The sequence below is a fragment of the Macrotis lagotis genome, chromosome 1, assembly GCF_037893015.1.
Source record: "Macrotis lagotis isolate mMagLag1 chromosome 1, bilby.v1.9.chrom.fasta, whole genome shotgun sequence".
NCBI classification, from domain to species: domain Eukaryota; kingdom Metazoa; phylum Chordata; class Mammalia; order Peramelemorphia; family Peramelidae; genus Macrotis; species Macrotis lagotis.
In genome coordinates this window covers 713,682,847-713,754,935 of record NC_133658.1, presented here as the reverse complement: position 1 = coordinate 713,754,935, position 72,089 = coordinate 713,682,847, and the positions used below count along the sequence as shown (strand labels likewise).

The 72,089-nt window shown below is 34.4% G+C and overlaps 1 pseudogene; it reads right to left on the bottom strand.

The window, feature by feature from the left end:
- Nucleotides 1-53,638: 53,638 nt before the first annotated feature.
- On the bottom strand, nt 53,639-54,420 carry LOC141523590 (mediator of RNA polymerase II transcription subunit 30 pseudogene; annotated as a pseudogene).
- Between the last annotated feature and the right edge of the window lie 17,669 nt (nt 54,421-72,089).

The following is a 72,089-nucleotide window of genomic DNA, read 5'->3' as shown; positions in this document are numbered from 1 at the left end:
CTGAGGGGAATTGTAGTAAAATTTTGTTGAGGAGAAATAAGAGAAAAGGAAAGAGAAAAATGTAAATGGAGAAAGCTAGCATGGAGGGAAATACAGAATTAGTAATCTTAACTGTAAATGTGGGATGAACTATGCCATAAAATGGAAGTGGATAGCAGAATGGATTAAACTGGCCTGATTTAGGGAGAGGATTGAAGAGAAGAACTGAAGAACAAAGAACAATTGTCATTCCTGTGTCCACAAAGATGGTTCAGTGTGAGGCCAGAAGAACTGCTGATGAAAAAGAAGTTTCTTATTTCAAAGGAGGACACAATTGGTGCTTCAGGTTCATTAATGGAATGCATTAAGCATGTATCCATACACCAGACTTGTCCAGGGAGTGCTTGTGTTCAACCACAGACCAGAGCATAGGCAGGAGAGCAGTCAGAGACTCTCCTAAGACAGGAATTCATCATCAAACACAGATGAAGGCAAGCTAAAGGATGGGAGTTTTGATGAGGAGTTATATGAGCTTGATGATGAATAAAACTTGAGCTTGATATCTTTATGTAATATATTTTTTCATATTTCAGACCCCAATATTAAGGTGAATTAAGGTTACTTGTTGAATGCCTTGTAAGTGTCTCTTGGACTGTTTTTGTAAAAGTACTAAAACTAAACTATCAAGGGAATGATCTGAGTAAGGCCCAGTTCAAAATATGACTATCATTCTCTATGATATCTACCTCTCTCAACTTTAAGAATTTCAAAATCATTCCGTACATTTCTTCTAGATAATTAATGATGACATAGGGCAAAACAGGTCAAGCATCAGTTCCTAGGCCACATTAGAGGATAAATTCATCCAAATTGATACCAAATTTTTAATGACTGTTGTTGTACCTGAGCATTCAAATAGTTTGGAAGTTACCAAATCAAAGAGGCCCTCATCTCTACACCACATTTTCTACAAGAAATAACATGAGACTTAATCAAATTATTTTTCCAATATCTAAATTAAATTCTACCTACCACATTCAGAAGTACAGCAGTACCTATTTTTGATGAAATGGTGCTCTTTCTAATAATTTCCTCTTTTTCTTAGTATTCACTAACTCCTTATAGGATTTTGGCAGGAATCTTAGTCAATCTTCAAACCTCCGGTTTTCAGATATTATTTACAAGGACTATTTATCCTCAGCTTAATCTAACCAGACAGAACACAGCTTCAAACTTTTAAAAAAAAGAAAGTCAGAAATTGTTAACTAAGAGAAAATGAGACATAGATCCATCATTTAATCTCCCAATAGCCTAAAATTGTGAAGCAAAATAAAGTTATTCATTTAAAAAATGTAATTATTTTATTTTACCCTGGTAAATTACAATGCTATAAAAGCAGCAATGGTGGAGGAGGAAGAAAGGAGAAGATATCCAGTTCATGTTCCTCTTTCTGGAAAGTGAGGAGTCACTGCTATTTATTGTTGGGAGGTAAAGGATGTTGGAGTGTTGGAGTGAGTTCAGAGTTTAGAGATGTTTAACCCTGGCCAAGTCTATGAAACTACCTTAGTTTCAGTTTCCTATTCTGTAAAATGGGGGTAATATTACTACTTCTTTCCCCTGACTTCTCCTCTTCCTACTCTCCCTTAGCTGAAAAACTTGAGTGGATAGAGCGCTGTCTCTAGAGTCAGGAGGCCCTATGTTCAAATCTGGCCTCAGATACTTAATAATTACCTAGCAGGATGACCCTGGGCAAGTCACTTAACTTCATTGCCTTGGAAAAAAAAGCCTAATGTTTTGCCTCCTCCTTCTGCCACTAACTCCTCCTTCACTTTTGTCCCATCCAGAGATCCAAGGCAAATCCTTCTACTTACACAAAAGATCCTATTTCATGCCATCTCCCCCATCAAATTATTCCTTCTATCTTTCCTACTCTATCACTTATCTTTAGTCTTTCTTGGTCTACTGAATCCTTCCCTACTGCCTACAAATATGCCCATGTCTCCTTCACCCCCCCCCCAAATCATTATTTTTTTCTTCCATCTCTCATCCTCTATCTCTTTTGCCAGCTCCTCGACAAGTCCACCTAGAATAGATGTCTTCATTTTCACTTTTCATACTCTCCTCTTAAGGCCTATATTTTGGCATCTGACTTTATTATTTCACTAAAACTTTTATTTCCCTCTAAGATAACTAGTTCTAATACTTATCATATATTATATATATATATATATATATATATATATATATATATATGTATATGTCTGTGTGTGTGTGTGTGTGTGTGTGTGTGTGTGTATGTGTAGGATAATTAAAAGGGGGAAAGCACTAGAACTTAAAGGAGTTGGGGAAGATGGGGAAGACTTCCTATGGAATATGACACTTTGGTTGGAGCTTTAAAAAAGTCAGGAAAGCTAAAAGCAGAGTTGAAGAAGAAGAATATTCTAGGCATGAGTGACAGCTAGAGGAAATGCTTAGGGCATATCTTGTGCCGGGAACATTCAGGAACCCAGTTTCACAGTACCAAAGGGTAATTAGTGGAGACTAAAGCATAAGAAAACTGGAAAGAGAGAAGAAGGCTAATTTATTAAGAAGTTCAAATGCCAAACAGATCATTTTATATTTGATGCTAGAGGCATAAGGAGCCACTGAAGTTTAGTAAGTAGAGGAGTAACATGGTTTGACCACTGCTTTAGAAAAACCACTTGCACATCTCAAAGGAGTGTGAAGTAGAACTTGGAGAGATTTTTAAGCAGGAAGAACTATCAAAAGATTATTGATTAAGCTAGGCCTGAATGCTGGTCTCCAGGCTCACAGCTCAAGTGTCCTCCTTGACTTTTTATGGTCTTTTACAACCCATATCCAAACTCTTGCCAAGACCTATCAATTTCCTTTTGAACATCCTTCAAATAGGTCCCCTAATCTCCTTTGATACTACCAGCACCCTGATGTAGACACTTGTCACCTAACAGTTGAACTACTGCTAAAAGCTGTTGATAGATCTTCCTACCCCAAGTCTTCTTCAAGGCCATCTCCCATTCAGTCACTGAAATGATTTTTCTGAAGTACAGATCAGACCTTGTTACTGGTTACTTAATGAACTCCAAATTACTCCCTATAATTTCTTGGATCAAATACAAAATGCTCTGTTTGATATTCAAAATCCTTCTTAACTTAGCCCAATTCATTTCCAGTGTTCTGACTTATTCTATTCCAATCTCTGATTCCTCCTCATATTCTGTTTTTTTCTGGTTTTCCTCAGTTTCTAAATATAATAACAACTTTTACAGAAAGCCTGTTCCAGACCTTTTAAATTCTAGCACTCCCCATTGTAAATTAGTTTCAAATTCCTTGTTCATATGTGCTTGTTTATTATTTTACCCTATTATATTTTGAACTTCTTGGAGGCAGGGGTTGTCTTTTGCCTCTTTTTTGTATCTTCAACTTACCAAGTTGGTATTTAATAAATGTTTATTGACTTCCTGAGGATTATTGAAGCATAAAATGAGATAATACATAAAGCACCTTATAAACCTCAAAGGGTTTGCAAATGTTAATTATTGTTGTTATTCTGCTATCAATGGGAGAATAAGGAAGGAGAGGACATAGCTAGAATTGTGCTACCAAAAGCAATGCTTTCCAAAGGAAGGAAGTTGTGTGATACTAATTCTCATTTCCTTGATGTTTAACACTTTTGTTTGTAGTAAATTTGCCTAGAGAGACTTCATAATGACTCCCTTGCATTAAAACTACTGATAACTACTCCACTTCTTATCTTTGGAAGATGCCAGACCTCAGAAGCAAATTTTGTTATTTTGTAAACATTGATCCTACTGATTTACAGTTTCCAATTAAATCTGAGTCTAGGCCTTCTTTCCACTGGAGAGTTCTACCCTCAGGCCCTGTCAATCACCATTAATTACTGTGGCAATCCCCCAGTGGCAGATATTTTAGGGGAAAAGATAGGTAATTCTGAAGGTGACAGAATAAGCAAGTAACAGAAAATAAGGTAGGAGGAATTGAGACAAACTGAGCAGTCAAAACAGGAGATGTCAGGAGAAATCAATGCTCAGAAACTCAATTCAGAAGAACCCACTCTTCAGGTAAACAGAGTTTGCTTCTTGGAGAAAATCTATCAGTGACTTTTTCTTGTTGTTGAAGTACCAAATTGTGCTCCTTGGACCTCTAACAGTGTTGTAATCAAGAAGTTCTACTGGACACTGTCATGCTATTAGGGGGATAAGGCTATTCTCAGAAGTAGACAATGGGTGAAATGGAATGAGTGTATTCTTTAGAGTAAGAAATCCTGAGTTATATTCAATATCTGACACTTTTCTGTGTCCTTGGGCAAGTCACTTAGCCTGTGTGAAACTCAGTTTCCTCATCTTTAAAATCTGAGCATTGAACTTGATCTTTGGGGTTTCTTTCAGCTCTAAAGTTCTGATTCTAAATTAACAGCAACAATTGATGGATGACAAGAAAGAATAAGACCAAAGCATTTTAGCAGGATAGTAATATGAGGTTCTTTGGTGCTTGGCTCCATTCCATTCCCTGGGGTATGATCTTATTATCTGACACTGTAATAATAATGCCTATCAATAATCATAGACCTAAACTATTTTTTTAGGTTTTTTGCAAGGCAATGAAGTTAAGTAACTTGCCCAAGGCCCCACAGCTAGGTAATTATTAAGTGTCTGAGGCCAGATTTGAACTCAGGTACTCCTGACTCCAGGGCCGGTGCTTTATCCACTCTGCACCCGAGCTGCCCCAAAACTATTTTTAAAAGGTTAGAATTAGTCCCTTTCTAGGTAAAGTCTAGGTGATTAATTTTAGAAGTTTTTTCTCTTTAAAATTCTGAAAGTGCAAATTTTAGAATAAAAGATTTTCATATAAGAACTAACTTCAGTTATCCATTAACTGGATGGAAATACTTACTAACATGTGATGCCAAGGAAATAAAACATTATTATGCACAGTTATTTAATTTGAATATTAGACTTTTAGTACATTTAGGATGATAGAATTAAAGCTGGAAGGTATCTTAGTTGAACCTCATTAGTTTAAATAAATTGTATATAGTAACACTTCATTTGCCTGGATCACAAATGAATAAGCCCTTCTATCTTGAAACTAAAACACTTACAAAGGATGAACTAAAGAAATTCTATGAAAAACTAAGAAAAACTAGGGCAGCTAGGTGGCACAGTGGATAAAGCACCGGCCCTGGAGTCAGGAGTACCTGAGTTCAAATCTGGCCTCAGACACTTAATAATTACCTAGCTGTGTGGCTTTGGGCAAGCCACTTAACCCCATTGCCTTGACAAAAAAAAAAAAAAAAAAAACTAAAAGAAATGCAACTAAAAAACTAGAGAAATACCAAATTAACCCCCCCATTAAATACCAAATTAGAAATTCTAAAAATTAAAGGAGAAATTAATAAAAATAAAAAAGAAAACTATTGAAATAATAAATAGAACAAAGAGTTATTTTTGTAGAAAAAAATAAAATTGATAAATTTCTGGTTAATTTGAGTTAAAAAAAAGTAGAAAACCAAATTGCTAGTATCACAAATGAAAAAGGTGAACTCACCACCAATGAGAAGAAAATTAAAGTAATTGGGAATTATTTTGCCCAGCTGTATGCCAACAAATTTGACAACCTAAGTGAAATGGATGAATATTTACAAAAATAAAAGTTGCCCAGGCTAAATGAAGAGGAAATTAAATGCTTCAATAATCCTATCTCAGAAAAAGAAATTCAATAAGCCATCAATGAACACCTTGAGAAAAAAATCTTCAGAGCCAGATGGATTCACAAATGAATTGTATCAAACATTTAAGGAACAATTGTTTCCAATTCTATATGAAATCTTTGGAAAAATATGTGAAGACAAAACTCTGCCTAACTCTTTCTATGACACCAATATTATGCTGATACCTATTTTTTTAATTTAATGTTATCAAAACTATACATTTTACAATTTATTTACATTCTCTGTCACTTGTTTGGCCTTAACATAAATAGAGAAAGAATATTATAGACCTATCTCCCTAATGAATATAGATGCAAAAATCTTAAATAGAATCTTAGCAAAGCAATTATAGCAATTTATCACCAGAATAATAGACAATGACCAAGCAGGTATTTATTCCAGGAATGCAGGGTTGTTTCAATATTAGGAAAACTGTTAGTATAATTAATTATATCAATAACAAAAGTGTCAGAAATCATATGATTATATCAATAGTTGAAGAGGGACAGAGTGAAAGGAGGGAGAGAGAGAACAGAATAGGAGGTGGAGAGGATGAAGATGGAGGGAAATATAGTTAACAATAGCAACTGTGTCGAAAAATTTTGAAGCAATTTTTTCTGATGGACTTATGATAAAGACTGCTAACCATCCCAAAGTCATAGCTACTAGTATCTGAATACAGACTGAAAAACACTTTTTTCCCTCACTTTATTTTTTCTTGAGCTTTCTCTTTTATTTGTGGGGGGGGGGTATGTTTTCTTTCTCAAAAAAAAAACTATTGTACTAATATGAACAAAATTTTAAAAATAATATTAATAATAATAAAAATTAAATGCTGGTTAAAAACATAAATACATAAATTTCACTCAGTCATTTTATATATGAGGACTGAGTCCCTTATCAGAAATATTAGCTGTGAAAATTTTTCCCAATTTTCTGTGTTCTTTCTAATCTTAGTGGCATTGGCTTTATTTGTGAATTTTTTTTGATTTAATGTAATCAAAACTATATATTCTGCAATTTATTAATATTCTCTGTCACTTGTTTAGGCTTAAACTGTTCTCCTTTCCATTGATCCTTGAGATAAACCATTCCTTGTTCTAATTGGCTTATGGTATTCCCATTTATGTCCCATTTATTTCCATCTTATATTAGCATGGATAGTTGAGTCAAAATAGTGAGTTTTTTTATTTTTAAATAATTCTCCATTTAATTTATATTTCTCTAGGTTTAGAGACAATTCAGAAAAATTATGTACCACACAGAAGAACTTGCAGCACTCCCTATGGGTACAGTGCTGATTATGAATGGAGAATTGATTACCATCATCTCCCTAAGGAACTTCTTTAGCTAGATTTAGGTCTGTCTAGTCAGTCAACAAGTACTCATTATGCATTTACTATGTGTCATACACTCAAAATCTGAATGTGAATAGATCCTCTAGGGAAGTGATTGACTAGGCCACTTAATAATTAGAGAATGAATCCCATAGCTGCAGTCCTCAGAGGTCTATAATTTTGCTGAATTGGGAGTTCTCTCCAAGAACCAAGATTACAACCCATTCATAGCTGCCCATCCTATGCCACCCATCTCCCAAGAGTTCCACCACACTATGTATTGGAGGCAAGCTTCTCTATTCTATTCCTTTGCCTCATTTTGTCATAGAAGTGACTCTGGGATCTCAAAAACACTTATCAAAAAGTATTGGTGGACTAGTTCTTTTCCTTTGTCATCAAAGAAGACCAAAATGACATCACTATGTTTGAGATAAATTACATAGTATCCAGTTGTTACCATTCAGCACAATACTAGTTCAGAGTGCTCTACCACAGGTTGGGCACAAAGAGATCCATGTAAACATCTGGGGTGAGTACTCTAAGCTTACATATATCAAGTTTCCTTTGAGCTGCTTCAATTCTGCCCTTCTAATGGAGTGCAGCACCATCACTAATGAGAGCACACCTTGCTGAATGGTCCTGTGCTAGTATCTCCCATACTGCACAATCAATTCCAAAGTTCTTAAGAGAGAACTTCAGGATGTCCCAGTATTGCTTCTTCTGACTTTCTCGTGAGTACTTGTCCCTGTATGTTTTCCATAGAATAGTCTTTTTAGCAATTGTACTTCTGACATTTTAACAACATGTCTAACCCATGATAGCTGCACCCTCTATAGTAATGTTGGAATGTTAGGTAGTTTAGCTCAAGAAAAGACCTCAGTGTTTGTTATCTTCTCCTGACAGCTGATTTTTAGAGTACAAACTTTGAAAAGTGGTCCCCTTCATATTTCAAAGGCTTCCAGCAAGGTCTTGTTAATAGACTATTTTCTGAGAACATCCTGGCCAATTAAGGAAAAATCATATAGCTAATAGGCTGATTATCTGGTGATTTTTTTTCATGAGGGAGGGGGAAGGGACAAAGTAACCCATTCTTCATCTTGTTGATTATAATTAACTATTTGGGCCAATATACATTGCCTTTCAGCCCCTGTTTTGGAATAGCACATACTGAACACATCTAATTTCATCTAATCATGTATGCACAAGAGGAATGTGACAATTTGGAATTTGTCATTTAGAGAAGGCAACTTACTTGTCTAAGATTGGAATATTTACAGATCTAATATGAGGACCCATATATAATTTGTACATTCACCAATGAATTCCCACCATGCTACAGAATGGAGATCAGGGGACATGTTATAGGAAGAGAAATGGTATCTGAATTCAGAGTATTTAGATAAGTGGGGCTAAGAGGTGAGAGAAGTGTAGTAAAAATATCATGAAAAACAAAATGAGTAGCAGTGACTTAACTTTCATTTGAAGAAAAGTGTCATTATTAAAACATTATTAAAATTCTATTATAAAAACAATTCCAGGATATCTCCGTTAACTTTATTATACACATAGTAATAGAAGTCATTTGGCCTTTTACCTGCATTCACTTGTGACACATATTCTTCTCTAGTTCTCATGAAATGAGGTTGTTCCATCTCATTTTTCCAGGTTATGCAGGTATTTCTCCCTTTCAGGGTATTGGGGCATCATGAAGATTTTGGGGTTATTTTGTTTCTGTTTTATTAATATCATTGACCTCAGCCACTCTCAAACCTCTAAGTCAATTAGGAGTATATCTACCCCAAGTATAGGAGTCTTCCCCAGTGGAATAGGTGGATGAGAATAATTTATTCCAATAATCATTATAAAACTTGAAGCAAGTGCTATGGAAAATTGAGAACTTGTTCAGATATTGAAGGTGGCAATCATCCACTGCATCCTAGGTCATCTTCAGTCATTTTGATTTTTGTCCTTTCACTGGGCTTCAGTGAGCCTTTTTAAGATCTCTGGAGTCTTGTATTTGAAGATAAAATTCTTTGTTCACTTCTGAACTTTTAAACAGGAAATTTTAGCAGTTCTCTATTTCATTTAACACTATTTTTTCCCTGACAGAATATGCTAAATTTTTCAGGGTAACAAATTTTTAGTTGTAATCTAAGTTTCTTTGCCCCTGTAGTATCATATTCCAGTTCCTCCAGTCCTTTAATGTGGAAACTTTTATAAATCCTGTGCAATTCTGATTGTGTTTCCTTTGTATTTAAATTGCTTCTTTTTTGCTGCTTGAAGTATTTTCTCTTTTCTTTGAGTATTCTGGAATTTGGCTATGATCGTCCTTGGAGTTTTTATCCTGGTATCTCTTTTTGAAGGTGTTTTGTGTATTCTTTCAAGGGATATTTTATCTTCTTGATTTAGTATATTTGGATAGTTTTCCCTGATAATAATGTGAATATTATTTTTCAGGCTATTTTTTGATGTGAGCTTTTGTGTAGACCGATAATTAATAAATTATCTCTCTTGGATCTAATTTTCCAGGTCATTTGTTTTTCCTACAAGGTAATTTTCTTTTTCTTTCAACCTTTTGACTTTGTTTGATGGAATCTTGGTGTCTTATAGATTGATTTCTACTTATCCAATTCTATTTTTAATGGGTTTTATTTTCTTCAGTTAGTTGTCCTGTTTCCTTTTCCAGTTGGTTAATTTTACCTTTTACAGAATTGTATTCCATTTCCAGTGGGTTGATTTGAGTTTTAGATTATTTGTATTTCTTTTCCAGTTGTTTGATTTTATTTTTTGAAAAATTGCATTTTTTCTAGTTGGTTATGTTTATTTTTAAAGGATTTGATCTCTGGTTAATTTTTCATAATTTTCCTGCATGGTTTTCATTTCTTTTTTCCATTTTTCTTCTTCCTCTATACTTTAGTTTTTAAATTCTTTTTTAAACTCTTCTATGAGATTTTGGATTTGAATTAGATTCATAGACTCCTTTGAGACTTCCCTTGTAATTTATCACTGCTTTCTTCTGAGGAGGAATTTTTATCATCTATATCTATTCAGTAGCTTTCTATGGCTAACACTCTCTTTTAAGGGTGTTTTTTGCTCATTTAGATTGTTTGAGCTCTGCTCCTGGGGTTTAGGGAGTATAAACTCAAGCTTTTTGTGCTGGGACTGGAGTCTGATACCTGGCTTATCACTGGCTAAGATGTTGCCTGTGCAGACCAGGAATTGTTATTGCAGAGGTTTGTTTCATTCCTTATGTCCAGGCTCTGCCTATGCAGTAGTTTGTTCTCATCCTAGTCCTGTCTTTTGCCTCAGTGTTCCAAAGTTCAGACTTTGTCTGGGGTTGGGACCTTCCTACTCAAATACTATCTATCTGTTGAGACTTGTGCTGTTGTCTAACTGCTGAGTCATGGGCTGCCCTGTTACTAAAAGCCATCTACTGGCTTTCTTGCTCTCCCACCAAACTGGACTGTACTTCCCTTTGTCCCCCTCAAAGAGACAGACCTTCACTGAAGATCCTCCATGATGTCTACAATTGAAAAGTTATTTTGATCTTTTTTCTTTAGTGGAATCTTTAACTTTACTGTGTGGAGGCTTCATTTAGGGAAAAGTTCTGAGAACATACTAGCTTCATGCAACCATCTTGACTCCACCCAGAATTTTAAATAATGAGTTCTTAACCCACAAGCTCAAGTCTTTGGGGTTTATCAAACATCAAACAAAGTCATCAAATAGAACCTAATTTAGGTGAATCCCTGTTCTAAAATCATTAGACTCAGACCAGCGGCCACACCCTCCTCTATGTACACACTCATTGTTTAACTTGAGTAGTCTGGGTGGAGATGGATGCTTTTGTTCAGATAGCTGGAAACATCTGAGTCCCATAGTCAAGCCAAATTTTCAGCAGGTAAAGCTAAAAGCTTTCAGTCCACCTCCTTGCCCACAACCTTATTAATTGTTTACCTAGTCAAGGTTGATCTCAGACTTTTATGGGCAACTACTTTTCCTAAAGTATTTAAGAATTTAATGATTTATGTGGTATTGTCTTTGATTACTAGGAGAGACCACTGATCATCAAATTATTGCTTATTTAGGGCAGCAAGCCCTAGGGCAAAGCACCCCTCACTTAATTCCAATTCACTCTTTGTCATAACTTTACCTCCCTGATACCATGGTCTTCTTCAAAAACAAAGGCTAAACAGTATCAACTATCTTATTCCCACACCCTTTATCTAAGTAAACTCCTTTCAGCTGTCCTAATAGAAATACAATTCTCAAGATTTGTAAATATCATCCTAATTTAAGCAATGTATACCTATACCCTCTGTCTAAGGATGCTCCTTTCAACTGTCCTAAGAGAAATGCCATTTTCAAGAGATAAAAATATTGTTGACCCACATGGAGATTTAGAGTTTTATGGAATAAATTTTTTCCATTTACATATTTTGCATCTCAAGTCATATTTAAAGATCAGATTTTCTGTTAAATTCTGATCTTTTTATCAAATAAGTTTAAAAGTTCTCTATTTTGAAAATTATTCTTTTACCTTGAAATAATATGATGGATTTTTCAGGGTAGTAGATTCCTGGTTGTAATCCAAGCTCATTTGCCCTTCAGAATATCATATTCCAAGTTTTTGAATCTATTAATATTGAAGCTGACACGTCTTGCATAACATTGACTTTGACTCCTTGGTATTTAAATTGCTTTTTTGACTGTTTTAGTATTTTCTCCTTTAGCTGACAATTCTGAAATTTGTCTACAATATTCTGTGGAGCTTTTATTTGGGAATCTCTTGCTGGAGGTGATCGATAGAGTCTTTAAATAGTTATTTTATTTTCTTGTTCTAGAATATTAGGACAGTTTTCCTTGATAATTTTCAGAAAAATATTGTCCAGATTCTTTTTTTTAATCCTAGATTTCAAGTAGATCATTATTTCCTAAATTATCTCACCTGGATCTATTTTCAGGTTGGTCATTTTTCCCTAGGTACTTTATCTTTTCTTCTATTTTCACCATCTTTTGGTTTTGTTTGATGGAATCTGGGTGTCTCATTGAGTCTTTAGTTTTTACTTTACCAAATCTAATTATTAGGGCTTTATTTTCTTCAGTTAACTTTTCTGTTTCCTTTTCTAGTTGGTCATTTTCCTTTTCCAGTTGGTCAATTTTACTTTAAAGGTATTGCTTTCTTCTGTCAATTTTTGTGTTACCTTTTCCAGTTTTTCATAGTTCTCCTTTCTTTTCTCAGGTTTTCTCCTTCCTCTCTTCTTTGGTTTTTAAAATTGGCTTTTAAGCTCTTACAAGACATCTTTTTGGAATTTGAAAGCAATTCATAATTCCCTTTGAGGCTTCATGAGTAGACATTTTGCTATGGTTTTCCTCTTCTGAGATGGTATTTTTATCTTTTCTGTCACCATAATAGCTTTTTATGGTTAGTACTTTTTGTTTTTTTGTGCATTTTGAAAATTGAAATCTTCTCCTAGAGCATAGTGGATACAGGATCTGGTCCTGGATTTCTGCTCTAGTATCTCAGGTGCTTGCAGTTTGCTCCTTGCATTAGAGTAGCCTTACCCAGTCCCACTTTTATACCAGCATTCCAGATCTTGAATTTTCCCTTCTGAGCTGCGATTGGGGTCCTCATTGGCAGTGAGGTCTGCTGTGTTCCTGGTTTGCTGAACTAGGACCTGAACTGCATTGTAGCTGGCTTCCTAGGTCCTCCACTAATGCTAGACTGCACTCATATTTCATGCACCTGAGATAGACCTTTCCTGAGATTCCTCCAAAATATCTTTAGCTGAAAAGTTGTTTCACTCTGGTTTTGTTTGTTTATTTATTTTAATGTGGGTTTAGTTACTTTATGATTTGTTTAGAGGTTTCATTTCAAGTTGTTTCTGGTAAAGTTCATGAAGTTTCCTAGCTTCTCATCATCATCCTGGCTCCACTCAGAAAGTCTCCTCATCAGTATACTTTCCAGGGATGAGGTTGCTACACACATTGCCAAAGTTAGCTCAGTTTGGGGGGGGGGGGGGAGTGAACTGCAAAAGAAATCAGGGAAGCAAAGTGGTATTAGACTGAACACAAAACTGAAGTCCTACAGAATAATTGTGTTGTGTGCCTGTGAAACCTGGGTGGCAAACCAGTGCCATGCCAGGAAACTGAATAACTTCCATTTGAATTGTCTTAAGAAGCCTCTTAAGATTATCTAAAAAGATTAATTACTGACTCTGAGGTCCTTTCTTAAGTTGAATTGCCTAGCAGTCAAATTATACTGTAAAAAGCTAATTCTAATGAGTTGGTCATATTTTTCAAATGCCAAATACTTGTTTGCTTAAAAAACTATTTAAGGAGAAATAACACAATGCTTGAACTCACATAGAAATTAAATGAAGCAAAACAAGGATGCTCTCAAGATTTTTATGAAATACTTTGGAATCAATCTTGAAGCATGGGAGACACTATCATAGATTATAGTGTGTTCATATTAAGGAAGGCACTGTGTTCTATTAGCAAAGTAGAATTTTAGTAGCTCAAAAGAAGCATGAAATATGCAGATTTAGAGACATGTTCACTCCAAATGTCTATATGTTGTGTTTTTATATTTGTACTCTGAGCTGTGGTAGAACCTTCTGAGTTCATATTTGTTTGATAAACCACAGCTGGATACACTGTAGCTTGACATCATGATATCATTTTGATCCTTTTAAAGCACAAAGGACAAAAACCAACCATATAGATGAACAGTGGAACATCTTTGATTTCCTAGTGGATAACTTCCTCTTGCACATAATCTGGAAGATTTCAAGCAGCTTCTGTATGAGCAATGAACCCCTGCCTTGTAGATTTATGCTGAGGTTGAATTAGTGTAAGGTACTTTGCAGTTCAAGAAGAGCCTGATGTTATTCAGTACCTCTCCTTCAGTTAGAAATTTACCTAGCAAATGATTGTTTACCGCATGAGGTATATGACCAATAGATTCAGCATTGATTGATGAAAGTCTGTTGAAAACACTTTGCAAGGGTTCTAACCATCTTTCTAGCATTATGTCATTATCATTGATAAATGTGGCTCCATCAGTATTGAGCAGTTGAGATGCACCAGAGATCCTTGGCCCACAAATAGATTTTATGGCATCATAGAAGTGCTTTGTATTGTTGTTGCTTGAATTGAAGCTCATTAGCTTTCTAAACAAGCCAAAAATAGTTCCCCTCTCTAAACTTCATTTGTACCTTACTTTTGATGAAGTTAAAACTGACTACTTAGAGATAAACAATCTCATGGGATTTGGAGTTATTTCTCATTTAGTAGCATCTGCCAACATTTTTGTCAAACTGATCCTAATATTTGCACATATTCTGGCTTGGATGAGTAAATGCAATTCTGTACATCAACTCTGAAAGCTGCCCACTCCTTTTCTGTTCCACTGTTGCTAATTGTGTGCTGATTCAGCTTTCCCTCCAGGTCAGCAATTGAATGTTCCCACTGGGAGAAGCACTCCAATCTGTTGACACTAAGTCTTCTGATGGTTGTCTTGCTTTGGGGTCACCACTTTTGCTTAATGCAAATATTTGCCTTGAAGAGGACAAGTCTATGATCCATCTAGTATTCACTCCCATTCACTGCCTTAGTGACTCTTATCTCTTTACTGTCTCTTCTTCTTTCAATGACCTAATCTATTAAATACCAGCATTCATAATGAAAGAGCATCCACAATATTTTGCTGAAATTTGGTAAGCTGATCCCCAATTGATAAATGATCAAAGGATATGAATAGGCAATTTTCAGATGAAGAAACTAAAACTATCCATAATTATATAAAAATGCTCTAAATAATTAATTATTTAAGAATTGTAAAACAACTCTGGGGTCACCTCACACATGTCAGAGTGACTAAAATAAGAAAAAAGGAAAATGATTACTGTTGGAGAGGACATGGGAAAATTGGGATGCTAATACACTGTCAATGTGACCTGAGTCAACCATTCTGGAGAGCAATTTGATTTAGCAATATCACCACTAGGTCTATATCCCAAAGAGATCCTAAAAAGAATAAAAGATTCACATGTCCAAAAATATTTATTCCAGTTCTTTTTGTAGTGGCAAGAATTGAAATTGAAGGGGCGGCTAGATGGCACAGTGGATAGAGCACTGGCCCTGTGGTCAGGAGTACCTGGGTTCAAATCTGGCCTCAGACACTCAATAATTACCTAGCTATGTGGCCTTGGGCAAGCCACTTAACCCCATTGCCTTGCAAAAATCTCAAAAAAAAAAAGAATTGGAAAATGAGGGAATACCCATCAATTGGGACATAACTGAACAAATTTGTGCCATATGAATGTGAAGGAGAACTACAGTTCTGTACGAAATCATAAGCAGTTGAAGTTCAGGAAAGACTGAAAAGACTTGCATGAACTGATGCTTATTGAAGGGAGCAGAACCAGAAGAACGCTGTACAAATTAATAGCAATAATGTCTGATGATTAGATGAACTTAGTTCCTCTCAGTAGTTCAGGGAACAAACACAATTCTAAAAGACTTGATAGACAATACCAATCAAATCCAGAGAAAAAAAAAAACTAGGGAGTTTGGATGTTGACCAAAGTATTCAATTTTCACTTTTAAAATCTTCTTTTATGTTTGTTTCTTTTTTTCATGTTTTTCCCTTTAGTTCTCATTATTCTTTTATAACCTAACTAATAAGGAAAAGGGTTGAACATTATTGTGTATGTATAACCTAAATCTCTCTATCAGGGGGAGGAGGGGGAAGGAAGGTAGGTAGAAAAATGTGGAACTCAAAAGATTACAAAATAATAAATGTTGAAGACTATCTCTGCATGTAATTGAAAAAATGAAAACATTTAGAAGTTAAAAAGAAAGAAAGAAATTAGGTAAGCAGAAGACAGTATTGGTGATGAGATCATGAAACACACAAGTCTTCAGTACTAAGTGGTCATTACTATTGCTCTTTCTACCTCCATTTCTCCAAGATATGTCCAATAGTCTGTGGTTCCTCTAGTGTTAAAGTCAAACAGAATTTTAAAAGTGCTCTCTTTTAGTACATTGAAAAGAAGCATCTCCAGATTTTTACACAATTTTTCTTTGGCATATCATCAGTGTTTGTCATGATGGGAACATATGCACTAAAGATGTGACATGGAGTTTTTCCTGCAATTGACAATCACATTGTCATGAGTCTGTCTTTCTCTCCTATTGGGAGATGTATAACCTAGAAGACTTGATCAGATCTGATTCTGAAACCTACACCAGTTTCATGGTGCTCATTATCAAAGCAGTAGTACCAGAGAAATGTTCATCACCTCCAACATCAATAAATTGACCTTCATTTGCCAACTTTATTTCACTCAGGGATGACATTTGGATGCAGTATCTGCTGAATTCTCTTGTAATAACAGCTACCTCTTTCTTAGGTCTATAGTACTGCATGTTGTCTATGAGTATGTGCATATTTCATGCACTAATGGTAAGTAGAATTATCTCTATCAAAGTTTTGTACATTTTTTTTGTGTTTCAATTGCAAATGGGATCTTCATGTCCTGCAGTAAGTAAGCCAACATCAGATGAAAGAGACCCTTCTAGTCCCTTCCTTTTACCAGCAGTGCAGTCCTTTAATAAGACTAGTCAAACTCCCCAGGAGGCTAATATTTCTATCCATTTGGAGAAGAAAATTCAGTATACATATTGCAGGATTTTGACAACAGCTCCCAATGTATACATACTTTGTGCTTCAGCACTTGCCCATCACCATAAGATTTCAAGGAAGCTAAAATAACAACATAGCAAAATAATAAACTATTTAAATACAAAAATAGTGGATAATAGGCAATATCTTGGCTTGAACAAAAATTGAATTTTTTGAGATATATAAAATTGTCAGCCTCTCTATCTCTTCTATTTTCATCAAAGTCCAATGTTATGACAAAAATCAAGATGACTGATGATAGCTCCAGATTCAGTCAATGACACTGGCACCTTTGACGTCTGATCAAACTCTAAGTTTTCCAAAATGTTTGTTTCCACACCCTTCTTATTGGAATAAATTATTCTTATTCACCCATTCTACAAGGAAAAAGTTTTCACATGCTTGGGGCAGCCATTCCTTCTAACTCACTGACTAGTTTAAGGCCAGTCAGTTACCCTCAGCCTGGTTTAGCCTGTCTGCTGAAATAAAGTTGCCTGTATATCTTAGAAATCAACTCTTTATCAAATAAATCTAATAGCATTTTCCTCCTTCCAATGACTCCAATTATCCATTTAGAATTTACTGTGGAATAGAGTATAAAATGTTCCTCTAAGACTAATTTTTGCAATACTGCTTTTTTCAGTTTTCTTAGCAATATTTTTCAAAATTGAATAGGGAGTTATTTTCTTTGTGCCTTATGCTTTGGGGTTTACATAACATGAGATCATTGAGTTCCATTGCTTTTTGTTACACTTTATCATTTGTTGCATTGATCTTTATTTTCCACCAGTTCCAAATTATTTTGATGACAACTACTTTATAGTATAGGTTTAGATATGGAAGAATTATTCCAACTTCATTCCTACATTTTTTTTCAATATTCTCCATGGTATTTCAGATTTTTGTTTCCCTAACTTTGTCTTAGTATATTACCTAGCTATATTAGATTTTGATATTTTGATTAGGAGATCACTAAATGTTTAAAATTGTTCAGTATATCAATAATTTGATTATCATAGCATAAAGAGTATAGTAATTTTTAGTACATTGACATAGTTCAGTCATATACACTGAATATTCTTCTTGCTATCTAATTTCTTTATGAAACATTTTGCAATTGAATCTGTACATGTATTTTTGGCAGAATGAATCTTTAAATATTTTAGGTATTTTATAGTTATTTCAATGGAATTTTCCCTTCTATTGTTGCCTCTTAGATTTTATTACTATTTTATAGAAATACTACTGATTTAAATGTCCTATTACTATATTTTCTGATTATCTAAGATTTTCTAAGCAAGACATCATGCTATCAGAAAATAAGATAATTTTATCCCCTTAATTATTAGTCCTGACCCCAAATTTTAGAGGTTTGAAAGTGCATTGGCTTTTTTCTTTATACTTAGTTTAGTGTCTTGAATTTAAAAGATATTTGTAAAATAAAATTAAGCAGTGTGAAGTGGTATAACAAAATAGTATTTCTCTGAGGTTAAAAGATCCTAAGAAGGCATTCGGTATATCACTGTGTTGGAATGTTTATGAAACAAATTGAGAAAGAATTGCATAAGATGAGAAGATTTGTTGTGCACTGATAGAAGTCCTCTGTTAATGTTAATAGATCCATCAAAATGTGATAGTAAAGAATTTTAAAAAAAGTTTGAAAATTTTTTTGCATTCTCATTCTATAAACTAGTCTTTTTATACATGTTAAATATAATAAGGATAGAAATTAATTGCACCAATCAATATAATTAGTAGGATCTCAAATTTATTTTGGAAATTGTTCCAATTAAATATGAAGGAACTTGGAAGAAGAATTAGACCAGGAGTTTAGTACTAAAAGCAAGATTTCAATGATAGGATTCTCAATTTGTTTTGCATCTTGACCATTTTGACAATCAACCAAGTAAAGATGATGAGTCACTTCTCAGAATAATATTAGTTAAATAATTGAAGTGCTAAATTTCATTTAGAGGTAATTGAAAAATAAAGAGACCGTTATTTGTTTTTGGTTTTTTTCTTACATTTTTCTCAGGACTCTTGAAATTTATTCACAATTCCCTTGGTAGGACCTGAGCTAAAAAACATTGATTTAAAGGAATGCAATATGACTTAAAGGAATGTTTAAAATTAGATGTCAGAAAAAAAACAAGAGAAAAGAGGAAAAAAGGAGGGTAGAGCCCATCTCCCAAACTAGTAGAGGAAGCTAGAATTATGAAAGTATGGTAGCACATAAGTTCTCTTACCCAAACTAGGGAATGGCTGGTACTGCAAAAATAGCATGAATTGGGATTCTTAGTTTCTCTGTCTGTAAAATAGAGATAATAGTAGAACTAACTTCCAGGGTTGTTATAAAGACAAAAGATATAGTATAAGGACTTTGCAAACATTAAAGCACAATATAAATGCTAACAATTATTACTATTATGATAAATGCATAATTACTGTGACAGTCCTATGAGATATTATATAATGTATGTAACACCATAAGTGTGCAACATGGACTGGCTAAGTGTGCTGGCACAGTTTGAGGAAGGATTCTATACCCTGCACAGAGGGAAAGGGTCAAAGGGAATGTTTCTCCAGGGTATATTAATATAACAACTCATATATTATACATGTCTTCACTGTGAACAGCCATAATGTCAGTAAGCTTCCACTCTTTCTTCCAGACTCGTTGAGTAGGACTTATGGTTTCCCATCATTCAATCCACCAAGGCAATTCTAACATGCAGAGAAAGGCAAGAAATCATAGTTTGGGAGCTGGAAGGGACCTTGATAGTTTTTTTAGTCCAATCTCTTCATTTTTCAGACAAAATAAGATTGAGAGAGTTCAAGTAAGTTGGCCAAGATTACATAGCTAAGAAGGGTTTGAAACACATTTTTTTAGAAAACACATTTTGAATTCTCTCTTATAATTTTTTCCACATGACCATTATTTCCTAAGAAATGAATAAAATGGTAAATTTTATTAAAATTGGTAGTGTTATTCTTTCTATGTATTACATGCAATACAATCACTTCAACCACTATCTAGGAAATTGAGTTCAAAGTTGATTGTATTTCATTTGAAATTTTCTGGGTGGCTGGGTTTCACAGTGGATAGAGCACCAGCCCTGGAGTGAGGAGTACCTGAGTTCAAATTTGACCTCAGACATTTAATAATTAACTAGCTGTGTGGCCTTGGGCAAGTCACTTAATCCCATTGCCTTGCAGAAACCTTTAAAAAAAGAAAATACAATAATTGAAATATTCTTTCATCTACGAGTCTTCTGAAACTGAACAATTGACAGTGTTCACCATAAGGGCATTTCAATAATTATTTTCACATTTCTCACAAGATAATGAAATGTAAATTCACACAAATATTAGTATTGGTACTAATGTTATTATGATTCCTCTGAAGATTGTAATAATTACATTAAAAAAGCTCCATCAATTGACATTGTCAGCATTTCACAACGATCACCAGTTTGAGGACTTAATAATCATAGTATTTTCTGATGCTACATCTCACATATAGGTTTGAGAGTTCATGACTAGAAACCAAATTCAGACAGGCATCTACAGAAGACAAGGTGAAAGGGCTAACAATGTAAAACTAAATACAGCAATAATTAGAAATGAATTTTAAACAAACAAGAAACAATTACTTGAGACCCATGCTACCATAATCTGTGAATTCCAAACAAAGTCAAAAATAAAACCCGAATAATGAGAATGAGTTGCCTAAGGAAATGAAGAGGAAGCCAAATCAGCATTATTGTGGCATCAGACACAGAAGAAAGAAGAAGAAGTAGTCACAAGTAAGAAATCTGGTTTTGCTTTTGATGAATTGTGATTTGCTATCAAAGACGAGGACTCTATAACCTCTAGGATTTCTTTTGACTGTAAAATTCAATGATGTTGTTCATAATCAAATTGATAACAGAATTTTTTTTCTGTTTAGTGTTAACTATGCAGTATCATAGGAGGAAGAGTTTGGAAAAGGCATTAAGTGGACATTTAGTTCCTCCGTATTCTCTCCTCTGGAGGAATGTGCTTCAACCTTCCTAGTTAGACTGCTATCTTTCCTATTCTTTAGAAGTCTTCAGAAAAGATGACAAAAATTTCTTTTTTCTTGCTATTTCTTAACCTAATGCCTAATGTGAATTATTCCCACTATCATTTAAACTAATTTTTGAGTCCCTTTACCAGACATCATATGTTAAGTCCTTTTTCCAGACTTTTATATTGAGTCCCTTTTCTGGACTCCCTTATCTTTTCTCCAGGTGAATGTTGGAGGGGCAGGAGACAAAGATGACAAGGGAGACAAGTACTTCATCAAGATTTCCAAGTACTCCATTTATTTAGCAAAAATTTACCAGTGCTTAAATATCACCCCAGTCTCTAATCTCCTACTCCTGGGGCACTTAGCAAGATAAGACTTTGGTGCTCAATGACACCAGGTGATGGTAGTTTACAATACTCCTATACACAACAGTCCCTAACAACTAGTTCTCTTCTTTTTCTTCTTTCAATTGGAATGGGAAATGATATTTCTCTACCTTCCCATCAATTCCCACCCCCACACATAAACACCCCCTAATACCCCCATTATGCCCCATAAATATATTATATATATATATATATATATATATATATACACATATATATGTATGTGTGTGTGTGTGTATAAAATACACATACATTTATATTATCTAATGTTTATTGTGTTTGCCATCAACTTCTTTGTTTCTCAACTGTTTTGATAACTTTGCTTTTTTTTTTTATAATTTAAATCAACTTTAATTCACATCCACCTATGTTTTGGAATCTAAACCTAGACAATACTCCTCAACATTCCTTTTGGTCTCTCCAGCATACCAAGCAATTTCCCCAAACCAATTCTGTTAATATTTTCTAGTTATAAATATTAAGCTTAAAAAAACATTAAGGAATGCTTGGGGTGAAGGATGCTTCATTCATTGAAGAAAATTCACTTTCTATATTTCCCAGAAGGCTGGAGTAACATCATCCAGTGCATTTGGTGAGAAAATTTTACAATCTAAGAGGTTAAAAACATTTTTGAGATTCTAATGCAGGTGATGGAAACAAAGGTTAGAAATAAAAACAGCAACAGCAGTTAGCATTTATAGAGCATTTTAAGATTTGTAAAGTACACATTCATATGCTATCTCATTTGATCCTCACAACAACCCTCTGAGGTAGATATGATTATAATCCTTATTTTATAATAAAGGAAATTGAAACAGAAGTTAAATTAATTGCCTGGAGTCACACAACTATCAGTGTCTCTGTGATAGGATTTAAACTGAGGTCTTCCTGACTCTAAGAACAATTTATCTACTACTTATAGAGTCAAAGACACCAGAAAGATAGTTGGGCAGAAGGAAAATAAATTATGTGAACCTAATCATGGAAACCTGATCTCTAATATCTCATCAACCATAATAAGGAGTGAAAGAGTTGCAGCGACAGGCTTCAATGTTCTTGTACTGGGGAATTAGCACTTTCTATTTTCCCTGTAAGGGAGAGTTGAGTATTTAAAGCAGCTTTGGATTCTAAGTGAAGGTTTTCCTGCACAGATGGGAGATAATTTTATTTATATATGGGCACAAGAAACATTTACTATTCAATTCGATAACATTATCTATGTTATTATTGTGTTTAAATTATGTCTTCTACTTTGAAATTTATGTATTATTTGGATACCTTGGCCCTCAGATCAACTAGTCCAAGCTAAAGTTGTAGCTTGATAGATGATGACCCAAACCATGCCCTCAACTAGATGTTCCTAAGAGTCATGATACATAAATATTTTTAAGTGAGAAAATCTCAGTGATACTATATGAGATTCCTCACAGCTTAAGAAGCAGGATAAATCAAATGCCCATAAGCACATCCATAGTAAGTGGTAGAACTAGGACTTGGATCTAGTTTTTCTAATTCCGAATCTAAGCCTCTTTCTGCTAGACCAAACTGGCCCTCTCTACTTCTCTTATTATTTGGTATCATGAAGATGAAGATTTGCTACTTCTTCTGATTCTTGATATTTGCAGGCAGTATAATGAAGAGAATTTGGAGTCAGAAAAACTGGGTTCAATTGTTGACTCTACCACTTATTGCCTGTGTGATTTTGGTCAAGTTCTTTAGGTCTCACTATTCTCATTTGTAAAATGAAAGGTTTGAGTTAGATGATTATCAAGGCCCTTTCCAGCCTTAAGTCTTAGGTACCATACCATATTAATTTGTAGATTTTATTTCCTTTCCAATTTTATTTATAATTTTATTTTTTCCTTTTGTTAATTACTCTCATAAGGTAGCTGATGATTCAGTTGATAGAGCATTTGACCTGTAGTTAAGAAGTCCTTAGTTCAAATATGGCCTTAGTCACCCACTAGTTTTATGACCTTGGGCAAGTCTGTCAACCTCTGTTTTTCTCAGGTTCATTAATTGTAAATAATAACTTAGAATATTAACAGCACATACTGAGAAGAACCCTCAAAAAGTCAGAGTGAAATAATTTTTCCAGCAAAGACAATTTGGAAGGTCTGCGGAAAAGGTCTGTTGCACCAAGGTGAAAAAGGAGCATAGTCCAGCACAGGCTGTGCTGGCCCTGACTGGACCCTGGCCAACCAAGAGTAGCCTCAGTTTGGATTAGTAGCAGCAGTGATAGGTTCCTGATCTCTCAGTCCATAGATGGTAAGGGAGTTACACTAAAGGTCATACAGATATTTAAAAGGTTCCCTTTTAGGAGTTATGAACAAGACTCTTTGCATTGTCTATACTTGGATCTGGGTCACAGTAGTGCCTAAAGTGTGGGGAAGGACATTGGCACAGCAAAGCCTATGATTTCAGGGGAGCATGGACTCTGGTCAAAGTTCCAGGGTTGAACAATCACAAACTAGTGCACAGGGCTTATGGCCAAGATGGCAGAGAGAAGCCAAGTACTGTCCTAAGGTTTCCTGGCTTTCCCTCAGAACTAATATGGACCAAGTCTCAACAGAATTTAGACCCATAAAACCCAGAGAAGAACAAAGAAGATCATCTATCAACAAGGTCTGTCTCAGGGGAATGAGGGTGAGCTGAGGCCAGAGAGCAGAGAGCCAGTGCAGAGGTGGTGGGGGGTGGCCTTGGATTAACCTGAGAACAGCCATGGAAGGTTTGACTGTGTGAGCAGTGGGCGGGAGAGCTCTAGCAAGGTTGGAGGGCAAATTGTAGCAAAGCAGGCAGGAAAGTTCCAGAATGCAGCTAGACATCAATCTGGTCAGTTAAGCTGGTCTGGAAAAACAGGGCCACAAAGCCCATATTTTCAGTGGAATCCTTCTTTTCCAGTCCAGTCTCCTCCTCACCATCCCTCTGGGAGAAAGTGACTCTCCCCAGAACAAACACAGTAACAAGCCCCGCCCCCCACACACACCCAGGCTCAGGTGTGGGTAGCAGATCTCTCATTACCTAGTGAAGAATAAGGAGATTAACTATCTAGCCAAAGGCCCAACACATAGTGTTTGAGGATAATTATATCCTACTATCCCACCACGACCCAGGCCTAGGGAGTGGGTCACACATAAAGGTCACAGACACTCCAGAGAAAGCAACCAGCACCCCCATTGGCTGGCCCCTTGGAGTTATTAAGCCAAGTGAGCAAAACCTCTAGGGATTTCAACACCAAATATCTGTTAACCAGCCCCTCCCCCAACAAAGATTCTAGAAAAATGAAGAAAAGCCAGTGAAAATGGGGGGGGTACAGTTAAAGCTACCTTAAAGACAAAGACCATAACTCAGAGAGGGCTAAAACTTCTGAGGAGAATATGAATTGGTGTCCAGTCCAGAAAGACTTCTTAGAAGGACTTTAAAAATTAATTGGAAAAATGGGGAAAAAAACCAAGAGAAAATTAATACTGTACAACAAGAAAACAAATCCTTGGAAAGTTCATTTGGACAAGTGCAAAAAGAAAATAATTTTCTCAAAACCACAATTGGGCAAATGGAAAACTCCTTAAAAATAGAAATGTTGCAATTGTAAAAAGGAGTTTCAAAGGGTAAATGAAGAAAATTCTTTTTAAAAAAAGGAATGGAATCTGTGGAAACTAATGACTTCATGAGACAACATGAATCTGTTAAAATCAAAAAACTGAAAAATTAGAAGAAAACATAAAATACCTCATTGGCAAAACTACTGACCTAAAGAATAGATCCAGAAGAGACAATTTAAGAATCATTAGGCTTCCTGAACACGTTGAGGATTTAAAAAAAAAGCCTTTATTGATATTTCAGGATTTTTTGAAGGAAAATTTCCTTGATATCATGGAACCAGAAAGCAAAATAGTTGTTGAAAGAATACATCAATCCCATCCTGAAAGGGATGCCAAAATGAAAACATCAAGGAATGTTGTGGTCAAATTCAAGAACTGTCACATAAAAGAGAAAATCCTGCAAGCAGCCAGAATGACACAATTTAGATACCAAGGAGCCACATAAGGGATTACAGAGGAACTGGTTGCATCAACAGTAATGGATCAAAGGGACTAAAATGTGATATTCCAAAGTGCAAAGGAGCTTCGAATGCAGCCAAGAATTCACAGTCTGGCACAAATGAGCCTTCTCTTCCAGGGGAAAAGATGGACATTTAATGAAATAGACTTCCAACTTTTCCTGATGAAAAGACCAGAGCAAAATAAAAAACTTGGACATCAAATAGGAGATTCAAGAGACATATTAAAAAGTAAAAAGGACAAAAAGAAAAAAGAACTACAATCCAATAAGATGAAACTGGCTATATTTTCACCTGGAAGAAAAAAAGTCTTATAACTTTTTTTTATTTTGAATTTTTTACAATTTTCCCCCTAATTTTGCTTCCCTCCCCCAACCCCCCACAGAAAGCAGTCTGTTAGTCTTTACAATTTTTCCATTGTATACATCAATCCAAGTTGAATGTGATGAGAGAGAAATCATATCCTTAAGGAAGAACAATAAAGTATTTTGCCCAACTGTTGTACCAATGGAATGAGCAAGTCCATCAAGGTTGGCCATCACCTCCATGTTGCTGCCAGGGTTCACAATGTACCTCTGGTTCTGCTCATCTGACTCAGCATCAGTCCATGCAAATCCTTCTGGGCTTCCCTGAATTTCCACCCCTCATGGCTTCTAACAGAACAGTGTTCCATCACATACATATACCACAGTTTGCTAAGCCATTCCCCAATTGAAGGACATTCACTTAATTTCCAATTCTTTGCCACCACGAACAGAGCTGCCATGAACATTTTTGTACAAGTGATTTTTTAATACATTACTAAAATACTCTTGCTTAAGAGCAAACATAATATCCCCTCTCCCCCCAAAATACAGACCTTCATGAGAAATAAAGTAAAGGAAAGAGAAAAAAATATGTTTCAGTCTGTGTTCTGATACCATCAGCTCTGTCTTGGGTGGATAAGTCCATCATAAAAGTTTTTTTCCATTTTTTTTACTGTTGCTGTTGCTGATTGTAATTCCCTCCATCCATTCCTTCCCACTACCATATATTAAATTTTCTTTCCTCCTTTCATTCTGTGACCCTCTTCTAAAATGTGCAGACTGATCACCTGTCCTGGGGCAAAGAGGACCTGAGCCTATATACAATAGCAGAGACCCATTAACCACCCAGTCCTGTGGCTCTGAACAGGCCACCCAATCCCATCCCCTTGCAAGAAGTAAAAAAGCAAACATGTTATATCTGACTATTCTCTCCTATGATCTACCCTCTCCTATATCATCTACATCCCCCCTTTCACCTTTTCCTCATTCTCTCCTTTTTATTCTAGATGTCTATACCCTATTGAATGCATATACTGTTTCCTCTCTGAGCCATTACTGATGAAAGTGAAGGTTCTCTCATTCCCCCTTGCCTTCCTCCCTTCCATATCATTGCAAAAGCTCATTGGAAAAAAAATATATGTATTATATATATATATATATATATATATATATATATATATATGTCTTAGCCTATTGTACCTCTCTTACTCCAATGCATTTCCCTTTTAGTCATATATATATATATATATATATATATATATATATATATATATATATACATGTCTTAGTCTATTGTACCTCTCCTTTCTCTTACTCCAATGCATTTCCCTTTTAGTCATTGACTCCATTTTTACAATATATTATATCTTCAAATTCAGTTCTCTCTTGTGCCTCATCTATAAAAACTCCTTCTACCTGCTCTATAGATGAAAACTTTCATATGAGTATTGTCAGTATCATTTTTCTATGCTGGAATACATGTAGTTCATCATCAATACGTCCCTCATATTTTACCCTTCTCCTTCATATTTGAAGATCAAACTTTCTTTTCAGCTCTTGCCATTTCAACAGGAACATTTGAAATTCCTCTGATTCATTGAAAGTCCATCTTTTCCCCTGGAAGAGGATGTTCAGTTTTCCTGGATAGTTGATTCTCAGTTGCATTCCAAGCTCCTTTGCCTTTTGTAATATTATATTCCAAGCCCTATGAGTCCTTAATGCAGTTTCTGGTAAGTCCTGTGTGATCCCACCTACATCTCCATGATATTTGAATAGTGTCCTTTTGGATGCTTGTAATATTTTCTCTTTGAATTGGGAGTTCTGAAACTTGGCAATAATATGCCTGGGGGTTGTTGTTCTTGGAGGGGATCTCTTTCCAGGAGAGATTGGTGGATTCTGTCAATTTCTATTTTGTCCTCTACTTCTAGGATATCATGGCAATTTTCCTGTAGGATTTCTTTTTAAATGAGGTCAAGGCTCTTTTCCTGATCATGACTTTCAGGTATCCCAATATTTTTTAAATTATCTGTTTTCCAGATCAGTTGTTTCTCAATGAGATATTTCATATTTTCTTCTAATTTTTCATTCTTTTGGTGTCTTGTGTTTTGACTTCTCGTAAAGTCATCAGCTTCCTTTAGCTCCATTCTACATCTGAAGGATGTGTTTTTCTTCAGAGAAGTTTCTTATCTCCTTTTCTATCTGACCAGTTCTGCTTTTTAAAGCATTCTTCTCCTCAATAACTTTTTGAACTGTTTTATCCATTTGACCTATGATGGTTTTTAACATGTTATTTTCTTCAGCATTTTTTTGGATCTCCTTGACTAAGTTGCTGACTTCTTTTTTGTGTTTTTCCTGCATCTCTCTCATTTCTTTTCCCAATTTCTCTATCTCCCTTACCTGATTTTCAAAATCTTTTTTGCACTCTGTCATAGCCTGAATCCAACTTCCGTTTTTCTTGGAATCTTTAGATGCGGAGTTTGTACTTCCTCATCTTCAGATTGAGCATTTTGATCCTTCTTGGGATCATAAACAAAGAATTTCTCAGTGGTGCTCTTCTTTTTTCTGTTTACTCATTTCTCCAGCCTGTGCCTGGTTCTGGGGTGCTTCCTGAGTTTTTGAGTATTAATGGGAATTCACTTTGGGGGCCTTTTTGGGACACCCCACTTGGACCTTTATTCCTCCAAGGTTATGCTCTCTTGCCTGTGCTTTGATATGTAGATGACCACAGGCATTGCCCTCTTCCCTGGGGCTGTGAGAAGAGTCCCCGCTATTTTAGAATGTAAGGCCAAACTGCAACCTGTATCTGAATGTGGGCAAGCAGCAGAGTCCTGCCCCAGGAGAGCAGAGAGATTTCTGCAGTCTCCCCTGACCTCCTTACTGTCTGTGGGCAGTGCTCTGGAAGTGCAGGCTGGTTTTCTCAGATTCTCGCTGCAGGTTCTCGCCTCAGGGCTGCTCTGAGGCTGTTGCTCCTCACTCCACACTCATTCTGGTGCAGCAGAGTTCTCTCACGGCCCCTTCAAGCTATTCCCAGTGATCCACAGGCTGGACTGGGCTGGGCTGGGCTGTGCTGGGCTGTGCTGAGCTATGCCTAAGGCTTTTTTCCAACTTCCAGTTCTGGTGAAACACACCTTTCCTGTGGAACTCATAAATTATCTTGGACTAGGAAAATGTATCACTCAGTCTTTCTGTGGCTTCTGTCTCTCTAAACTTTGGCTACAGTTATCATTTGATGGCTTTTGGTGTTTATTGGGGAACGAGGTTCTGGGAAATGCTGTCTTCAACCTGCTGTCTTGGTTCCACTGTATAGAGACAATATACTTAGTCAGAAGTAATGGGCATTAATGACTTATCTGTGACTCTGAGAGAATAATTTAAAACTAATATGTCTTTATAAGGGGGGGCAATAAAGAGACAGGAGGATAGAGGAGATTGAATGGAATAAATCATATTACATGAAGAGGTACAAAGTACCTATTGCAATAGAAGGGAAGAAGGGAAAAGATGAGATCCACCTGAATCTTAATTTCAATAGATTTGGCTCAAAGAAGAATTGATATACACACACTCAATAAAGTCAATAAAGTTAAGTTTAAAGTATTAAAAGGAAAGGGGGAAGGGAGCAAAAAAAGAGGAACTAATAGAAGGAAGGGAAGGAAGAAGGGGCAAAGGGAAAGAGGAAAGATATGGGGGAGATGGATATAAAGGGACAAACACACTGAAGGAGGTGGTATTCAGAAATAAAATACTGGGGAATATAGATAAAGTGAAAAAGGGAAAAAAGTACAAAGAAAGGAAAGATAACATGGAAGGTAATAAAGAGTTAGCAATTTTAATTTTGAATGTGGATAGGATGAACTATTCCATAAAACATGATCAAATATCAGTGAGTTAAAAACTAGAATCATACAATATGCTTCTAACAAGAAACTCATTTGAAGGAGAAAGATACATATAGAGTAAAGCTAAAAGACTGGAGCAGAAAATATTTTGCTTCAGCTGAAGTGAAAAAGGCAGGGGTAGCAATGCTTATCTCAGACAAAGAAGCTGCAAAAAGGGATCTCATTAAAAGAGATAAGGAAGGAAACTATATCCTCTTAAAAGATACCATAGTAAAAGATTACCACGTAATTTCAATTATAAATATGTATTGACCAAGAGGTATAACCTCCAAATCCTTAAAAGAGAAGCTGAATGAGTTAAAAGAAGACATAAACAACAAAACTCTACTGGTGGGAGATATCAACCTCCCTCTCTCAGATTTAGAGAACTCTAACCATAAAATAAACAAGAAGGAAGTTAAGAAGGTAAATAGAATATTAGAAAACCTAGACATGATAGACCTTTGGAGAAAATAGAATGGGGATAAAAAGGAATAAAATTTTTGTGCTGCAGTACATGGAACTCACAAAAATTGACCATGTACTTGGGCATAAAAGCCTTATAATCAAAAGAAGAAAAGCAGAAATAGAGAATAATTCTTTCTCAGATCATAATGCAATAAAAATCACATGCAATAATGGGCCAGGGTAAGACAGATCCAACATTAATTGGAAACCAAATAACTTCATTTTAAAAAATGAGTGGATCAAACAAAAAATTATAGATAGAATTAATTATTTCATCCTAGATAATGATAATAATGAGACAACATACCAAAACTTATGGAATACAGCCAAGGCAGTTATTAAGGGATATATTATATCTTTAAATGCTTACATGAATAAAATAAAGAGAAAATCAAAGTATTAAACAAGAAACTAAAAAAAATTAGAGAAAGAGCAAATTTAAAAAAAAACCAATTAAATACCAAACTAGAAATCCCAAAATGAAGGAGAAATTAATGAAAATTGAAATCCAGAAAACTATTGAACTAATAAATAATACCAAGGGTTGGTTTTATGAAAAAAACCTAAAATTAACAAAACTTTGATTAAATTGATTAAAAAAAGAAGAAAACCAAGTTGTTAGTATCATAAATGAAAAAGGTGAACCCACCACCAATGAGGAGTAAATTTAAGTAATTATTCAGAATTATTTTGCCCAATTATATGCCAATGAATTTGATAATGTAAGTGAAATGGATGAATATTTACACAAATATAAGTTTCCATGTTAAATGAAAAGGAAGTTAAATACTTAAATAACCCTACCTCAGAAAAAGAAATTCAACAAGCCATCATTGAACTCTCTAACAATAAATCACCAGGGCCAGATGGATTTACAAGTGAATTCTATCAAACATTTAAGGAACAATTCCAATTTTATATAAACTCTTTGGAAAAACAGGTTAAGATGGAACTCTGCCTAACTCCTTCTGTGATACCAATATGGTACTGATATCCAAACCAGGGAGAGTCAAACAGAGAAGGAAAATCATAGAACAATTTCCCTAATGAATATGTATGCAAAAATCAAATAAGATCTTAGCAAAGCAATTACAGAAAGTTATGCCTAGGATAATGCACTATGATCAAGCAGAATTTATCCCAAGAATACAGGGTTGGTTCAATATTAGGAAAATGATTAGTATAATTGACTAAATCAATAACAAACCTAACAGAAATCAACAGCCATTCCTACTAAAAACACTACAGAGTGTAGGAATAAATGGATTGTTCCTCAGAATGATAAGAACTATCTATCTGAAACCATCAGCAAGAATTAAATGAAATGGAGATAAGCTAAAGGCATTCCCAATAATATCAGGAGTGAAACAAGGATGCCCATTATCACCACTACTATTCAATATTGCATTGGATATGTTAGCTTCAGCAATAAGAGAAGTAAAAGAAATTGAAGGAATTATAATTGGGAAGGAAGAAACAAAACACTCTTTACAGATGGCATGATGGTATACCTAAAGAATACTAAAAATCATATAAAAACTATTAGAAACAATAAGCAACTTTAGCAAAGTCAAAGGATATAAAATAAGCACATAAATCTTTGCCATTTCTATATATTACTAGCAAGATACAGCATCAAGAGCTAGAAAGAGAAATACCATTTAAAGTAACTTCAGACAATATAAAATACTTGGGAGTCTTACCTGCCAAGGAAGACTCAGAAACTCTGAAAACAACTATAAAACATTTGTCACACAAGCAAAATCAGATTTAAATAACTGGACAAGTATCACTTGCTCATGGATCTGCCAAGCTGATATAATAGAATTGACAATCCTACCTAAATTAAACTACTTATTTAGTGCCTTACCAATCCAACTTCCAAAAAATTATTTTTAATAAGCTAAAAAATTCTTATGGAGAAACAAAAATCCAAGAATATCCCAGGATTTAATGAAAAATGCAAAAGTAATTGGCTTAGCCTTACCAGATCTAAAATTATATTATAAAGCATCAGTCATCAAAACTATCTCCCATTGGCTAAGAAATAGAGTGCTGGATTAATGGAATAGATTAGGGATAAAAGAGATAGCAGGAAATAATGATAGTAATCTGATGTTTGATAAACCCAAAGAATGCAGTGTCTGGGATAAGAATTCTCTTCAATAAAATCTGTTGGTAAAATAGGAAGTTAGAATGGCAGAAATTTGGATTAGACTAACATCCCACACCCTATACCAAGATAAGATCAAAATAGGTAAAGGATTTAGATATAAAAGACAATATTATAAGCAAACTGAGACATCAAGGAATAGTTTACCTGTCAGATCAATGGAAAGAGAAGCAGTCTATGACCAAGGAAGAGATAAAGAACATCATTAAAAACAAACTGGATAATTTTACTTACATTAAATTAAAAAGGTTTTGCACAAACAAAACCACTGTAACCAAGATCAAAAGAAATATAGTAAATTGGGAAATATTTTTTACAACTACTATTTCTGACAAAGGACTCATTTCTAAAATATATAGAGAGAATTGAGCCAAATTTATAAAAAAAAGGCATTCCCCTATTAACAAATAGTCAAATGATATGAAAAGGCAATTCACAGATGAGAAAATCAAAGTTATACATAGTCATATGAAAAATTGCTCTATATCATTACTTATTAGAGAAATGAAAATTAAAGTATCTTTGAGGTACCATCTCTAAACTATTCATGTTGTGAAAGAAGAATAAGAATAAAGAGAAAAGAAAGATAAAACAAACTATGAAAAATGAAAAATAGCATGATTTAGTTCTCTTTTGGAATCTATTCTTTTTTCTTTAGATGTGACTGGGTTTTTCCATCAAAGGTCTTAAAATTGTTCTTGTTCATCAATCCTGTTCAAAATAGATGATTATCACACAATGTCGCTGTTAATGTGTACAATGTTCTCATTCTGCATCTGAGAAGTTCATACCAGTTCATAAAAGCCTCATTCCAGGCTTTTCTCAAGTCTACCCACTCATGATTTCTTACAGAACAATAGTACTGGATCACATTCATATACTATAATTTGTTCATCCCTAAACCAATTGATGGACATCTCTTCCTTTTCCAGCTCTTTGCCATGACAAAAAGCTGCTATAAATATTTTTTGTGCACTTGGTCTTTTTCCCTTTCTCATGGTATTGCTAGATCAAAGGTATTCACAGTCTTATTGCCCTTTGGACGTGGTTCCAAATTGCTTTCCAGAAAGGCTGAAACCATTCACATTCCACTTAACCCCATTTTATATGTTGCTGGGTTTGTTTCAGCACACTGATTCCCAAGTATTTTATGTTGTCTACAGGTACTTTTTTTTTTTGTTTTTTGCAAGGCAAATGGAGTTAAGTGGTTTGCCCAAGGCCACACAGCTAGGTAATTATTAAATGTCTGAGGGCAGATTTGAACTCAGGTACTCCTGACTCCAGGGCCGATGCTCTATCCACTTCGCCACTACGCCACCCCTGTCTACGTGTAAACATAATTTCTTTCTATCTCTTACTGTTAGAAATGTTGATGATTTCTATTTTATATCCTACTGCTTAGCTAAAGTTGTTAATTGATTCAAATAGCTTTTTAGTTAATTTTCTAAGATTCTCTAAGTATACTATTATATCATTTAAAAAGAGTGAGAATTGTTTTTCTTCAACGCCTATTCTAATTCCTTCAATTCCTTTTTCTTGTCATATTGCTGAAGCTAACATTTAAAATACAATATTGAGTAATAGTAGGCATTCTTGTTTCACTCTTGATCTTATAGGAAATGCTTCTAGTTTATCCCCATTACATATGATGTTTGCTGATGGTTTTAGATAGGTACTGCTGATCATTTTAAGGAAAATTTCATTCATACATAGGCCGTTAGTGTTTATAGTACGAACTTTTGTTGCTTTATGCCAAAAGTTATTTTCATCATCTATTGAGATAATCATATTATTTCTGTTAGATTTGGTATCAATTATGCTGATTATTTTCCTTATATTGGAGCATCCCTACTTTGTCATAGTGTATTATTCCAGTGATAACTTTCTATAATGTCTTTGCTAATATTTTATTTAAAATGTTTATCTTAATATTCATTAGGAAGATTGATCTATAATTTTCTTTCACTGTTTTGGCTCTTCCTGATTTAGCCATGAGCTGGATATTGGTGTCATAGAAGGGACTCCTTGGTTTATTTTCTCAAAGAATTTATATAACATTGGAATTAATTATTCTTTAAATATTTGGTAGAATTAATTCATAAATCCATCTAGCCTTGGTGATTTTTCTTTAGGGCTTTCATTGACGACTTCTTCAATTCCTTTTTGTTAGAATGGCGTTATTTAAATATTTCATTTCTTCTCTTAAGTTGAGCAATTTATATTTTTTATAAATATTCAGTCATTTCACATAATTGTCAGATTTATTGGCTTGCAGTTTTGTAAATTAGCTCTTAATTATTACTTTAATATCCTCCTTATTATTCATGAGTTCACCTATTTCATTTTTAATTCTGGTAAATTAGACTCTTCTTTCATTTTTAAAAAATAAGATTAACAAAAGTTTTTTTATTTTATTTTTTTATAAAACCAACACTCTATTTGATTTATTTGCTCGATAACTTTCTTACTTTCAATTGTATTAATTTCTCTCTTGATTTTCAGAATTTATAATTTGGTATTTACTTGGAGATATTTAATTTTTTCTCTTTTTTAGATTTTTTAGCTGTGTGTCCCACTCATTGATCTCCTCTTTCTCTATTTTATTCATGCAATCATTTAGAGATAAAGATTTCCCCTAATAACTGCTTTGACATCATCCCATAAGTTTTGTTATGTCATCTCATTCTTATCATTGTCATGAACAAAATTTCTCATTATTTCTATGATTTGTTGTTTGATCCACTCTTTCTTTAAAATTAACTTATTTAGTTTTCAGTACATTTTAGTTCATCTTCATATCTACCTTTATTACATGTGATTTTTTTGCATCATTATCTCAAAATAAATATTTAATATTTCTGCCTTTCTGCATTTGAGGCTTTTATGCCCTAATACATGGTCAAGTTTTGTGTAGGTGCCATGTACTATAGAGAATAAGGTATATTCCTCATTCAGTTATCATCAGAGATTTCTCATATCTAAGTTTTCTAAAAGTCTTTTCACCTTCTTAACTTCCTTCTTGGTTTATTTTGTGGTTTAATTTATCCAATCCTGAGATACACTACTGGTATAGTTTTGTTGTCTATGTCTTCCTATAACTCTTTTAGCTTATCCTCTAAGAATTTGGATGTTTGATGAATATGTTTTCTATTTGTATTACTTTATTGTCTATGGTACCTTTTAGGAAGAGGTAGTTTCCTTTCTTATCCCATTAAATGAGATCTATGGATTGTTACCCCTGCTATTTTTGCTTCAACCAAAGTATAAAATACTCTTCTCCAGTCTTTTATCTTTCCTCTTTCTGTATTGCTCTGCTTCAAATGTGTTTCTTATAAACAATATATTGTAGAATCCTGGTTTTTAATTCATTCTGCTCTCTGCTTCCATTTTATGGGAAAGTTCATCCCATTCACATTCATAATTATTAACTCTGGATTTTCCTCCATCCTGTCTTTCCTCCATTTGTACTTTTTTCTCTCCTTATCCTTTCTAAAGTGTTTTGTTCCCTTAATCTTCCCTCTCTTTTATCACCTCCACTTTTTTCCCCTTTCCCCCTTCTAATTTTACCCTCCCTTCTGCCCTCCCTTTTATCATGCCTTTCTCCCTCTTTTCTCTCTGAATTTCCTGTACATACATACACTCAACAGAATGTATATGTTATTAATTTTTTGAGTCAATTTGGATGAAAGTATAATTCAAGCAATTCTCATTCTCTTCCTTCTTTCTCTCTACTGTCATTGATCTTGTACTCTTTTTCTTGTGATGTTAATTACTCCATTTTGCCTCTCACTTCTAAGCCTTACTATTCCAATCCCCTTTTTAATATCTTAATTTTTATATCATTCCATCAAAACCAACTTATGTCCATATCTTCTAAATATACTTCATCTAGTAGAAATATATTCTCATGAGTTATAAGTAACATCCTTCTATGTAGAGATGTAGACAGTTAAATCTTACTCTTTTTTCTTTTCCCCATTTGCCTCTTTATGTCTCTTGTGTCTCATGGTTGACATTTAAATTTTCTGTCCAGCTCTTATCTTTTCACCAGGAAAATTTGAAAGTCACCTATTTAGTTAAATGCCCATCTTTTGCCCTGAAAGAGCTGCTCAATTTTGCTGTCAAGTTGAATTTTTGGTAATCTAAGCCCCCTTACGAGGTAACAGAATATCATATTCCAGACCCTTTGATTCTTAAATGTTGATGCTTTCAAGTTCTGAATAATTCTGACTGTGGATCCTTGATATTTGAATTGTTTCTTTCTATCTACCAATAATATTTTTCTCCTTGTCCTGATAATCCTGGAATTTAGTTACAATGTTACTTGGTGTTTTCATTTTGGGATTTCTTTGAGGTGGCTATCTGTGGATTCTTTCAATAACTATTTTACCCTCTGTTTCTAGGATTTCTGGGCAGTTTTCTTGATGATTTCTTGAAAACTGTTGCCCTGACTCTTTTTTTGTTCATGGCTTTCTGCTATTTGAATAATTCTTGAATTGTCTCTCCTACATTTATTTTCCAAATAAGTTGTTTTTTCCAGTGATGTATTTTACATTTTCTTCCATGTTTTTTTTTTATTTTTTGTGGATTTTTGCTTGATGGATTCTTGATTTCTCAGAGTCATTAACTTATACATGCCCAGTTTTATTTTTTAAGGAATCATTTTCTTCTTCAGTTAGCTTTTCCATCTACTTTTCCATTTGTCAATTCTATTTTTAAAATTGTTGGTGTTTTTTCCATTTGCTCAATTGTATTTTTTGAAGGAGTTGTTTATTTTCTTTTCTCATTTGCCCAGTTCTATTCTCTAAATTAAAGTGTTGTTTTCTTATGCCATCCACATGCAGAGAATTCTGAATACAGAGCAGAGAATATTGAGTTCTCATCTCAAAACCTTTTATGCTTTTTCTTTCTATTTCATGATTTTCCCCTTAATTTTAATTCTTCTACATGACTGTAGTCACAATGTAACAATACTCATAATTATACATGTATATCTATATTACAGATTATTCACTGTTATGGGAAAGAGAGATGGAAGGAAAGCAAGGAGAAAAATGTGGAATTCAAAATCTTATAAAAATTGAATGCTGAAAACTATCTTTGCATGTATTTGGAAGATTAAATAAATAGATTTATATTTTAAAAAAAGATAAAATTAGAGATCTGGAGATGAGCTCAACAAGAAATTATATGAGAATAGTCAGATTGCCTGAGAAATATTAAAAAAAGAAACCTGATACCATATTACAAGAAACTATGAAGAAAAAATTGCCCTGAAGTTCTAGGACATGGAGGTAAAACAGAAATAGAAAGAAAATTTATTGATCACCACCTGAAAGAGATGCCAGAAGGAAAACTTACTGGAATATCATAGCCAGGTTTTAAATCTCATAGGTTTAGGAGAAAATATTGAAAGACAAAAGAAAAAAAGAAATTTAAATATCATGGAGCTATGATAAATTTAATACAAGGTCTAGCAGCTATTATATTGAAGGTCTTAAAATACTATATTTTGTAAAGCAAAAGGGCTGGCATTACAATCAAGGACACTTTACCCAGAAAAGTTAAGTAAAATCTGAATAAAAAAATGTGTATTTAATGAACTGAAGACTTTCTGGTTTTTATGACAAACCCTCCATAACTTAAATGGAAATGGGAGCAGATTGTGCAGCTTTCACAAGGATAAAATTATGGGGTATGAGTAGAATTTACATGTAGAAAAGCAGGGGGTTATAATCATGATCTCAGACAAAGTTAATCAAAAATAGAGAAATCTATACTATGTGTCAGCTGTGTTTGTCAATATTATTTTGGACCATTTAAAATACCTAGACAGAACTAAATACTTGAATGTAGATTGCCAAAACAGATACAGGAACTATAAGAAAATAAATATAAACCACTTTTCATACAAATAAGTTCAGATATAAATATTTGAAGTTATATTTCTTGTTCATATGTAGGTAAAGTCAAGATAATTTCCAGGAAAAAAGATGTAAAGGAAGTAGACTTAGCAGTATTAGACATTAATCTATATAATGAGGGAGAGCATTGTTGAAGTATAAAAAGATATAAATATATTAAATTAAAGTTTTCTTGATAAATAAAACCTTAACTAGCCAAAAAAATGGGGGAAATAAACTTTCATAGATAATCTCTGGAATTGGATATGAGTGAGTTGAAATACTGCTGTAAAGAAAAGCATGGAAAGACTTGGACCTAAGGAAAAATGCGCTAATCACCTTGAGAGAAACATATGACAGATGGAAATAAGCATAGTGCAGTCATATACATATATGTATATATATATATATATGCATATATATATGTGTGTGCGTGCGTGCATGATTGTATATGCATATGAATGTGTATACATATATGTATATGTATGTGTTTATGTATGTGCATGTGTATGTGCATGTGCGTATGCATGTGTATGTGTATGTGTATAAGTATAGGTATAAGTATAGGTATAGGTATAGGTATAGGTATAAGTATAGGTATAGGTATAGGTATAAGTATAGGTATAGGTATAAGTATAGGTATAGATATAGGTATAGGTATAGGTATAGGTATAGGTATAGGTATAGGGATAGGGATAGGGATAGGTATAGGTATAGGTATAGGTATAAGTATAAGTATAGGTATAGGTATAAGTATAAGTGAATAGGAAGATAGTATTTGACTTGAAAATATATATAACAATTAAGAAGAGGGTAAAACACAAAAGCAAAGATGAGTTAATTATTAGACATTCTGTATTTTAGTTGTTTACTTACTTTGCTATGAGATATACAATTATGGATATACAATATAGGGAGATGAATGTCAGAAGATTAGGAGAGAGGTTTGGGTTAGATAAATAGATCTGAGAATCATGAGCATGTGTTAATAATAGGATCTATGGTAGATGAAAAAGAGAATAAAAAAGAGAAAATAAGAGGATCTAGGACAAAACTGGGGGTGGGGGCATCCACCATCAGCAATTGTTGTGACAAATGGTAGCATTTGTAGAGCATTGAAGGTAATGAAATTCAGCCATCATAACAAGATTTAGATGATAGGGGAACTATGGCATTGAAGTAGGGTGATTAGATGAATATGGGGATATGAGGGATTGGAAATGTGGAGGCAATGTTGTTGATAGGAATGATATCTAGTGAGATAATAGAGTAAATGATATTTTCTTTGAAAACAGTAAGAATCAATTAGTGGTGAAAATCTCACTATCTTCAAATGGAAATACAGAAATGTTTTTACTTTATCAATTTTGATAGAAGTATTTAAATTTACTAAGGGATTCCTTAAGTCTAGTTCTTTAAAAGATACTTATGTGCCAATTACTATTCTTCCTGCTAAGTGCTAATGTCTCGCAGTCATTACTCCTTCTCAAGTGTTTTAAAAGATCCAAAGACCTTTAGAGAAAACAAGGAGTAGCATGATTATTAGACAAGTAAACTCACAACAACTTTGGAGAAGAGGATCCCTGGTGATTTGATCCTAGTTTTATCTCACTTTTAAGTGCAATATAAAAACAATGACAACCTTTCTGGTGTGGTTTCTATGTCTATAGGGAGTGGTTATGAGTACACTCATTTAAAAGAAATAGGATAGCCTAATTATCAAGTATATAATGTTTTAAAACACAATATAAGAAGCTATATTTTAATATCCAATTTTCAAGTCAACAAATATTTATTAAAAGTGCCTTCTGTATACAAAGCAGTATGACAGATGTTAAGGGGAAGTAGAAAAATTAATGAGGCAGGATCCCTGCCCTCAGAGAGTTATTAATGTTTGATGCTAGCAAAATGACAGGAAGAGTTAATAGGTCAATTGAGTAGGAAAGAATAAAAAATGTGTGACTTGATTTGAGTAAATTCAATTTAGTTAGAAAAAGTTTATTATTAGTCAGTCACCAAACATTCATATAGTTCTTATGCTATACCCTAGGACCACAAAGACAAAAATCTCAAATAGACCTTATAAAAACTCATAATAAAGATAGTGTTTATATAGACTTTACAAATATTACCTAATTTTATCCTCACAATAAAACTGAGTAGTAAGTGATATTATACCCATTTTACAGCTGTGGGGAAAAAAACACGCAGAGGTTAAGTAACTGTTTTAGAGTCACATAGCTTGCAAATTTCTAAAGCTGACTGGAACCCAGGTCCTGACTCCTAGTTGTGTTCTATCTTCCACCTACCTAGCTGATCAGTCTTCAAAGAACTAATATTCCATTGAGGGTAAAATCTGTACAAAGTAGAAGAATTAGAATATGATCTGAAAAGGGAGAAAATACTAACAATTGGACAATACGTAACAACTTTGACTAGGAGGTTTGACCTAAGCTAAGAAATTTAGAGACAGACATTCTAAGAGGTAAGGAAGCAACTCTATCACCCCTGCAAGAAAGTGCTTATCTTTATCAATCCACTAGAAGCTACTCCTTTCAGATTACTTTCCTTCTACTCTGTATACATCTTTTTTATACCTTTCTATTCCTATGTAATTTCCCCTAACAATATATAAATTCTGTCTTTCATAGATCCCTAGCACTTGACGACTGGTGTTAAGTTGTTTTCACTTCTGTCTGATTCCTTGTGACCCTATTTGGTATTTTTTTTGGCAAAGATTCTCTAGTGAGGCAGAAAAGGTTAAGTGACTTGCTTGGGGTCACACAGTAAGTGTCTGAGGCCAGATTTAAATTCAGGAAGATGTGTCTTCTTAACTCCAAGTCCAGTATCCATCTACTGTGCAACCTAGCTGCCTTGCTTGGAACATAATGATCCTTGATGAATATTTTTTGATTGAGTTGACTGAGGGAGTGATCTGTTGATGATTCACCAATTCCCAGCATCAATGTGACATGGTAGGACTAGGAGAGGAAATCTGAGTTCAGGAAACAGCTAAAATGGCACTTTGGCTGGACTTTTATATGAGGCAATAAAATTTGTAAGGGTAACAGATATTTCACTATTATTGAGGGCAGAGATAGTCATTTTTCCAATTCTCCTCTTCCCTTTAGTATTAGTGATATTAGTAACCTTAAGGTAATTTGTATAATCCAGATCCCAATTGCCTGGAGTCTAATGTTAGCCAAAAAGAAAAAAAAACAGTAGGATATATGTCTACCCCTAGCTTCAGATGAATCTGTAGAAATCATGGACAAAGTGACTTGCATATGGTTTGAACACTGGGACAAAGAAGGAAAGAAAAAAATTGATACATAGTGATGCACTTAGGTGTTACTGACTAGGTCTCTCTTGAAAAGAGGCAAGAATGAAAGGCCTTAACATATCATTGGGCTTCCTTAAAGCCTTTCTTATTCTTATTGAAAATACTTAATCAAAATATCAATAGATTACACAGTAGGGTATAATAATGAGAAAGATGAGAAAGATTTTGTGAATGAATCTGGTATTAATCACATTTTTATCTTAATATAGTTATTCAAGAACATGTTTTATTTTCTCCATAAAAGTTTTATTTCTTTGAGAACAGTAGACACATCTTAGGTGTCTCTATGCTGATATCAGTGATATGTAGAGAATTGTGTCCACTTTTAGATGCTTAATAAATGTACACTGAATTAATCTTTATTAATGATTTCTTAAAATTATTATACAGAAGATGTTTATCACTCTGGTAAATATCCATTTCATTCATCTTTCAATCATTTTCCCACAGCTGCATTCTCATCAGCCATAGACTCTTCAGAAAGCATCTACAAGGTCAACTATTCTAGCCTCCCATAGAATTCCCTGTATGGCATTTCTTCACCAAATTTCTGCTAGATATACTCCCAATGACAAGAAACTCACTATTTCAAAGGGCAGGTCATGCCATTGTTGGAAGCAATGTGTGTTTAAATGTGAGTGTGTGTATACATTCCAGCAGAATTTGTTGGGTAGATTAATTCCTTTTCGCAGGGGAGAAGTATTTCATTATTAAGTATTAGATCAATGTAGTATTAAAATGCAAATATAACCTTGAAAAAGTGAACATTGTGAAATACATCTTCTATGAATTGCATCTGTTGCACCAATTAAAGTGCTTTTAAAAGACTCTTAAGAACTCAATAATGCTCTACTATTAAGTAATGTGAGAGATTTATTGTCATCAACAGTTATTCTTATCCTAAGTGCAGAAAATGAAATAGAATAATTTGTGGAAGTGAGACTTAAAACAACTTATCTTTATCTGGCATCCTATTAAAATGCTTATATAACTTCTCTTATGTTCTTTAGAAGAGAAATTCTTTTGGTCACAGACTAACCCTTAAAATGTCATTCCAGCAGGAAAAGTTTATAAAGAACTCTAAGCAATTGAAAACAGAAGGTGCTAATCATAGTTATCTTGCTGGTAAGTTTCCCTACTGAAAACACTGTAATAAGAACATACACATTTCCAAAGATGACTAAATTGCAAACAGTTGGTAAATGGGAACCTACAATTTTTCTACTATAATTTCCCCTGGTGCATCTTCTGTTAGGCTGATGAAACATCCTGATTAGTGTCTGGGTTCAAATCATAGAGTATAGGAAATTACTATTCTAAATTGACAGTTATAGAGTGAATTGAGGTTAATTAAATGAACACAAAGGAAGATATAAAAATCAGCTACCTCTTAGTGGGTAAAGTGCCAGAGGTTTCTGATTCAGCTGACTCCAACATTGTAGTAGTTCATTTCTGGCTCCAGACTCCTGACCCTCTGGTGTAGTGGGAGCCATATCTCAGGTCTTTTCCTATGACGAAAAAGTAAATCAAACAAACCTTGATTTTTAATTTGTCAGAAGATTTAGGCTTGGCCTGTTTATTTGATTATCTAAGGTATAAAAAAGCTTTGAAAATATATCATCTTTGAAAATACAAAGATAAGAGTAGCTATACTTAACTGAATCAATATTATTTTCTTACTTAATCTTTTCCATGCTATTGTTTAGAAAATTCCTTTTGTTACATGTTATAATGGTTTAATAATTTCTCATTTTGTTCCAACCCTAAGCCTAAACAATTAAATTAACCTGAATTTGGTCTAACCCAGAACATAAAGTATATTTTGGGTCCCAGGTGTCCAGAAACAGGAAGTAACCCTCAGGACACAACCCTTCACCAAATGAACCTAAAACCTGCTTCCCTCAGGAAAAAGCATTATTATAACTCTTAGATTCTAGGTTGGAAAAGTACTGACATAATTTGATTTGTTTATTTTTCCATTGAATCTTCCAAAAGAATGTGGTAAAACTAATTCTCTGACCCTACTGTGGGTTTTAACATTGTTTCAAGATAGTATTTTCATAAAGTTCGTCTTATACAAGAAATCTGAGAAGAAATCAAATGGGAAAAGATAGGCAGGAGCTGAGAGGATTTGATTCTTTTGAAATAAAATCAGAAGCTACATAACTATGCCTCACATAAAAGGATAAATTTTGGACCTTTCCAGTCAATTCTTAATCTTATAATGCTTTTAAAGATGAAAGTTACTTAGAATTCTTAATTGAAACATTCAATCAAAAGTATGGACTTATTATGAATATGGTCTAGACATCTCCAGTAAATCAGTCATCACCCTACCTCCTACCAAGATTACAATAGCTACCATAGTTAAACTAAAACACCTCTTTTATAATTAATTAAATAAATTAGCTAATTAAATAAGTTAACTAATTAGTTCTTGATAAATTTTGGAAGGAGTGAAAGCCATTGGATTAACTAGATGAATTAGTGACCTCCAAAAGAAGTAAGTTGCTATTAGCTAATGAAATTTGGTCATCCCATGTGAACTTTGTATAAAAAAACAGACTCATTTGGAACTCAGAAGATTCAAGTATAAGGCAGGTTGACATACAGATTACAGTAAACAAGCCCTGATAAGGAATTTATTAGGGAGACTGAGAAAACCTAGGTATACTCTCCTCCCCTCACACTTGAACAAAAGATGACCTTGTTAACTTCGGAGGGTAAGGAAGATTTAGATTCTGCAATGACACATTAAAAGTATCCTAGTGGTCATTTCTGAATCAGTAGCTGAGGACAAAATAGATACTCCATAGAAAAAGTAGATTCAGGTCTCTATGATCAGCTAACATCTAGTGGCATCATCTCCAAAGGGAAGTTATTGGTGCCTTGAAGGGCAGAGGGGAAACTTCCAAAAACTTCCACATATGCTGTAATCTTAAATCTACTTTTTCTGGAATTCTGTAAATATAGAAGAATTGGAGAGTTTGTCATCTTTAGGAAAATATTTTGTACTAATTATGCTACTAAAACATTTTATCATTTTATTTAGTAAATACCCCTTTCACATTGACAGAGGAGCATATATATATATATATATATATATATATATATATATATATATATATACATATATATATATATATATATATATGTATTGGGGAGTATATATGAGCTGTAGTATTGCAAAAAACCTTCAACCCTTCAGGGTTTCCTCTACAACCCTGAGGAATGGGGAAGGACATAGCAATTATTCTTTGGAAAAAAGAATTTACCACTTCTAATGAGTTAGGAGTTCAGCTTATTCTCCATTTCATTAATACATTTTACCCCCAAAGTGTTCTAAAACAGTTGTATCAATCTCAAATAGAAAAAGAAGCTTCTAAAGTCTAAAGTCTCTACAGGCTGAATATTGACAGTTCAGAAATAAAATATTTGTTTCTTTGTATTTTTGTTGAATATTTCTGAATTAAATAGGTCACAGGTTTAACATTCTGTCTTAAAGGTTTAATAAATTTTGCATTTCACATATTTTAGTGAATTAGACATTTAAGATGTGCAATAGATCATCTAATTATAGTTCTAAACTTAAAACTGCTTTTGGACATTTAGCTAAATACATTATGAAAAACATTATTTATAGGATTTAAATTTACATTCTTCCAAGTATACAATAAACCTTATTTTATAGCTAGCTTAATTATTAAGATTGAAAATGTTTAGTTTGGGGTTTTTTTTTGAAGATAAAATAGATATAAGAGATAATAGATAAAAGATATAATAGAATACTCAACTTCCCTTGATGTATTCAAAACACCATGATCATAAAATCTAAAGGCCTATGGAATGAGACTGGTAATATTTTTTATATTTTTTAATTATGCATTTTCATGGTTCACAGTGGATAGACAACTTTGAAACCTAGAAGAAGTGGATTTATTTCCTGTCTCTCACATAGCCTGACTGTTTGACATTGGGCAAGTCACAACCTTTCAGTATTCTAAAAAATTCCCTTAAGAAAATAATTGGCAGAAAAGGTATGGACCTGAATTGATAGAAGTGTTTTCCTTGCTGTCAACTCCCTATTGCAATGCCAGACTCTATCCTATTATAAAATGAACATCAATATTTGCATATGCAAAGATGTGTTGGAGAGGAAGGGCTGGGGGCATTGAAGAGGGGTGTTAAATAGTAAAACCCTCTTATTTATAGTAGCTTAGTATTTTTATTTATTTTTAAATGAAAATATTTTGTTTTCCAATTATATACAATAGTAGTTTCTACTAATCAATTTTGCAATTTTTCTCCCCTCTTTCCCTCCCTCCCAACAGAAGTCATTCTGATAGTTTTTACATTTGTTTCCTTGATAAGCATATATCAAAATTGAATGTCCTGAAAGAAAAAAAAAATGTCCTTAAGGAAGAAAGAAAATATTAGAGATAGCAAAATAATGTAATATATAAGACAATTTTTTAAAAATAATAATCTTTGGTCTTCATTTAAAGTCCACACTTCTTTCACTGGATACAGATAGTATTCTCCAACACAGATCCCCTAAAATTGTCCCTGTTTATTCCTCAGATGGAGTGAGCAAGTCCATCAGGGTTGATCATTATCCCCATATTGTTGTTAGTGCATATAATGTTCTTCTGATTCTGTTCATCTCACTCAGCTTCAATCATGCAAGTCTTTTTAAGCTTCTCTGAAATCCTGTCCCTCCTGATTTCTAATAGAACAGTAGTTTTTCATCAAATATATAGGTGGCATAGTGGATAGAGCACTGGCCCTGGAGTCAGGAGTACCTGAGTTCAAATCCGTCTCAGACACTTAATAATTATCTAGCTGTGCGGCCTTGGGCAAGCCACTTAACCCCGTTTGCCTTGCAAACACACACACACACACACACACACACACATATATATATATATGTACTACAATTTGTTCAGTCATTCCCCAATTGATGGACATTATTTCAGTTTCCAATTCTTTGCCACTATTAACAGAGCTGCTATAAATATTATTGTAAATGTGGGATTTTTAATCTTTTTTCATGATTTCTTCATGGTATAGACCCGGTAGTGGTATTGCTGGATCAAAAGGTATGCACATTTTTATTGCCCTTTGGGCATAATTCCAAATTGCTCTTCAGTTCACAATTTCACCAACAATGGATCAGTGTACCAGATTTCCCAAATCTACTCCAACATTGATCAATATCTTTTCTGGTCATTTTGGCCAATCTGAGAGGTGTGAGGTGGTACCTCAGAGAAGATTTAATTTGTGTTTCTCTAATCAGTAATGATTTAGAGCAATTTTTCATATGACTATAGATAGCTTTGATTTCCTCATCTGCAAATCACCTTTGCTTACATATCCTTTGACCATTAGTCAATTGGGGAATGGCTTGATATTTTTATAAATTTGACTCAGTTCTCTGTATTTTAGAAATGAATCCTTTGTCAGAAACACTAATTGTAAAACTGTTTCCCAGTTTACTACATTTCTTTTTATCTTGGTTAGAGTAGTGTGTTTGTGCAAAAGCTTTTTATTTTAATGTATTCAAAATTATGAAATTTGTTTTTATGATATTCTGTATCTCTTTCTTGGTCATAAACTGCTCCCCTTTCTATCAATCTGACAGGTGAACTATGCCTTGTTATCTTAATTTATTTATAATATTGTCTTTTATTAATTCTAAATCCTGCACCCATTTTGATCTTATCGTGGTATAGAGTGTGAGAAGTTGGTCTAATCCTAGTTTCTGTCATATTATCTTCCAGTTTTCCCAGCAGTTTTTAATCATAGAGTGAGTCCTTATCCCAGAAACTGGATTCTTTGGGTTTTTCAAACATCATATTACTATACTCTGTCCCTTTGGCACCTGTTCTACTTCATTGATCCACCACTTTCTTTCTTAGTCAGTACCAGACAGTTTTGATGGTTGATGCTTTATAATATAATTTTAGATCTGATAAGGCTGTGCTGTCCCCTTTTGCATTTTTTTTCATTCAATACCTTAATACTCTTGAATTTTTTTTGTTTTGCCATATGAATTTAGTTATAATTTCTTCTAGCTCACTAAAGTAATTTTTTGGAAGTTTGATTGGCATGACACTAAATAAGTAGGTTAATTTAGGTAGAAATGTCATTTTTATTATATTAGCTTGACCTACCCATGAGTCTGCATTGGCAGGTAGATTTATAAGTATTTTATGTTGTCTGATGTTATTTTAAATGGGATTTCTCTTTCAAACTCTTGCTGCTGCATATTTTGGTAGTATATAGAAATGCTGAGGACTTATGTGGGTTTATTTTATATTCTGCAACTTTGCTAAAGTTGCTAATTGTTTCCAGATTATTTTTAAGGGTTCTCTAGGTATACCATCATATCATGTGCAAAGAGTGAGAGTTTTGTTTCTTCTTTCCCAATTCTAATTCCTTCAATTTCCTTTACTTCTCTTACTGCTGAGGCTAAAATTTCTAATACAATATTTAATGATAGTGGTGATAATGGGCATCTTTGTTTCATCCCTGATCTTACCGGAAATGCCTCTAGTTTATCTCTATTGCATTTAATGCTTATTGATGGTTTCAGGTAGATACTGCTTATCAATCTAAGGAACAATCCATTTTTTCCCTACAATCTCCAGTGTTTTTAGTAGGAATAGGTGCTGTATTTTGTCAAAGGTTTTTTTCAGTATCCATTGAGATAATCATATGATTTCTGTTGTTATTGATATAGTTAATTATACTAACAGTTTTCCTTATATTACACCAGCCCTCCATTCTTGGAATAAAACCTGCTTGGTCATAGTGTATTATCCTAGTGGCAACTTACTGCAATTACGTTGCCAATATTTTAAGATTTTTGCATCCATATTTATTAGATAAATTTGTCAATATGTCTTTTTTCTGTTTTGACTCTTCCTAATTTAAGTATTTGCACCATATTGGTGTCATAGAAGGAATTAGGCAGAGTTCTGTCTTCACCTATTTTTCCACATAATTTATATAGATTTGGAGGCAATTGGTCCTTGAATGTTTGATATAATTCATTAGTGAATTCATCTGGCCCTGGAGATTTTTTTTCTTAAGTAGTTCATTGATGGCTTGTTGAATTTCCTTTTTCTCAGGTAGTGTTATTTAGATATTTAATTTCCTCTTCATTTAACCAGGGTAATTTATATTTTTATTAATATTCATTCATTTCATCTAGATCATCAAATTTATTGGCATACAATTGAGCAAAACAGTTCTGAATAATTACTTTAATTTCCTCTTCATTGGTAATAAGTTTCCTTTTTTCATTTTTGATTCTAGTAATTTAGTTTTCTTCTTTTTTTGTTTAAATCAAATAAATCAGGGGTGGCTAGGTGGCATAGTGGATAAAGCACTGGCCTTGGAGTCAGGAGTACCTGGGTTCAAATCCAGTCTCAGACATTTAATAATTACCTAGATGTGTGGCCTTGGGCAAGCCACTTAACCCCATTTGCCTTGCAAAAAAAAAAAACACCTAGAAAAATAAATAAATAAATCAAATTAATCAAAGGTTTATCTCTTTTTATAAGAGGTTCATCTCTTTTTATAAAAAAAAAGGTTTATTTCTTTTTATAAAACAAACTCTTGGCTTCATTTAATCATTCAATAGTTTTCTTACTTTCAATTTTATTCTTTTCTCCTTTAATTTTTAGAATTTCTAATTTGGTATTTAACTGGTGGTATTTAATTTGTTCTTTCTCTAACTTTTTTAGTTGCATGCTCAGTTCATTGATTTCCTTTTTATTTATTTTATTCATGTAAGCATTTAGGCATATAATATATCTACAAATGACTGCTTTGGCTGTATCTCCTAAATTTTGGTATGTTGCCTCATTATTGTCATGGTCTTGGATGAAATCACTAATTCTTTTTTTTTTATTTATTTTTTGATCCACTCATTTAGGCTTATCTCTGTGTGGTCCATTATTGCAAGTGAATTTTATTGCATCATGGTCAGAAAGGGATGGCTTTAATATTTCTGCCTTTCTGCATTTATTATGAAGTTTTTATGCCCTAGTACATGGTCAGTTTGTGTGTAGGTACCATATACTGCAGAAAAAAGGTATATTCCTATCCCAGTCTAGTTTTCTCCACAGACCTATCATGTCTCAGTTTTCTAACTTTCTATTTACTTCCTTAACATCCTTCTTATTTATTTTTATGTTTAGATTTATCTAATTTTGAGACAAGGAAGTTGAGGTCTCCCACCAGTAGAGTTTTACTGTATCTTCCTGTCACTCATTCAGTTTCTACTCTCAGAATTTGGATGCTATACCACTTGGTGCATATATTGCTTCATTGTCTATGGTACCTTTTAGGTTATAGTTTCCTTCCTTATTTCTTTTAATGAGATCTATTTTTTGTAGCTGCTTTGACTGAGACAGAGATTGTTTCCCCTGTCTTTTTCACTTCAGCTGAAGTATAATATATTCTGCTCTACCATTTTACTTTTACTTTGTGTGCATCGCTCTGCTTTAAATGCATTTTTTTGTATGCAGCATATTGTAGGATTCTGGTTTTTATTCTACTCTGCTATCCAGAGAGTTCATCCCATCCACATTCAAAGTTATATTTAATAACTATTTATTGTCTTCCATGCTATCTTCCCTCTGTTTGTATTTGCTCCTTTTCCCCATTCCCCCTATTTTACTTCTGAATACCACCTCCTTCTGTATATTCTCTTCTTCTATACAACCCCCTCCCTTTTCTTTCCCCTTTCCTTTTGCCCCTTCTGTCAGTCCCACTTTTCCTCACCCCTTCCCGCTTTCCTCTTTTGCTTTTTAATACTTAAAAAAGTAATATAAGTTCCAACTGAGTGTGTGTTAATCCCTCTTTGAGCCAAATCTGATGTAAGATTCAGGAGGTTCTCACCTCCTTCCTTCTTCCCCTCTGTTGCAATAGGTCCTTTGAACATCTTTATGTGATGTAATTTATACAATTCATTTTCCTCCTCCCTCATGACTCTTTACTACTCCCCCTTTTAAGGTAATATTATTTTAACTTATTCCAACATGATCACAGACAAATCATGACTGTCCATTCCTTCTGGCTAAGTGTATTGCCTCTAATAGAGTTACAATTCTCAAGAGCTATGAGAATCTTTCTCCTAGGTCGGTATATAGACAGTTTCATCCTATTGACTAACAATTTTTTCTTTTCCCGTTTTGACCTTTCCACATATGTCTTGAGCCTTCTCTTTGGCTCTGGTCTTTTCATAAGGAAAAATTAAAAATCTCCTATTTCATTGAATGTCTCTCCTTTACCCTGGAAGAGAGGGCTCAGTTTTGCTAGATAGTGAATTCTTGGCTACATTCCTAGCTCTCTTGCTCTTTGGAATATCATATTCCAGGTCCTATGTAATCCTGAATGTAACTCCTTGGTATTTAAATTGTTTCTTTCTGGCTGTTTGCAGGATTTTTCTCCTTTATCTGATAGTTCTAGAATTTGGCCACAATATTTCTTGGTGTTTTCATTTTGGGATACCTTTCAGTAGGGGATCAGTGTATTCTTTCAGTGACAATTTTGCCCTTTGGTTCCAGATATCAGGGTAGTTCTCCTTCACTATATCCTGAAGTACAGAATCTAGGCTTTTTTTCGCTTTAAAATGTTCAGGAAGTCCTATAATTTTTAAGTTGTCTCTTCTGGATCTATTTTACAGGTCTGTTGTTAGGCCAATGAGGTATTTTACATTTTCTTCTATTTTGTTTTTTTGGTTTTGTTTACCAAATTCTTGGTGTCTCATGAAGTCATTAGTTTCCACAAATTCCAATCTTTTTATTTTTAGTTTTTTATTTACTTTTTGCATCTACTTTTCTAATTGGTTAATTCTATTTTTGGAGGAGATTTCCATTTCTTTGTGTGCTTGTCCAATTGTGTTTTGAAAGGAATTGTTTTCTACTTGTAATATCTTATTTTTCTCTTGTATTTCTTCTCCCAATTTTTCTATTTGATTGTTTTTTAGGTTTCTGTAAGGCAATGGGGTTAAGTGGCTTGCACAAGGCTACACAGCTAGGTAATTATTAATTGAGAACTCAGGTACTCCTGACTCCAGACCTGGTGCTCTATGCACTGTACCACCTAGCTGCCCCTTCTATTTGATTTTTAAACTCCTTCCACATCTCTTATAACAAGTCTTACTGGGATGGAAACCAATTCAGATTCTCCTCTGAAGGTCTATTCCTTTCTGAGTTAGGATCTTTTTCTTCAAGGTAACATTCAATGGACCATCCTTTGTGCTCATCTTTTTTCCATTTGGGGTCCTTTCCCTTGGGTCTTGTGCTGGATGAAGGGTTGGTTCACAGATCTTCAGTGTTGAGATCCCTGAAGGCTTTGCCCACTTCAGGAGTTATTCAGTGGGTCAGCCTGTAAGGGAAGCTTTCTCTGTTTTGTCTGTGATTAGTGGCTCACTGCCAAGGCTTGGAGGTGGGATGGAGGCAGGCAGGATCTAGTCTGTCCTTGCACATTGTGGGCTGGAACTTCTTAATCCCAAATCATCACTGGGGGAGATCTACTGCCCATTCCTGAGCCTAAGAGCAAAGTGCAAACACCAGAAAGTCTCCCACAAGATTAATGGGGAGGAGAGTCAGCTGGAAACATGGGGACTCCACTGAAAACATGGGGTCTCATGGCCTGTGTCTTCCAGACCATCTGAACTGACCAGATAGATATCTAGGTACTGGAGCTCTCCTGTCCACCTTGCACACACACACAAAAATGCTTCCACTGATGTTCTCAGGTCAGTCTCCAGACACCACTCTGTTAAACCTGTGCTAACTCTCTGCCCTCTGCCCCAGGCTCACCCATTACTTCCCTATGACCGACTTTGTTGGTAGATGTTCTTCTCCTTGGTTGTTCTCTGGGTTCTGATGCTCCAAAATCTGTAAGAGGCTTGGTCAATGTTAGTTCTGAGAAAGCCAAGAGAGCTTAAAATAGTGCCTGGCTTCTCTCTGCTACCCAGGCTGGAAGTCTAAAACTAGCTTAGTATTTTTAAAGTATATGTAATGTTTGCTATGGTAGGCTGAACACTGTCTACTTCTCAGTTTTTCCTTTTGAAATTTCTTTTGATCTTTTCTATACTGTTATTAAAATGTTTCATTTCCTCTCTTCTTTTTCTTCTCCTTTTATTGCATTATCCCCAATCCCAAAACTCTCTTCCCCAAAATAAGTTCTCTGTAATAAGTGTGGTTTAAGAAAACAAATTTACATATTAACAAAACAAAATTATGTATTAGATGCATGTGAAAATGATAGTCTGTTTCTTCATCTAAAGTCTATATTTTCTATCAAGTCAAAATGTTGTAAAAATGTTTCATCAAAAGTATTCAGGAATTGTGTTTGGTCATTGATAAGTGGTCTTAAATCTTTTAAAATTGTTTCCCTTTGCAATTTGTAGTTAGTCTTGCAATTATTTTCCTAGATCTTCTCCCTACATCCATTCCTGGAAATCTTCCTTTTTGTCTTTTAACAGTACAGTAATATACAATTCATCCACTGAGCCATTTTCCAATCGATGGGCACACACTTGACACTTTCTAAGGCTTCCTATATCCTAAACCAAAGACTTTTGGGATATAGCTCTAAATTCCTTTCGAACAGTTATACCAATTCATAAATTTGGTTCATTGGTGTGTATACTGTATCTAACTTCTAATGAACCATTCAGTATTGTTAGTTTCTATTTTTGTCTTCTTTTTCTATTTGATGGTGTCTTAATTTACTTTTCTTTTATCATTAGCTACATTCATCATTTTAAACAGCTTTCATTTTCTCTTTTGAGAACTGCCTGAATGATTCTGGTTCTTATACATTTGCATAAATTTTTTATATAGCTTGGGTATTAGAGAAAATTTTGTATAAAGTTTTTTTATTTCTAATTGCATTGATTTTGTCTGCACAAATTCACTTTAACTTTATGTAATCAAAACTGACCATTTTGTCTGTATAATTATCTCTATCCCATGTTTTGTCAAGAGTTCAATCTCTTAGTAATAAAAACTGTCTCTTTCCCTTCTCCTCTAACTTGTTTGTTATATGATTTCCTATACATACAGAATATGTCAATTTAGAAATCATTGTGTTATGTGATGTGAAATTTTCATCTATACCTAATGCCATCTAGATAATTTTCCAAATTGTAGTTCTCATTGAATAGTGAGTCTTTTATCCCAGTATTTGGTATACTTGGATTAACTAGATACAGCTACTATGTTCAATTGCTTCTACTCTTCTGACCTATATTTTTTCAAAAAAAATAAATTTAATAACAAAATTGGATTCTGATCTTTTCACATAATTGCTGAGTCATAGAAAACTAACAAATTAAGAACTGTCAAGAAGTTACTGTACTTAACAGGAAAGTATACATTGTTTCCTAAACTATAAAGCAAATATTTAATGCACATCTGAGATAATGGAACAATAATTTAACTTTTGCAACATTGTGATGAAGACAAAAATAAGCAATTTTGAGAACAAAATAGTTATGCAAGTCATAACGTAGAAATTTAAAAATCAGTTCAGTTCCTCATTGCCAACATGGCATTAATGTCCCAGATGAGATTCCGTAATTGGTCCATAATTTGTTTCAGCTGTTGATTCTTCTGTTTGAGTTTTTTATTTACTTCTGCAATTTCTCTTCTCTCTTCACTAGCAAAACGAAGTTAGCCAGAAGCACCACGGTCATCATTCTTTGAGCCATCTTCTTCCACATAAGGAATGAGTTGCTCTATTGGAATAGGATCCAATCCTGCACAATTTTCATTGTATTTATCATAGACTAATCTTAGTTTCCGGAAGAGGATAGAGAGTTGACGGAGATGATCTTGAAGCTTAGCTAATCTGTCCTGATATGTTCCAGTGTGGTATGTGACACCATTTGGTAACTGCATGTTCGGCAGCAGCTGGAAGATCTCCATAGTGCGGTACACGATGTCCTGCACGGTTTCCTGGCCGATCCGGCATGGGGACGCGGTGTTGACCTCGCGGGCTGCCTGGGCCTGGGGGCCGGAGAAGGCCCCGGGCGGCACCCCGGCCAAGGGCGGGGTGGACATGCCGCCGAGCCGGAGCGGCGGCGGCGGCAGGGCCCGCTGGGCTCTCTGGGCCCGCGCCCGGCACCGCGGAGCGGCATCCTCCCCCTCCTGCGGCCCTTCCCTCTGACCTATTTTTTAACCAAATTTTCTATTTTTTTAATAAAGTAACGAATTATTTTAATGATGTTGATAATACTAAGGTTATAGCATTAAAAAACATCTATCTTGTAAAGAGCTATATGCAATTTATCTCATTTAATATGAAGAACAATTTTCTGATGATTATTGTTTGGCACTATAGTTTATTATGTGGTATTGTTAGGCTACCCTTTATTCTCTGTTTTTTTTTTTTATTTTCCCTATTGAGATTCTTCACCTTTTGTTTCTTTAGATGTTTCTTTGTATTGTCTTGTTCTATAAAGTAACCCCTTGATAATTTTGTTGATGTAGCATAATCCATAAACTTATTGAGATAGTATGTCATTTTATTATATATGTAAGAATTTTTCAAAATTATTTGAATCTTACTCTATTTTTGTAGAGAGTTTTGTAATTGTTTCACTTATGTTTTTTCTGTCTTGGTAGGTAGACTTTCAGATATTTTATAAGCATTTTGAATTTATTTTTTAATTTTCTTTCTGCTACATTTTGTTATTTATATCCTACTTCTTTACTGGTTATTATTTATTGAAATTAAGTTTTAGTTTTATGATTTGGGTTCAAAATAACCCTCTCATCTGCAAAACATGATAATTTTGCTTGTTCTTCACCTATGTAGAATCACTCAATATATTTTTCTTCTCTTATTGCTAATGTTAACATTTATAGAACTGCAGAATGTTAGTCATGAAAAGAAGTATCTTTGTTTTTCCTATATTATTCAAAGGAACTCTAGAAATACCGTTAATTCTTATTTTCTGATAAAATTTGGCTAAATTGATTCTAAATTTATTCTTAGACTTTTTTGTATTTTCATGAAAAACTTTATTTAAGGAGTTTTCTGTATCTAGTTAGAGAATCATGTGATTTTTATTTTATTTTTAGTATATATATATATATATATATATATATATATATGATCTATTATATTTATTATTTTCTAAATATTAAACCAAACTTGTATTCCTCATACATGTCTGACCTGGTCATGCTGTATAGTCTCTTAAATATATGACCGTTTTGCTTGAATTTGATTTATCATTTTTACACTTCTATTCACTAGAGGCATGGATCCATAGTTTTCTTAATTTTATTTCTCCCTGGTCCAGGTACCAGAACCATATTTGCCTCAGAGAAAAAGTTTGGTATGATGCCTCTTTTTCTATTTTGTAAATTATTTGTGGAATGGAATTACTTGTTCTTTAAATATTTTATGGAATTTATAAATGGTCTTGAAGTTTCTCCCTGCCCCCCAATCTCCTTCTTTTAGAGTTCCCTTTTGTATTTTTGGTTAGATAGCTATTTATGTTCTCCCTTTACTGACTAATTGGTCATTTATGCCTTCTGTATGTGTGTGTGTGTGTGTGTGTGTGTGTGTGTGTTTATATGCATATGTATCTAGATATCTAGAGTGTAGAGTATGTTCGGGAAAGACTAGAACTTTGGTATGAGGGATGCTGAGCCCTTACCTGGTGACTTTCAATCTCTAATGTACAATTGATCCATCTAACTCTTATCTGTGGCTCCAAGAAGTTGTAGTATACACAGTGGTCACTCTCCAGTAATCCATTTTGGCAGATGGACAAAACCCGGTTGAATGTAACTGAGGGACCTAAAACCTACTGGTGAAGATTTCTCCTAGTAGAATGTGAGAAGCAACTGAAGCACTTGCTGTGGAACATTAGAGCTTGGTTAAACATTTAAGACTTGAAGATCATCTACTGCATCTCAAATTATCACCAGTTGTTTTAACTTTGTCCTGCAACTGAACTGTGATGACTCTGGAGAAAGAGTGAGACCATGACTTTGTACAATTCTGTCTCACTTAAATCCAATTTATGCACAAATAAAAATATATCACTCACATTATTTTACCATTTTTACCTATCTCAAAGTACAGTGGTTACAGGCAAGTGACAAAGCAGCACTGCAACTTTTAGTCACAACCCTGCAGAGAGGTGGCCCAGGCCATAAGGTTGTCTCCTTACTGGAAAGGGATTCTTTCTGATCAAATTAGGACCAAAATGTTCATCTCCTAGTGTGAGGAATAGACTAGAAAAGGTTCCCTAAAAATTGTCTGCTTATCCAATCCTGATCTGATTGCCACAACAGGTGGCACCATGTGGCAAAAACACACACATACAGAAAAAGTACAGAAACTTCTTCAAAAATGATTCCATTCACCATTGATAGAGGGACTATGCACATACTTAGAATCAACACAAAATCCAGGATACCTGAAAGATATCTTCTTATTGCAACAGAACTCAGAAAATATCACATCCAAAGAGCTGCCCTGATTAAAGCAAGGCTGGCAAAGGAAGGCCAGCTTACTGAAGTTGGAACTGTTTTGTGTTTCCTTTAGGGTCCATAGTGAAGGAGAGAGTCTTGAAGCTCAGATTTTAAAAAAAAACCTAACATAGTCAATAAGCTTGTACACTTATCAAAAAGAATGACTGACAATGCAATTGTCCCTTGCAGGAAAATATCATGTCACCATAATCAGTGCCTATGTCCCTACTCTGACAAACTTGATGAGGTCAAAGAAAAAATTTATGAAGACCTGGAGACCCCTAACATTAATGTGCCAAAAGAGGAAAGGTTTATAATTCTGGATTATTTTAATACTAGAACAGACTCAAACTACTAGACATGTCAGGGAGCACTTGGGAGGAATGAAATAGGAACATCGATAGCAATAGTCACTGCTGAAGACTTGTATGTTTCATGACCTATTTATCATGAATACTGTCTCCCATTTACCTAATTGCAATAAAAATTTATGGTTATACACTTGCAAAAAGCATTCGCATTTTATCGAATATTGTAATTATAGGGAGAAGAGATGGACAGAATTTGATAGGATGAAGTTCCAATGTGTGACACAGAGTGCTGGACTGATCACCTGGTATTTTGCAGATATGGTTTAGTTCCCTTGCTTATTTCTGATACAGTGGCTCCAAGGTAAAATGACTCCTAGAAGAATTAATATCAACAGATTAGAGCCCCTCTCTGAGGAGAAAGAGTTTGTTGCTAGCTTGGAGGGAAAGTTGGACCAACACACACTTGGCTACAGTGGAACTGAAAAATAGCAGGTAGTTTTCAGAGATTTGGTGTACAGCACTGCATTTCTCCATTTGGATCACTGGTTTGACAAAAGTGATGGGTAAATTCAGAACTTACTAAATGAAAAATGAGACCTCCACAGGCTTTACCAGCAGGATATTTCATCCATCTCTAAGAAAGCAGAATTTAAATCCATCAAAAGTAAAGTACATGCAAAGTTTAGGGAGATTCAGAATTCTTGGTTCAGTAAGAAGGCAGATGAAATTTGGTTTTATGCTGATAGTAACATCTCAAAATGCTTTTGTGATTCTGGGAAGGCTATCTATGGGTCAAAGAACTATGGTCCATCTCAACTATTCGGTGTTGATGGAGTCATTTTGATTAGAAATAAGGACATAATCCTAGAGATATGTATTGGAAACATTTCCATAGTGTATGTAAAAGATTGTTATCAATCAGTGCTGAAGTCATTGACTATTTACCTCAAGTTGAAGTAAATCCCTCTCTAGCTGAACTTTCAATTGAAAAAGAGGTTTGAATGCCATAAGGCTTCTTTTATTTGGCAAAACTCCTGGGCCTGAGTCTTAAAAGTGGTAAAGTCCACTGTTCATCTAAAAACCGATTGAAATTTTCTCGATAATATGACAAGAGGAGGTTATCCCCCAGGAGGCCCAGGGTCTCTCTCTTTCTCTCTCTCTCTCTCTCTCTCTCTCTCTCTCTCTCTCTCTCTCTCTCTCTCTCTCTCTCTCTCTCTCTTAGTTAGTGCTGGCAAGATTCTTGTCAGAGTACTCCTTAAAAAGGTGATTCTTCACCTGCAAGATAATCATCTACTGGGAACCAGTGTGGTTTCAGAAAGGGTCAAAGAACAGTTAATATAGTGTTTGTTGCCTGACAACTTCAGGAGAAATGCCAGGAGCAGAGCAAAGATCTATCTGCGTGCAAAGTGTGTAGGTCTAATCAATGTCTGTGATATTTTCAGTCATAAAGTCTTATGTAAAATTAAGTCAAAATTTGGTTGCCCAGCAAGTTCATCAATTTTGTGCATCAATTTCATTAAGTTCTGGATAATAGATGGTATTCTTAGTGAAACAAGGCTGTGTGCTTACTCCAATTCTTTTAAGCATGATGCTTTCACCTATGTTGTCAAAAATATTCAGTTAGGATGAATGCACCATCAAGGCCAGCAATTGCCCACACAATTGGTAAATTCTTCAACTAGAAAAGGTTAGAAACCAAGACTAAAGTGGAGGGAGTGTTGGTGCATGACTTTTTCTATGCAAAAGATTATGCATTCAGTGCAGGTCTGAGATACAACGAAGTAGGGATCCATTCTCTGCTGATTGTGCTAAATTTTAACCTAATATTTAACATAGATATGTGGAATTATTGTATACAAAAATGGAGAAGTTTTGAATGCTGCAGATTAGCAATATACTTTCTTCGGATGTACATATTGATAATGTGGTTGACACTTGCACTGTTGGATATTTGGGAGGCTCTAAAGGAAAGCATGCTGTTTTGCTAAACTCATTGCTGTATACCCATGAAACCTAGATAGTATGCCAGCACCATGCCCAGAAACTGAATTGCTGCCATTTAAATTGTCTTAGGATGATTCTGAAGATAACTTGACAGTATAAAATAACAGACACTGAGGCTCCTTCATCCTCTCCTTTCTCTTCCTTCCAGTACTTTCGTTTATCACCCATTGACTCCATCTTTTTACTACATTATACCATTATATTCTTCTCCTTCCTGTGTCTTGTCTATATATGTTTCTCTAACAGCTCTTATAAATGACAAAGTTCATATTGAATTATCAGTATCTTCTTCCCATGCAGGAATACAAACCATTCAATATCATTAAGTTCCTCATTAGTTAATACTTTTCATCTATTCCCTCTATGGTTCATTAGTGTCCTGTACTTGAAGATCAAACTTTCTGTTCAGCTATGGTTGTTTCAATAGAAAAGTTTGAAAAGTTCCCTGTTTCACTGAAATTTCACCTTTTCCCCTGAGAGAGGATGTTCAGTTTTACTGGGTAGTTGATTCTTGGTAGTAAACCAAAGTCTTTTACCTTCTGGAATATCATATTCCAACCCCTTACAAACCCTTAATTTAGATTCTGCCAGTTCCTGTGTAATCCTCATTATAGAGCCATCGTAGTTGAATTGTATGTTTCTGGCAGCTCTTAGGCTTTTCTCTTTGACTTTCTGAGTTTTGGAATTTGACTATAATGTTCCTGGAAGTTTTTCTTTAGGGAACTTTTTCAAGAGGTAATTGGTGAATTCCCTCAATTTCTATTTTACCCTCTGTTTCTAGGATCTCAGGGCAGTTTTGCTTGTATTATTTCTTGAAAAATGAGGTCCAGGCTCTTTTCATGGTCATGACTTTCAGGTAGTCCAATAATTTTAAAATTATTTTCCTGGATATGTTTTCAAGGTCAATTGTTTTTTGCAATAAGATAGTTCACATTTTCTTCTAATTTTTGGCTTTTTGGAAGTTTTATTTCTTCCTGATTTCTTGCAAAGTCGTCAGTTTCCTTTAGTTACATTCTGCATTTGAAGGAGTTATTTTCTTCAGACAGCTTTTTTTATCTCCTTTTCTAGCTGGTCAATTTTGCTTTTTAAGGCATTCTTCTCCTCATTTGCCTTTTGTCTTGCTTTTTTTCCATGTGGTCTAAACTGGTTTTTAACATATTATTTCCTTCAGTTTTTTTTGTATTTCTTTCACCAAGTTTCTGATTTGTCTTTCATGATTTATCTGCATTGCTCTCATTTCTCCTCCCAATTTTCCTCCATCTCCCTTAATTTGCTTTTCAAAGTCTTTTTTTGAGCTCATCCATAGACTAAGCCCATTTTCTATTTGTCTTTGATATAGAAACTTTAAATTTGTCCTCGTCTGAATCTTCCATGGGACCAAAGTAATTTTCTATGGTCAGATTCTTCTTTTTCTTTTGTTTGTTCATTTCCTCAGCCTCAGACTAATTTACTGCACTTCCAAGACTTTGGGGGTTTTTGGAGACACCCCACTGGGACCTGTATTCCTCCAAGATCTTATGCTCTCTTGCCTGGGTTTTGATATGTAGATGATGATGACCATAGGCACTCTCCTCTGCACTGGATCTGTGAGGAGGGTCCCTGTTTGGCTATCTTAGTATGGAAAGCCATACTGCAACCCAGATCAGAGTGTGGGCAAACAGCAAAGTCCTGCCCCAGGGAGAGCTGAGATATTTCTGCCATCTCCCCCTCCCCCATTGCTTTCTGTGGTCTGGGGGTGCAGGTTGGTTTCTCTGATCCCTGCTGCAAGTTCTCCCTTCAGAGCTGTTCTGAGGCTGGTGCTCCTCACTCCCCACTCACTCTAGTGCAGCAGAGTTCTCTCACCACCCCTTCAAGCTGTTCCTGGTGATCTCTGGACTGCACCATGTTGCAGCCACACGGCTTTTTATACAACCCCCAGTCCCAGTGAAACACACCTTTCCTGTGGAAATTCTAAGTTATCTTGTACTGGGAAATTTTATCACTCAGTCTTTCTGTGGGTTCTGCTCCTCTAAATTTTGGCCAGAGTCATAATTTGACAGCTTTTGGAGTTTTGGGGGGAAGGAGTTTCCAAGAAATCCTGCCTTCATGCTGCCATCTTGGCTCTGCCCTACTTCCTTTTTTCTGATGAAGTTTGGTTGGATTCTAAGTGTGCCACAAGAGAAAGATCCTAGGATCTCAGTCTCAAGACACAGAAGGCCCTTAGAGAAAATGTCTGTCCAGGATCCTTTCTTTTTAGTAGAAGAACTCTAGCTGGTAATGTAGCTAGCATTTTAACCATTGGGCAGTATGGTTGGTATCACAGTAAGTATCATAGTAAGAATGTTCTCCTGTCTGGTACTACACTGAGAAGGTAGAGTGGGGTTTGGCTAAAGCTGCTATAACCCATAGGGGTCTGGTGGTTTACTTAAGATAGAGCTGGGCCCTAGTTAAATCACTGAAATTATGGAATTGTGTTCAGGGCATCACATTTTTGAAAGTACAGTAATAGACTGGGTTGGCTTCACAGAAGTACAAGCCAGGATGATAAAGGAATTCAAGTTCATGCTTTGCATGAAAATGAAGGAACAGGAATTACATAGGCTGAAGAAGAGGGGGAAAAAGGGAGTACATGAGAGCTGTCCTCAAGTATTTGAAGAGCTATCAAGCAAAAATCTGATTCAATTTCTGCTTGGTTTTGGAGGATTAAACCAGAAGCAGTGGATAGACTGCTAAGAGAAAATTTTGAGTGTGATGAAAGCATTTTATTTTAAGTTTTTTCACACATCATGCATCAATCATTTTTACCAATAATTTTTGCAAGGTTTTGAGTTTTATATGTTTCTCATCCCCCCCCTCCACTTGACAATCTGATAAAGGCTCTACTTTTATAGCCATGCTAAACATAGATCCATATTGATCATGTTGTGAGAGAAGAATCAAATTCAAATAGAAGAAAGAAAACATTAGAAAGAGAAAATGACATAGTACATGAAACAATTTTTAAAAATTGAAGAAAATAAGCTTTGGTTTTCATGAAAACTCCACAGTTTCTTCTCTGGATATGGATGATGTTTTCCATCACAAGCTTTTTAAAATTGTCTTTGATTATGTACTGTGGCAATTAACAAGTCCACCAGAGTTGATCATCACTCTATGTTAATGTTAGAAAATTAGATATATTCAAAAGTAATCTTTGCTATCCTAAGAAATGGTACATTTCTCATAATTATGCCTTTAAAACAGAGTTGAACAAAAAGATCATTTTTGATCCCTTCCAACTCATGTTCCATAACAGTGTCTGCTGGTTATCATTTTACTTCCTTTACAGGACAGAACTAATGAAGTTCATATTAGATCATAAATCCTGTACCCTATTAGATGTTTTAATGAGTTTCTGTGACTATTCTTTTAATGATAAGCTTCTCCAAACTTCAGTCCTTGGTGTCTTACTGAGCCCCTTGGCATAGTTGATAACTTCCATTACACCCTTTTCGAAAATATGTACATTTGTCATTTTCCAAGTTTCATTGATCCTCACTGATAGTCCAAGGCTTTTACAAAAATAATTTATTGAATTTATCATTAGTTTTCTTTGTTGTTTTAATAATACCATGAGGTATCAATGTAGAATTTTAATGAACATATACCTTATAACAAGTTAAAATTAGACAGAAAAGTCATCAGATCAAAGATTAATCTCTGTTTTCCAAAATAATCTAAAGAAAATGCTATTAGAGATTAAGGTTTGGTCATTTTCAAATGTACATTCACTTCCTACATTGTTTTTCTTTCTTTCTAGCCACTTATTCCACATCTTACAATTTGGAATTCACATATCGTGACAATAAAGGTTGTTGGGTCAACAGAACAGCTTGAGATCACCCTGAAATAGTTTTTTTGATTAACACACAAAGGGTTTCTCCTCTTTGTTTCTGACTAAACCTGTTTTTTTGTCAGTTCACATGTGATCATAGTAAGCATGATTTTAAAAATTCATTGTTCTTCATCCTGGGGTGGCTTTCTTTAAGAACAAACTCTTTGAGTAGTTTTCACTCAATCAGTTATGACTAAGAAACTCTAGAGGCTTTGAATAGGGAATTCTTTAGTTTTTTTTTTCATGGACCAGTGATTCATTCATTAAAACATTTGCATATCCCATTAAAATTTTAAATTTAAATTATCTTGCCAACTGCATTCATAGATTTTGAACTGGAAGAGACTTTAGAAATCATATTATTCAGCCCCCTCATTTTACAGATAAGGCAGCTGTGGCCCAGAAATTTTAGTGATTTGACCTACATTACAAAGGTAATTGCAGAATTGCTGTAATCCTAACCCAGCTCCTTTGATTTCATAATCCAAAAGCATTGTACTGTACCATACTGATAACTAATTTATGGAGGTAATTGTAATGTAAGAAGAACAAAAATATCAAAATATAGATTGGTTATCATTGACTTTTTAAAATTAACCTTCTACAAAGCCCTGAAAGATTTGTTTCATCTCCATTTTCTCACCCATATCTGACATGAACTAAATGCTTTTTATATAGTGAAAGGCAGAGTTAAAAAAAGTAGGATACAAGAATTTGCAGTTGTACATACAGCCCCAGGCAAAACAAAATTCCTGCACTCATTGTTAAGTGTCTTTAATGTTTTGTAGAAAATATAATTAGAAAAATTGCTTGACTTAGACAAAAGATTGGTAAATTCACATTTGTTAGTTCTTTTAGGCCTTGTTTAGCAAATTTTACAATCTTCTAATAAATGCACAGATTTTGTTTTCTCTCCCCTATTTGATCAAGGGGGAAATGAAAATATAGGACACTATTGATTTAAATTGGACAACAGGTTAGATGACTGTTTTTTTGGAGAGAGAGAGTGATGAAAACACTTCTGCATCAATCCTAGAGGAAATTTAGTGGTCAGACTATCAAGCAATGATAAATTATATATATTATATATATATATATATATATATATATATATATATATGTATATATATGTATATATATGTATATATATACATATATATATAATATCCTGTGTTTCCTTGAATATTTTTCTAATTATTTAATTTTAATTCTTTGTAAAAAATTATTGAGGTTCTAAATTCTCTCCCTTTCCTTAACCTTTATCCCATTCATTGAGAAGGCAAGCATAAAAGTGATTATACATATGAACAACCATAAAATATAATTTCAAATTATCTATGTTGCAAAAGAAAACACATACAACATTCTTACAGCATACAAAACAAGGAAAATATGTGAAAAAATATGTTTTAATCATTATGTATTGAATTTGAAGATTTATATCTTCATGAAGGCTCTTGGGATCCTTGATTCAGAGAGAATGATAGACATTTTCCACTTATCAATAATACTTTCTAATACCGTTAGCTACAAATTTGACTTCATTTTTAAGACTGTATTCTATCAGTTACAATATGTTCCATGATATATGTGACATAATTAGATATTTTTTAATTAGGACAAAAAGTTCTGTGAAACATTTGATTATCCAGTTCTAGAGAATAGAAAAGTAAATACTGCTATTCAAAAAGGAGTAGTACAAGAATCCACTCCCAGTATATGACTCAAATCTCCACATCTACCTATAAGAATTTTTAATGCTTCTTTTGTGCTGTAAAAAAGAGAGTGTCTCTTTTCAATAGAATCAATAACCTATTCTTTTCAGTTTAATAAACATTTATATGCAATTGGGCTTTTTTTTTAAAGATTTTATTTATTTTGAGTTTTACAATTTTTCCCCTAATCTTGCTTCCCTCCCCCACTCCCCACAGAAAACAGTCTGTTAATCTTTACATTGTTTCCATGGTATACACTGATCTAAGTTGAATGTGATGAAAGAGAAATCATATGCTTAAGGAAGAAAAATAAAGTATAAGAGGTAGAAAAATTAGAAAATAAGTTTTATTTTCTAGGTTAAAGGTCTATGGTCTCTGTTTAAACTCCACAGTTCTTTCTTGGGATGCAGATGGTATTTTCCATCGCAGATAGTCCAAAATTGTCACTGATTGTTGCACTGATGGAATGAGCAAGTCCATCAGGGTTGATCATTACCCCCATGTTGCTGTTAGGGTATACAGTGTTTTTCTGGTTCTGCTCATCTTGCTCAGAATCAGTTCATGCAAACCCTTCCAGGCTTTCCTGAATTCCCATCCCTCCTGATTTCTAATAGAACAATAGTGTTCCATGACATACATATACCACAGTTTCTTAAGCCATTCCCCAATTGAAGTACATTTACTTAATTTCCAATTCTTTACCACCACAAACAGGACTCTATGAATATTTTTGTACACATGATGTTTTTACCCTTTTTCACAATCTCTTCAGGGTATTAGACCCAGAAGTGGCATTGTTGGGTCACATTTTTATTGCCCTTTGGGTGCACTTCAAAACTGCTCTCCAGAAAGGTTGGAGGAGTACAGAACTCCTTCAACAATGTATTAGTGTCCCAGATTTCCCACATCCCTTCCCACATTGATCATTGTCCTTTCTGTTAATAATGGCCAGTCTGAGAGGTATGAAGTGGTACCTCAGAGATGCTTTAATTTGCATTTGTCTAATAAGTAATGATTTAAAGTTATTTTTCATATGACTATGGATATATTTTGATTTCCTCAGCTATAAATTGCCTTTGTATATCCTATGACCATTTGTCAATTGGGGAATGGCATTTTTTAAAAAATTTGACTCAGTTCTCTGTATATTTTAGAAATGAGTACTTTGTCAGAAATACTAGTTGTAAAAAATGTTTCCCAATTTACTACATTTCTTTTGATCTTGGTTACAGTAGTTTTGTCTGTTCAAAAGCTTTTTAATTAAATGTAATCAAAATAATCTAATTTCTTTTTAATGATGTTCAACATCTCTTCCTTGGTTATACACTACTTCCCTTTCCATAGATCTGACAGGTAACCTACTCCTTGATCTTCTAGTTTCCTTATAATATAGTTTTTTATGTCTAAATCCTGTATCCATTTAGATCTTATTTTGGTATAGTGTATGAGGTATTGGCCTAAGTTTCTTCCATACTAACTTCCAATTTTCTCAACAGTTTTTATCCCAACAGCTGGACTCTTTGGGTTTATCAAACAGCAGATAACTATAATCATTTCCTGCTATTGTACCTAATGTATTCCACTGATCCACCACTCTATTTCTTAGCAAATACCAGACAGTTTTGATGACTGATGCTTTACAATATAATTTTAGATCTGCTAAGGCAAACCCACCTTCTTTTGTACCTTTTTTGCATTGAATCCCTGGAAATTCTTGAATTTTATTTCTCCATAAGAATTTGCTTACAGCTTATTCTAACTCAAAGTGGTTATTATGGAATTTTGATTGGGAGAGCACTGAATAAGCAATTAAGTTTTGGTAGAATTGTCATTTTTATAATAGCTCAATCTATCCATGAACAGTTGATGTTTGCCCAGTTATTTAAATCTGATTTTATTTGTGTGAGAAGTGTTTTGTAATTGTTTTCAAAAAGTTTTTGAGTCTTGCTCTTGCTTGGTAAATAGAATCCCAGGCATTTTATATTTTCTGAGGTTACTTTGAATGGGATTTCTATTTCTACCACTTTCTGCTGAATCCTACTAGTCATACATAGAAATGTTGAGGATTTATGAGAGTTTATTTTGTATCCTGTTATTTTACTAAAGTTGATAATTATTTCTAGTATTTTTATATGATTTCTTGTAATTCTCTCAATCATGACATCTACAAAGAGTGAGAGTTTTGTCTTTTCCTTCCCAAATCTAATTCCTTCAATTTCTTTTTCTTCTCTTATTGCTGAAGTTAATATTTCTAAGACAATATTGAATAGTAGTTGTGATAATGGGCATCCTTATTTCACCCCTGATCTTATTGGGAATGCCTCTAGTCCATCCCAATTGCACATAATGTTTGTTGATGGTTTCAGGTAGATGCTGCTTATTATTCTAAGAAATAATGCATTTATTTCTACACTGTCTAGTGTTTTCAGTAGGAATTGGTGCTGTATTTTGTCAAAAAGCTTTTTCAGCATCTATTAATATAATTATATGATTTCTGATAGGTTTGCTATTGATATAATTATTTATACTAAAAGTGTTCCTAATATTGAACCAACCCTGCATTCCTGGGATAAGTCCTACTTAGTCATAGTGTATTATCTTAATGAAAACATGTTGTAATCATTTTGCTAAGAATTTATTTAAGCTTTTTGCATTTATATTAATCAGGGTTTGAACTCTTCCTTGTTTAAGTATCAGCATCAAATTGTTGTCATAGAAAGAGTTAGGCAGAGTTCCATCTTTATGTATTTTTCTAAACAGTCTATATAGAATGGGAACCAATTGTTCCTTAAATGATTGATAGAATTCACTTGTGAATCTATCTGGTCCTGGAGATTTTTTCTTAGGAGTTCAATAATGGCTTGTTGAATTTCTTTTTCTGAGATAGGGTTGTTATTTAATTTCCTCTTCATTCATTCCTCTTCATTCAGTCTGGCCAATTTATATCCATTTCATTTAGATTGTCAAATTTATTGACATAGAGTTAGGCAAAATAATTCTGAATTATTAATTTAATTTCCTCCTCATTGGTGGTGAGTTCACCTTTTTAATTTATGATACTATCAATTTGGTTTTCTTCTTTCTTTTTTAAATCAAATTGAACAAAGTTTTATCAATTTTATTGTTTTTTTTCATAAAACCAACTCTTGGTTTTATTTATTATTTCAATAGTTATCTTGCTTTCATTTTATTCCTCTCTCCTTTAAAATTTTGAATTGCTAATTTGGTACTTCATTGGGGGTTTTAATTTGTTCTTTCTCTAATGTTTTTAGTTGTATATTTAGTTCATTGATTTCCTCTTTCTCTAATTTATTCATGTAAGCATTTAAAGATATAATATATACCCTGATAGCTGCCTTGAATGAATCCCATAGATTTTGGTATGTTGTTTCATTATTGTCATTATCTAGGATGAAATAATTGAGTCTTTCTATAATTTGTTGTTTGGTCCACTCTTTTTTAAAAATGATGTTATTTAGTTTCCCATTAGTTTTGGGTCTATATCTCCCTGACCCAATTTTGCATATGATTTTTATTGCACTATGGTCTGAGAAAGATGCATTCACTTTTTCTGCCTTTCTGCAATTGATCATTGGGTTTTTATGCCCTAGTACATGATCAATTATTTTGTCTAAGTATCATGTACTGCAGAAAAAAAAATATTCTTTTCTATTCCCATTCAGTCTCCTCCTTAAGTCATTCATATCTAGGTTTTCTAACAATATGTTTACTTCCTTAACTTCCTTCTTATTTATTCTATGTTTAGATTCATCTAAATCTGAGAGTGAGAGATTAAGGTCATCCACAAGTAGAGTTTTGTTGTCTATGTCTTCCTGTAACTCTTTCAACTTCTCCTCTAAAATTTTAGATGCTATACCATTGGGTGTATACATATTTAGCATTGAAATTACTTTATTGTCTATGGTACCTCTTAGAAGGATATAGTTTCCTTTCTTATCTCTTTTAACACTATCTACTTTTGCAGATCCTTTGTCTGAGATAAGGATTGTTAACCATGCTTTTTTTTTTCACCTCAGCTGAAGCAAAATATATTTTTCTCCAGCCTTTTACCTTTACACTATATGTATCTTTCTGCTTCAAATGAGTTCCTTATAAGAAGCATATTGTAGGATTCTGGCTTTTAATCCCCTCTGCTATTCACTTATGTTTTAAGGGAGATTTCGTCCCATTCACATTCAAAGTAATAATTACTAACTCTTTATTTCCCTCCATACTAGCTTCCCTCTGTTTGTATTTTTCCCTTTTTTTTCACTTTATCCATATTCCCCAGTGTATTATTTTGCACTGCCCCCTTCAGTGTGTTTTCCCTCTTATATCAATACCGCTCCCCTTTCTTTCCCCATTCACTTTTCTCCTTCTTCCTTTACTGCCTTCTGTTAGTTCCCCTTTTTCTTCCCTACCCGTCCCCGCCCTCCTCTTTTCCCCTTTTAATACTTGAAAGGTAAGATATGTTTCTTTAATTAACTGAGTTTGTTAAGTTAACTTTAAGCCAAGTCTGATGAGAGGAAGATTGAGGTGGTTCTCCCCTCCTCCCTTCTTTCCCTCTATTACAATAGATCTTTTGTAACTCTTTTGTTTTTAGATTTTTGCAAGGTAAATGGGGTTAAGTGGCTTGCCCAAAGCCACACAGCTAGATAATTATTAAGTGTCTGAGACTGGATTTGAACCCAAGTACTCCTGACTCCAAGGCCACTGCTTTATCCACTGCACCACCTAGGCACCCACCTTGTAACTCTTAATGTAATGAGATTTACCCCATTTAATCTCCTCCTTCCTTCTGTCTCCTTACTGTCCCCCTTTTTAAGAAGGCATTGTTTTTAAATCATTCTATCTGAGTCACAGAAAAGTTATCAGTGTAAATCCCTTCTGACTAAATATATTCTCTCTAATAGAGTTACAATTTTCTAGAGTTATTATTGTCTTTCTCCCAAGTAGGGATATATCCAGTTTCATCTTATTGGATAGCAGCATCGTGGATAAATCATGAGTGTCCATCACTTCTGACTAAGTATATTATGTCTAATAGAGTTTCACTTCTCAAGAGTCATGAGAATCATTCTCCAAAGTGGGTATATAGCCAGTTTTTTCCTTATTGGATAGCAGTATTTTTTCCCTTTACCATTTTTAATAGCCTTTCCATGTGTCTCTTGACCCTCCTGTTTGATGTCAAAATTTTCTATTTAACTTTGGTCTTTTCCTAGAAATGTTGGAAGTCTCCCATTTTATTGAATGTCCATCTTTTCCCCTCTAAGAGAAGACTCAGCTTTGCTGGGGAGGGGATTCTTGGCTGCATTCCAAGATCCCTTGCTCTTTGGAATTTCTCATTCCAGTCCCTTTGATCCCTTCATGTTGATGCAGCCGGGTCCTGCATAATCATTACTGTGGCTCCCTGGTATACAATTTTTTTTTCTTTCTGGCTGCTTGGAGGATTTTTCTTTTACCTTATAGTTCTGGAATTTGGCCACAAAATTCCTTGGTGTTTTCATTTTAGGATCTCTTTCCAGAAGGGATTGATGTATTCTTTCAATAACTATTTTGTCCTCTGCTTCCATGATATCAGGGCAGTTTTCTATCACTAAATCCTGTAATATTAAGCCCAGGTTTTTTTAATCTTCAATGTTTTCAGGAAGACCAATAATTCTCAAGTTGTCCCTTCTTTATCTATTCTTGAGGTCAGTGGTTTTGCTGATGAAGTATGTTACATTTCCTTCTATTTTTTAATTTTTTTTGGTTTTTCTTAACAGTCTCTTACTGTCTTATGAAGTCATTAGTTTCCATAGACTCCATTCTTTTTTTTTGAGAAGAATTTTCTTCATTTACATTTTGCACCTCCTTTTCCAACTGGTCAATTCTATTTTTATAAAAGTTTTCCTTTTGACCAATATAGGTTTTGAGATAATTATTTTCTGTTTGCAATTGCCCAGTTGAGGATCTGAGAGAATTATTCTCATTTTGTATTTGTCCAATGGTATTTTCCAAGGATTTGTTTTCTTGTTGCAAAGTGTTAATTCCCCCCCCCCCCAAATTTTCCAATTGACTTTTACACTCCTTTTTGATTTCTTCAAGGAAGTCTTTCTATGCTGGAGACTAGATCATATTCTCCTCAGAGGCTCTAGGTCTCTCTGAGTTAGGATCTTTTCCTTCTAGGAATTTTTCTATGGACCCTCCTTTCCACTGGCCTTTCTTCATTTTCCTTACACCTTTTGTTGGGAAGGGGCTGGTTCATATAGGTTTGTTGAAATCAAAGCCTAGAGGCTTTACTCACTGGGTTTAGTAACTCCACATGGACCAGCCAGTAGGGGGCACTGGTTGCTTTTTCTGGATTGTCTCTGACCTTGATTTGAGGACCTCTCCCTTGGCCTGGAGGGAGTGGTTAAAGCTGCTGAATACTTTTATGTTTTTACAGTGGTAGGCTTTGCCTTAGGGCAAGGTAATTGCTCTCCCTGTTCACATCTGAGGGAGCTCAACTTTCACACATGAGCCTGGGGTAGAGGTGGGCTGTGATTGTGTTTGAAGGTATGGAATCTGAGTTCCTCTAAACCAGAGGAGCCCAAGGATCAATGTCTGCAACTCCCCCACACTGGAATTCTTCTTCCAGCCCTGCCAGCAAGCTCCCGACAGTCAGTGTCACCACCAATGTCCCTGCTCCATAGTTGGCCCCTGACCCTGCAGCAGATCAGACCAGTCCCACTCTCAGGCTCTCAGGCTCTCACCCTGTCCTGAGTCCCTGGCAGAGTCTACCCTCTTCCCCCAGGCTCACCCATGAACCTGGAAGACAAACCTTGACATAGATATTCTTCTCCTAGCTTCTCTTTCTGTGTTTTGTCAATTGGATTTCTGTTAAGTAGTTTGTTTCATATTATTTATGAGGGAATATCAGCAGACTTTAACACAGTGCCTGTCTTCTCTCTGTCATTTTGGCCAGAAGCCCTTGCAATTGGTCTTTTTCATTAAGGTTGGATACATATTTTAATCACCATTTATTCATTCAAAAAACTTTTAAGTGCCCTTGATGAGGCATCTTGTTTAATTTCAAGGGATTTAAAAAGATAAAAAGGAAAACACAACTGTTTCCACTGAATTTAGGGAACTTATAATCTAGCAAATCCTTTTTGTAGTTCTTTATAATTATGTGAGTCACATGGATGTTGTCCTTTCTTCTGAAAAATGACCATGGACTTCCGACCAAGATAGCAGAGGAAAAACCAGGAACTTTCTAAAGAAATGACATTAATCAAGTTTCTTAACAGATTTTAGAGCAGTAGAAGCTACAGAGGAACTGAGTGGAAGTTCTTCCAGCACAGTCTCTCTGAGTGGGGGGGAGGGAGAGAGAAAGGGAAGTGG